Source organism: Coffea arabica, chromosome 3c (assembly GCF_036785885.1).
Source record: "Coffea arabica cultivar ET-39 chromosome 3c, Coffea Arabica ET-39 HiFi, whole genome shotgun sequence".
NCBI classification, from domain to species: Eukaryota; Viridiplantae; Streptophyta; class Magnoliopsida; order Gentianales; family Rubiaceae; genus Coffea; species Coffea arabica.
The window spans coordinates 5,263,093-5,318,252 of NC_092314.1; the positions used below are offsets into that span (position 1 = coordinate 5,263,093).

The 55,160-nt window shown below is 37.3% G+C and overlaps 6 protein-coding genes and 1 long non-coding RNA gene across 11 annotated transcripts; 2 read left to right on the forward strand and 5 right to left on the reverse strand.

Annotated features, from left to right (window-relative positions):
- Window positions 1-2,463: 2,463 nt before the first annotated feature.
- On the forward strand, window positions 2,464-4,774 carry LOC113734342 (uncharacterized). The gene is made up of 2 exons (XR_003459277.2): window positions 2,464-3,094; window positions 4,368-4,774. It is a non-coding gene; the product is annotated as an uncharacterized lncRNA (long non-coding RNA).
- A 417-nt stretch (window positions 4,775-5,191) lies between these two features.
- LOC113734340 (uncharacterized) lies at window positions 5,192-8,072 on the reverse strand. Of its 3 annotated transcripts, none has more exons than XM_072082029.1 (3): window positions 7,785-8,072; window positions 5,883-7,032; window positions 5,192-5,626 (listed from the first exon to the last, which is right to left on the reverse strand). In XM_072082029.1, the coding sequence occupies exons 2-3, from the start codon at window positions 6,969-6,971 to the stop codon at window positions 5,513-5,515; spliced, it is 1,203 nt and encodes a 400-aa protein (XP_071938130.1). In that variant the 5' UTR covers window positions 6,972-7,032; window positions 7,785-8,072; the 3' UTR covers window positions 5,192-5,512. The 3 variants fall into 3 exon arrangements, with proteins under 3 accessions (XP_071938130.1, XP_071938129.1, XP_027116651.1); XM_072082028.1 differs by having other exon boundaries at window positions 5,709-7,032; window positions 7,785-8,071; XM_027260850.2 differs by having other exon boundaries at window positions 5,192-7,024; window positions 7,785-8,071.
- Window positions 8,073-10,679: 2,607 nt separating this feature from the next.
- Window positions 10,680-12,192, reverse strand: LOC140038180 (uncharacterized). Its single transcript, XM_072083280.1, has 3 exons — window positions 11,172-12,192; window positions 10,926-10,993; window positions 10,680-10,781 (listed from the first exon to the last, which is right to left on the reverse strand). Exons 1-3 carry the CDS (start codon window positions 12,190-12,192, stop codon window positions 10,680-10,682), a joined length of 1,191 nt encoding a protein of 396 aa, XP_071939381.1.
- A 5,109-nt stretch (window positions 12,193-17,301) lies between these two features.
- Window positions 17,302-17,781, forward strand: LOC140038181 (uncharacterized). Its single transcript, XM_072083281.1, has one exon. It carries the CDS (start codon window positions 17,302-17,304, stop codon window positions 17,779-17,781), a length of 480 nt encoding a protein of 159 aa, XP_071939382.1.
- Window positions 17,782-28,237: 10,456 nt separating this feature from the next.
- Window positions 28,238-30,733, reverse strand: LOC113734797 (uncharacterized). Of its 3 annotated transcripts, XM_027261497.2 has the most exons (3): window positions 30,622-30,733; window positions 30,385-30,506; window positions 28,238-29,874 (listed from the first exon to the last, which is right to left on the reverse strand). In XM_027261497.2, the coding sequence occupies exon 3, from the start codon at window positions 29,819-29,821 to the stop codon at window positions 28,601-28,603; it is 1,221 nt and encodes a 406-aa protein (XP_027117298.1). In that variant the 5' UTR covers window positions 29,822-29,874; window positions 30,385-30,506; window positions 30,622-30,733; the 3' UTR covers window positions 28,238-28,600. The 3 variants fall into 3 exon arrangements, with proteins under 3 accessions (XP_027117298.1, XP_027117297.1, XP_027117299.1); XM_027261496.2 differs by having other exon boundaries at window positions 30,385-30,715; XM_027261498.2 differs by lacking the exon at window positions 30,385-30,506 and having other exon boundaries at window positions 30,564-30,712.
- Window positions 30,734-43,284: 12,551 nt separating this feature from the next.
- On the reverse strand, window positions 43,285-44,812 carry LOC140038183 (uncharacterized). The gene is made up of 2 exons (XM_072083282.1): window positions 43,732-44,812; window positions 43,285-43,346 (listed from the first exon to the last, which is right to left on the reverse strand). The coding sequence occupies exons 1-2, from the start codon at window positions 44,810-44,812 to the stop codon at window positions 43,285-43,287; spliced, it is 1,143 nt and encodes a 380-aa protein (XP_071939383.1).
- Window positions 44,813-52,217: 7,405 nt separating this feature from the next.
- Window positions 52,218-53,612, reverse strand: LOC113734344 (uncharacterized). The gene has a single exon (XM_072083283.1). It carries the CDS (start codon window positions 53,610-53,612, stop codon window positions 52,218-52,220), a length of 1,395 nt encoding a protein of 464 aa, XP_071939384.1.
- Between the last annotated feature and the right edge of the window lie 1,548 nt (window positions 53,613-55,160).

The window sequence follows — 55,160 nt, forward strand, 5'->3', positions numbered from 1 at the left end:
AACTGGAAATTTGGACACTAATTCTGGACTTTAAGGACGAGTTTTATGGCTGGAATTTCTGAAAAAATAAGCTAAACAACTGACTCAAGAAAACTATAAAGATTTGACTCAAGAACAATCGCCTAAAGAATTTACCGACACTTGTTCTTGTTGTAGCAATTAGGAAATAATGAACAGTGGGAAATTCTTGGATTAATCTAGAACTAACCCCCTTTTCCTATCCCAATAAGAATTTAATAGGCTGTAAAAATGAAATTTAAGGAAATTTGGATAGCTTTATTCAAATTGGACTAAACTGGTCAAATCCGAATAGAAATTGCAATAAGGTTGGCAGCTGCTGTTTACTTCCTTTGATGGTCCAGTCGTTTTCAAGATTCTTTAAGCACAAACAAGACTTAATTCTGGTAGCTTTAAGAATCAGATTTCGTGGCTGTATTGCTGGTTTTTTTTTTTAAATACAATCAGCCAAGAACCTGATGAACTAAGATTTTCGGCGGCTAAAATTTTTGCAGCTTTGTTTTTGAGCAAGAATAAGTCCCAAAACCCAAAAAACTTCAAGATTCTTTCAAGAATTCAAGAAACATGAAATTGAAGGTGATTCTCCCCTTTCCCCAAACAGTCCAAGATTTCACGATTTTGATCAATACAGATTTTGGTTAACTTCAAGAATCTCAACTAAAGATCCAAGAACTTCAAGATTACGGTTTTAAACAATCAAGAACTTCAAGAAACCCAAGTTTTGATTTCAGATTTCCAAGAATTTTATGAGATCAGTCTGCTATTTTTCCTTTGCAATTTGAGCAATCAAGAACACAAGAAGACAGCTTCAATTCTTCAAGGAAACTACCACACAACTCAAACCCTAGGTGTGATCAGCTTTTTTTTTTTTTTACTCAAACTTCAACTTAATCACAAAAACAACAATAAAACAAGTTGTTGGAACAAAAAACAAAAATAAACAAGAAGGAAGAAGTTCGGACAGCAACCAAACAAGATGAAACCCAAACGGCTCCTCGTGACAAAACCCTAGTGACTTAAGTTTTTTTTTTTTTTTTGAATTTTCTGGAACAAGTACTAATGAAAACAACACATTTAACAAGAAATTCTGGACAAAGAAAAAAAACAAGATACATGACTAAAATTTCTAGATAGATTATAACAAGAAACAACTAAGACGAATACAATAAAGACGTGATAAAGAAGAAACCCTAGTGGCTCTTAACAATAGCAAAGAATTGGTTTTTTTTTGGCTGGATTAGAACCGAATAGAAACAAGATACAAATACAAACTAAGAATCAAGAATAAGATTCAAAAGTTGGAATTAAAAGCGATATAACCTGAATACCATCAACCTTACTCTGATACCAACTGATACAATCTCCGTTGCATACAAAGCTCGTGATCAACAAGCCTGAATCGTGATGATGATATTCAAATTTGGCAGCAAAAAATCTACTACCCAATTTAACTCCCGAGATACGAATTTCTTGATATTATTTCAACACACAACCTAACGAGTTAGCGAACCAAGATTTTGGTAGAATAGCACCACAATTAAGTGCGAGTCTTGATTGATAAGCCAAGATGAACACTCAAGAGAACCTCTAAAGTATTCAAAAGGAGCTCACGAAAAGCCAAGAGAAAACCTCTCAATTTTGCTGGAAAATTCGATTAATTATCATGAAAAAGATTTTTAACTCTTTTATAGAGTTTATAAGACACTTAACCCACTCCAACTAGGAAACTAGTTGACCATTCGACCCCCTAAATCTTCCCTAAGTTGGCCGACCGTAATAACCCAAAAACTGACTAAAAAAGTCATGAAAAAATAATTCAAAATAGCAACTAAATAATTCGGCATGCATCTAAGACAAAAGCTAGCCAAATGCAATACTTAAATAATGACTAAACAAATAACGCGAGGAACTAGCTTGCTAGATCACTTGAAACAATGTAACAATTGAATGGTCTTCTTCATTAAGATCTTCAACCATTTTCGAACCTTCAATTGATTCACTAATAACATGAACTAATGTGTTGATTTGGTTGTTAAGCTTGGCTCACAAGTGAGTTAGTAACAGAATAAAATTGAATTGAATCATCTTCAACTTGACCGACATCTTGCATGTCCTCGTCACAACCAGTTTAAATAAGTAGCCAAAAATGGTTGACAATAACAAAATTTACAATTTCTAACAAAACTATGCACGATATTTGAGATGATCTCCTAAAATAAGAATAAGATCATAAAACTTAACTAAAAAGGTGTCAAATCCTAACAATATAAAAGAGCCAATTGCCCTTATGAACAGTAATCATGGTCCCCTATGGGCACCTTGACTAGGTGGCTAACTATGGAATATCAGGTGAACATATGATTTGTTGGAGTTAGGACTGAGTTGGGATGTGTGGCTGGTGGGTAATGTGGCATTGTGATTTTACTAGCTAACCCTTGTCTCCCAATTTTGCCTTTTAATTAGTTATTCATGTGAGCTTGTAGAGTTGGTTATAATTGGGTCTTTCCACAATGCTACACTTGGATGCTAGATTGAGATCCATCAGTGCGATTGGTTTCTCCGTTTTCTGTTCCAACCCTATCGCAAATTTGTTCAAGAACTTCTCCATCTTCTATGAAAGCTAAAACCAAGCTAATTATGCAGAAAATTTAGAGGCAATTCAGTTAAAAGATTCATTATCCACATGGATGGCAATCGTTGTGTGCAAAGCTCACAAGACGTTTCAATTGTCAAACAGAAATTCCAATGCCCTCCAAAAACATGTTCCGTCTTCCCTCCATTTGACTCCTCCGCTGCTTAGTCCCAACTCTCTTCTGTCCAAAATCTTATCGAAGCTTTCAAGTCATCTTCTCTGGCACTCGTTTCTTTTTACCCCTTTTTTTCCTTCATTGTTCTTGAAGTAATTGAGATTATAAATGGTTCAAATTGTGGGTATTTGATATTGCAACAAGCTTATTCCAAATGTGCATATGAGTGCTTTGACAGAAGAATAAAGCTTAAGGAGATAAGGAAGCATCGAAATCTCCGTGTTCTTCAAGCTCAGAATCATATTGAATGTGAGATGGCCAAGTTACAGGTTACTGCTGTTGTTTTCTTTCACCCCCAGTAAAACTCTTTTTCTTTCTAATTGATCTGTTTATGTTTATCCTTTTGTTATGGAATTTAAATTATACCAAGTTTCAGGCTTTTCCAGTTGTTCTTCTGCTCTTAGATGCACATTGGATTCTTCTGGCATTCTGTGCATGCATATTTCTGATTAATTGCTCGGTTCAATTACTACTCTACTACTGATGGTAGGGAAGATAGGGCCATTTGGGTGATTTTGGGGCAATTCCCCAACGCATATTGTTTTCACAGCATACACTATTTTCAAGTACGTATTGTTTTGGATTTTTGGATTAGTTTTTATTACAAATTTGTTGATGGTTTATATGCTCTAAATTTGATCCTGGAAGAAAATTCTTATGTTAGGTTCTTAATTATTTTTGGTCAAATTTTTATCCACCCTTGGAAGCCGCTTGCTTCATTACTTTGCCTGCCTTATTTGGTTGGTTGGGTTCAAGTATTTTGTGTCCTTACAGCCAAATATGTTTTTTTTTTCTTTTGTTGAATTTCTGCTTTTGAGGCCTTCAGTCATGACAATGAGTCCGAGAAGTTCTTCCAGTGCATTCTGGTAAACTTGAAATTTTGTCTCTGTTTTCAGCATTTCATTTGCATTCTATAGTTTATTTGCTGTTTCTTTTTCTCCCACATTTAGTGCTTCTTATTAGTCGAAATTTAGGATGGAACTTGGCAAACTATCAAAAGAAGCTACATAGTAGTTTGAAATTTTGTAGGTGTATACTATCATTCTTAACCAATTTTCCCTAAAGGATTGCATCATTCCCCCTCTTCCAAGGGATTGAACCTCTTAGGTAATAGTCATTTGGTATGATTTAGTTCAAGTGAATGGATAAATTTTCTTTATACTATGTTCGTGTTGTTTGATGATACGGAGGGAGCTCTTTGATTTGTATCCACTTACTACATGCTAATTGTTTTAAAAGGCTTGATTGGAAAGCTATTAGTTGGTGGTCTCACCCCCTTCCCCGGGGTCTCTTGTCACCATTGAAGCTCCAAGGAATGTAGTTTCAAGAATGCTTAATACTTTGTGAAGATAATAATCACGATCAATATGATATTATGGAATAAACAATGAAAGTGACAGGTAATGCATGTACTCCTCCACATACATGATGCATGTTCAAAATGTCATTTATAAATTTCTCGAAGTTTGTAATTATAATTCTTGAAGTGACTTTTTGTGAATTAAATTTTTTGAAGTTTGTGTTTTGCTCCTTTGTGATAAGGTCATATGCTTCAATCTATGCTACAAGCCCGTACATTGTGCCAGCATGTATCCGTATTGATTTTACCTATGCACCAGCTGCAATCGTTTTTAGCTTATCATCCTCAAGATCAGTCGGTGTGGCAATACATGAAGTGACAATGGTGCATTTATGCTTCTAATGCACTAAAAGAAATGCTGGAGTTTGAAATCTGACAATTTTATATGTTGATGGCATGAACAAATGGAGTTTTTGGTAGTTTCTTGAGACAAGATTACCATATATGTGTGATCAAAGAATTTGATGAGAATATGCTTGGAGAATTGTTACAGTTTTTGACCATGTATTCTTGCACAGATTATACTCTTTCTGGGCACCCACACGCAATGATAAGCAGCAAAGGACATCACATATGAGTTTCATTGCAACAGTAATTAGTCCCCGCGCCTTTCTTACATTGAAGTGATTATGACATCAGAGACAAAAACACACAAAAATGGGGGAAAAAAAAAAGAGAAACTGAAGATAAAAGGGGAAAAACCAACACAAAAAGTAAATAAAATCCACCAAAACTATTTTAGAGACCTTTCCAGTCAAGAATCGTAAATCCAATTTCACAAAGAAAAACCCCCATCTTACAGTACTAAGCTAACAAACATCGAGATAAACACAGAAACATTGCCTAAAAAGACCATTAGAAGGGCAAAAACAGGTGGCCCTGAAAAGAGGAAGCCCCCTAAAAATGTAGCACAAAGCAATCCAATGAAATTTGAAAGGATAAAAAAAAGAAGAAAGAAAAAGAATGGTGATCAGCAAACTAACCCAAATTGTACTCAACGTCCTGATAAACTGAAACGGAGTTGCATAAACAATAATTATTGGTTGAAGAAGTTTCATGGGAAAGAGAGAGAAGATCTTTGAGTTCAGAATCTTCAGAGTAAAGTCAAATACTCAGCAAAGTAACCAATCCATGTTCTAAGCTGCAAATTCAAATATCTTAAAGATATATTTTCTAGATTTTGAGGTAAAAAAGAAAAGGATAATGCTCAGCCTATAAACTGGCTAGAGAGAGAGTGAATAAAACATGTACATGTACAAGAGGTAGGTGGTTTAGAGAAGACCCTAATGCCATTGGATGATGAGCCTCAGTTAAAAAGACCAAGGCCTCAGTTTACCTCTTTGCACTTATTGGTTTCTATGGCTACACACACAAACACATACACCTTCACAGTTTCCATAGTTCCCAGCTGAAACCATGCCGTCTGAAGTACTTGAAACTCCTGACACAACAATAACAACATTAAAATTCAACAAACCCTTTATATCTTCATAAAACCAGGAGTTCAATATAAAACATGCCACCTAATGTACATAAGTATCTCTTGTGAAACTCCTGGTAAGCTCTCAAGGCTTTTGCAGTTTGTCGAAGGAAAGCATGCTACAGTGCATTTGCATAATGGACAAAACAATTAAAGCCGAGCAAATAAAAGGCATGCACTTTAGAGGCTTTTGCCACTGCCAGGGGGGATTTCTTACAATCTCTCTTTTAACCGAGTGCATATATCCAGATGAAGCCATGCCATCTAAAGTACTTAGAAGTCCTTGTAATCTCTCTGACCTTCCATGAATGACTCCTTCAGACACAAGGATTTCAATATCTTTTGGTTTATGAATCAGCTCGGACATGAACTTAAAGTAGGAACTTGCCTCAGGTTCGACCCCTCGGCATTCTTGAACAGTCTCATATTTCAGAAGACATTTGATTAAAAGACCTGTGTATCTGTCAACCCTCAAATCAGGTAAGTAAAGAACAGCCGAAAACTTATTGCAATAGTAATGCATTCCTCTGATCCCCAATTCTCCTCCTAATTTTCGGAATCTCACACCCTGTTCAGATAATTTGCTAGCAGAAACACAGTCCTCTATGTCAGCGTCCCTTTTCCCCACAGCTACGTTCGAGCTGCATTTTGGGCCAAGCATGATGCTCTGGAGGCAATGGAGTAAGTCAACTGGTTTTGGAACCAGCTCAACCATCAAGAACTTATGAAGGGTTCTTTTGGCCAAACCCAATTGCTGCTGCTTACTTCCAATTGTAGCTTTCATTCTTTGAAAGATATCAAGGTGCATAAGTTGCTCCAGTACTATGAATGGGATTTGATTTCCAACAAAGAACATGGACTCTATAATGTTGTCCATGTATTCAGTGGCACATCCTACGCCAAAAACAGGATGATTCTCTGCATACTTTAATTTTTGTGGATCGGCTCCAAGAATTGAGAATGCCAGAAGGAGAAAGAAGCAACCATCTTTTATCATTAAATATTGAAACTCAAGCACGGTCAAGTCATTCAACGCATTATCAGCATAAGCAGCTCTTACTTCTAACTCAATATTTCCTATAGCATTCATAACTCCTTGAAAAGAAACTTGTGAGTTGCTCCGTATGCGTTCCATAGCTTCCTCCTTAACACACTCCGAGAATTCGGTACCAAATCTCCTGTAATTTGGACCAAATACCCAAAGCTTTCCGAATTTTCCTCCATGAAATTCCGAGTAATATACACAAATCTTGCGCTCAACCGGAGTGAGGGCAGTCTTCTCGTCTTGAATACACAGCAGCTCCATCCGGAAGCAGTAATAAACTGAAGTATATGAATTAAAAAGACTGAACCTTCTACCTGCAATCCTAATGATCAACCCCATGTAAGTACCTCTGTGACTACAATATTACGACAACCAAATAACAAAAACCATTCAAAAAGTAAAGCTACCAGGATGAGATGAGAGTAAATTTGATACTTTTAAGGGGTAAATGAAATCCTAACCAATTCAAATCGACTCCCATTTAGGATCTTGTATTGAAAAACATCTCGTTAGGGATTTCAATCAAATAGAAACTTCAAAAGCAGTGGACTTCCAGACGAGGATAAAAACATCCAAAGTGAGAGTTAATTTGAATCTCCACCATCCGTCATGATTTCTAGTCGGATCCTCACTATTAACATCAACAAATGGAGACTACATAATAGTTAAGGCAGGAGAAAGCCAAGCAAAAATATGGCATTAATTGATCCTGAAATCTGAGACATTATAAAGAGGTTCTGTTCATACCAACTAAACCACAATTCAGGACCCAGCATATAACAATGAACAATCAACAGAAGTGACTCAAAATTAAAGAAAGATATGAGTGCTTGGATCGATATTATCAATCTACATTCATCGTTTCTTATAAAAAAAAAAAAAAAAAAGGGGCAAAGAAAGAGAAAACCCGCCAACAACGATTCATCTATTGGATGCCAAAATGACTACCGCCTCAAAGCTGAAGCTTTTTGCTTTCTTTTTGCTTTGGCGTACGACCCAAAACCTTAGAATTAGTTAAAGCTTGTCCGGAGGACTAGACGGTAAAGGGGAATGAATGAAGTTCAAGAAACTCACGGGGGATGAAGCTCTTCTTGACAGCATGTGCAAGCAAAACAACGACGGAAAAATCGAAAATCAGGGGATTGATGATGTCATCGTTGACGTCAAGACTTGGTATATACAGAGTACAGACACCCAACCAGCGGGAGCGACCAAACCATAAAATGGGACAGGAGGCAACTTGTATATTACCCAGCTATGTAAAGGGCCCTTTGCCCTCACCGTTCTTTCATCTTCCGCGGAGAAGTAGATGGATGCTTCCAGTCCAGCTGCCAACTTAATCCGTCTAGGGGTTAAGAGACAAGGATTTTTAAAACATTTGGTAAGTGTATTTCCTTTCCTTGAAATTAACAATAGGTTTTTTATTATTAAAAATAATTGTAGTGCAAATTCAAAATTAATTTAATTTAACTTTAACAATTTACTTTTAGAGCAACTTGTATATTTTAAAATACAATTGAATTTAAAATTTTGAATTAAATGAAGAGGTAAATATGTTTCAAAAATTCAAAAAAAGTACGCATTTGTCAAATAGAAAAAAAGTACTTGTGCAAATATACTTCCAAATAATATCATTAAGCGCTTTATAAATATTTTGACCAAAAATTCTATTCATTTAAATGGTTTTTTTTTTTTTTTTGATAAGTCATCACAGCTCCAAATGGAACGGTGTCACAATAAATTTGCATAGGTTTCTCTTATTTTTGCCTTTTGGGTTTCCTATGAGTAATCCGTACTTAGACCGATTCCCATTTTTAATCATTAGGCCCTGTTTCGTTCTAGGAAAGTATTGGGGAAAGGGAGAGTAAATCCATGGAAAGTATTTCTTGTGTTTGGCAGGAGCGGGAAAAAAAAGAAGAAAATCATGATGGAAATTGAGAACGAAACTTCCCCTTGATGTTTGCCTAAAATCGTTGAGAATCCTCTTTCTCTGCAAGACGTGAGGAAATTTGGAAGGAAACGTACCTAAATGAGTCAACACTCGGACCTGGAGACTAGTGAAAATTCTAATCAGATCTAAACCAAAATAATAATAAAAAAAAAGAACAACTTCTCAAATTTTTAAGAACAGTCCCTGATTGTCTTAATAAATGACGTCAAATGGAAAGAAACCAGTCCAAATGATGTTGCTGGAACTCTTAGCCTATTTAATTTTGAGTTTTATTTAATCGGTCGAGCTTTGGTCTTTGGCATCAGCTGTCCCCACTCTTAACTCCTTGAGGCGAATTGTTCATAGTCAATAAAAACCAAAGGTAGAATGATCATTTTTGTTGCTTATTTTTGATACCGTGATCATTTTAGTTGTCCCTACATGTGAACCCTTTGTTTTTTTTTTTCAATAGAAAACTGGAAAATTTTAGGGTTAAAAACAAAAAAACCCCGTAATACACTTAATACACAGAAAAGTCCCCTGCAGTTTCAAAACATACAAAACGACACCAAATATTTTGAACTAAATTGTAAACTAACAGAATTCATTAAATTTAACGAAAATAACGGTTTTGGCCATTAAACTTACCGGATTCCGTAAAGTTTACCGTTAAATTTAACGAATTGTGTTAGTTTCCATTTTTAACTCGTCATCTGTTACCAACAAATAGATTTTTTTGAATCTCACACACTTCCCTAGAAGTAAAAGAGTGCCTAGAACTAGGTTCGACACGGGAAAAGTCAAAATTAGAAAAATAATTAGCTTTAAAAACCTGATGTAGGAGAGTGAATGATTGAGTAGCAATGCACCACGCCTGCTTAGCAAGTAAAGCTAAATCAAAAGCCTTAAGCTATCTAAAGCCCATGCAACCTTCATTTTTGCATGAACACATCTTATCCAATGAATTAATTTCTGCTTTGTACTATCACTCCACTAAAAGTCACTCTTTTATAGACTAGATATCTAAAAGCAAGGGATTGGGATACTTAAAACAAGATATTGAGTATGTCGGAATAGCTTGGACCACATCTTTGATCATGATTTCCGTCTTGTTTCTTCCGCCAGACTCTCTCTTTTACTGACGGAAAGACCTCAGACTTAGAGCGACCAACAACGGTAGGAAGGCCAAGATATTTATCGCGAGTGGGAACTTCTTTAAAGAAGTTGTGTGATGCTTTGTCAAATTATGAGATTTGTGTTTTTGCTGAAGACCACTACTGATTTATCAAAGTTAACCTCTTGGCCTGAAGTTGCTGTATAAAGATTTAAGGATTGCCTTTATGTGTTGCATCTCTTGGAGCGATGCTTTTCCAAACAATAAAGTGAGACAGCTTCGGATCGAAAATATTGGCACATTGTTGATTCGGATGTCACTCGCTGGGTTCTTAACCTCTTGAATAAGGGCACTTTGCCAATGAGTCTCAATCATACTTGTGCTGTTCTTATTCCTAAGCGTCATAGTCCGTCCAATATCACTCAATCCTATTAGTCTATACAACATGGTTTATAAGTTAGGCTCTAAGGTTTTAGCTAATAGAATTAGGGGTTGTTTTTCTGAAGTCATCTCAGCATGTCAAATTGCTTTCATCCATAGGCGTCAAATCGCTGATAATAGCTTAATTGCTTATGAAATTAACCATTCCCTTAAGCTGAAGTCTTCTGGACAGGAGGGTCCATGTCCATTAAGATAAGGTCGGACATGAGCAAAGGTTTTGATAAGGTTGAGTGGACTTTTCTTAGACATATTATATTAGCTTTAGGGTTTCATTCTAGTTTTGTGGATGTTGTTTTACGTTGCATTTTCTTAATGAATGGTTTTCGATTTGGCAACCTTCAACCCATCGAGATATTAGATATGGTGATCCATTATCACCCGAAGATGTAAAAAAAAAAAAAAAATGCATTTGATTTAAAGCTTTTGTTAACTCAATGAAATTGTAAGTACGTAGAAGAGAATCATTCATTTCATCGAAAACACATCATCTCCACACGGATTGGATGACTGCATCAATTGCCTCAGAAGTAGAAAAAATTGTGCCAAAATGTTCCATGATAATAATAGCTTCTAAATCCTCTTTCGACTGACACCAAGATCCATTTTTGTCAAAAAAAGGCTATAGTAACCAAAGGTAAAATGATCATTTTAGTTGCTTATTTTTTAGACAGTGATCAATTTGTTCCTTATGTGTCAATATCTACCAATTTAATTCCTTTTCTTTACAAACTAAAGATCGCTGCTGTGCCTGTAAGATCATCTCTATGCAGCCATAAGATAAGATCGCTGGCTGATCAACTGAATGTTTTGTAGTAGGCCAGAATAGTAAAGTATGTTTGCAAGAATTGTAGTAGGAAAACAACGCTACATCTACCAGGATTTCTCATAATGTACCCGATCACGCGTTTTGTAGATATCCACCATTGTTTTGGGGGGTATTTTCTGATCTGTCTCCTTACGTGGCGAAAGTGCTCACAATCACATGGTTCCACGTCATCAAACTCGCTCAGAATTTCTGGCAACGCCTCTGCACTGCCGCCTAGAATGACTCCTTGGGAGGAAAACAGGTCAACATCTTGTTCTGTACGAATTAACTCACTCAAAAGCTTAAAGAAGGAGGTTGATTCTGGTTTAATCCCTCTGGCTTTTTGAACAATCTCATATTTGTGAAGGCATTCCACCATCAGCGCTGTGTACCTGTCAACCTTGAAGATAGGCAAGTAAAGAACACCATTGAAGGGATCATGCTTGTAATGAATCCCTCTGCTTCCCAGGCCTTCCCCTAGTGCTGCAAATGCAATGCCTTTTCTGCAAAGTTCCACGGCTGAAGGTAAATCATCAACTTCATCGCCGCCCACATCATTGACCATTATTGAGATACCAACATCTGAGCCACTTCTTGTTCCAAGCAAACATATCTGGAGGCAGTGTATCAGATCGACTGGTTTCGGGTCCAACTCCGTTGTGAGTAACATGTGTACAGCTCTTTTTAGCAATCCCGATGGTTGCTTCCATTTGTATCGCCTTTTCAGTCCCTCGAAGAATCTCAGTTTCATCAACTGCTCCAGCACTACAAATGGGATTTGGTTACCAACAAGGAACATGGATTGAAGCCACATCTCCATGTTGTCGCGGACAAATCCTGTCCCAAAAGAGCCATGGCTATCCTCAAACCCAATTTTGAAACCAAATATTCCCTGTCCAAGAATGGAGAACGCAACCAAGAGATTAAAGCAACCATCAATTGCCATCATGTTTACAAATTCATCTCCACTGATATCCGGTAGAGCATCCTCAGAATAAGCAGCTCTTGCTTCTCCTTCACTTGCTTTTAATCTATCCAAAATATGTGGAAAAAGAGGTTTCGACTTCTCCAATACGAAATCGAAAGCATGCTGCTTCTCTTCTTGTCTGACAATTGCCTCTGCTCGCGGATAACAGGGGCCAAATCTCCATAATTCTCCAAATAGGCCATCATGATAGTCTGGCCAATACATGCGTATTTGGCGCGGAATGTTATTGGTAGGGCCACTTGTGTTTTGCATTAGGATCAAAGAGATTCAGCCGCCAAGTCCCACCTGCAGGCATCATATTCAAAGAAACCCAAGTAAGTTGCAAAATTCTTCTCCAACTGATCACAGTTATAACCCTGGCAAGCAACACCACTATATCGAAGATAAAAAGTAATCCAAAGTCAATGGTCAAGATTTGTTGATATAATAAAGATGAATTGAGAGTGAATTTCAACTAAATGTAGTGCTGTACAGTTTTTTGCCGGTGTACGTTAAAGGACAGCAGAAGAATGGTTGTAATTGGTGGGATTGTTGGTACGAGAGGTGACAAGGTAATAAAAAATAAGGATTAATTTTTCTTACACTTATGGTATATACACTGTCAGTATTGAATGATTGATAATTATACAAAATTTGAATTTAAAATTCAATTTTTGCACACATATCATGAATCGAATGATGATAGTGTATATGCCGTCAGTGTAGGGAAAAATTTACTCATAAAATAGAAGGTTCCCATTAAAAAAAAAGGTAACAGATTCATAAGGGACGACGAAAAGAAAGATATTTAATGTGTTGAAATGGAAAACTCAGTCATGAACTTAAATGATTCAGTCTTCTTCGATTTGGTTCAAATTATCTTTTAAGTAGATGCCAACAAAGAAGCCAACAAAGTGAAATAAGAAGGTACACTACTCGAACCATCCATCAACTGTATTCCTGCAACAACACCACCACAACCTTGGACAGGACAACACACACAAGAATCCCCTCCTTAACACACACGGCCTTGGACACTCTCACCCAAACACAGAGACATGCGCGCGCCTATAAACCCAAACCCAGGGTTGAACACCTCTGAATGAATCAGGTATTATGATTTCTACTGAACATACCATCTGAATTGTATTCAAGATAGATGGATTCTGTTATCAAACACAGAGAAAGCAAGCACTTATAGTTCTACCGTCTAAGCCTACCAACAGTGCAAAGCAACTTAATTAATTATCACCAAAAGAAGAAGAAAAAAAGCTGCAAAAATGACAGTAGGCCCAAGGCTGTACTCCAGGTTCGGTGCTGCTCTATCTCCATTTTCTTTCGTTTGACAAAAATTTCAACTTTTCTCTAGAACCATGATTTTTTTTTCCCGCAAGGAATTAAACAAGCGGAGGAACAAGCGAAAATATCAAAGGAGAAAAACACCAATTTTCCAATTGTGATGAGAAAGAGAAAGGGTCCAATTCCAAATGAGACACCACAACAATGGAAGAGCTTTTAATTTTTAGGACGAGCGAGGGGAGGGGAGAGGAGGAAAACAGCCATTAAATGCTCGACAAGCCAATCAACCAAAACCAACAAGTTGAAGATGACTCAAAACTACTGCGCGTCATGAGCTCCAGGAAAGTACAGTAGTGTACCAACGAGTTGTGGAAGCCCACGTGTTTCACGATCAACCTGAAAGATCACAGCCACCCAAAAAAAAAAAAAAAAAAACAAAGTCACATGCTTTTTTAAGTACTGTACGAGGAAGAGGATTCGGCCTTAGGCCCTTAGGTTTGGGAGCACCGGTAGAAGTAATAAAGAAAGTTTGATTGACACTCCACCCAGAGCACAGAGTGTCATGAGCCAAGAAATATTATGACCCAAGAGAGGCATGAGGGAAGGGAGATTTAGCAAGACGGTGAGGAAGAAGCAGAGGAGATTATCACGACTATAGCTACTAGTATATATACTCATTTTTTGAAGATGTATGTTCTAAGTAACGACGAGGAAATTTCGCGCTCGGAAAAAAGCGTGAATTCCTTCAAAAAAAGAAAAGAAAAGAAAAGAAAAGAAGAGTGGATTTTTGGAGCAAATTTTTGGACATAAAAAACGAATTTGTTCCGACAAAAGTCGTCGTTAGCACAAAGTCTTTCTTCGACAGACTTCCCCTGTTACCAAATTAGTTTCTTTTTTCTTCTCTCTCCTCTTTTTATTTTTGAAATTTGGTTTCCTTTTTCCAAATTTTTATTTTTCAGAAAATAAAAAATTCTCTCTCTCTCTCTCTCTCTCTCTCTCTCTATTAGTTTCCTTTCTAAAATTTTTACTGGTCAAATAATTACATTTTAGTGCATTTATGTTCTACTATTATTTTCTTGCATGCATATCCTACATTAATTTGTCTCTCTTTTGTGGGTAATAATTCATCATAACCAAAAATTTAAGATGTCAATTCTATTAATTTATAAAATTGAAGAAATTGCCTATCATTTGTCCTTATAATTAGTTAATGACAAATCAATTTCATCCATCCTTTAAAATTTTGTATTTTATTTCTTATAAGTGGACGGTTCAAAATCAATTTCTCATTTTTTACAAACATATTCACATATTCCCCCCCTCCCCCCCCCCCCCCCCGCGGCCCCGACGGGGGTGTGGAAAATGGTTTTTGCTTCTTAGGATCTTTTCTTTACTTTTTCTTAGAGGTAATCAATACTTAGTTATTTCTCTAATATATCTACTTCTTTCATATGATACTTTACCATTATCAATTAGAGTGATCAAATTGAACCGCAAGTTAAAATTTATTGGAAAAAGTTGGAAGAAAATTTAAAAACAAAAATTTGGCATAATAGAGAAATATTTTGACTCTCAGAAGGTCAAGTAATTAACACAAAAAAAAAAAAAAAGGTTGAGGAGCAAAATGAGAATCAGGAGAATTAATTGTCATTAACCCTAATGTATTAAACATCATGCTATATTGTACTCCCATCGTTTCTCCTTACATATTGCAGCTATCGGCGTTCCTTCTTTCTTTGACACTCTTTGTTTCCATTTGGATAGCTTTGTTTTAATTTTTCATTCATCCCAAGTTATAGTTCACTGTCCAATTAAAGAATATAACTAACTTTTGACTTCTCTAAAATATTCTTATTTAATGTATTTCATATTATCAGTAACTATAGCCTATTTTATTTAATAATTCAACTTTTTTTTTTACCAATAATTGCTTTGATATATGTTTACCATCATTGTTGTTGTAATAATTAATGTAAAGGTATAGTAATTATAGTAATTAGTGATACTCTTAATATTAATGTAAAGATATTTTACAAAGGCTAGATTTACTTTTTCAACAAAATTAACTAATTTTTCTTAAACTTTGTGATAAAAAAAATTAAGACTATTAAAGTGGGACGGCACGAGTAAAAAAGATTTTTGTTTGTTCCTTCTTTGGTTAATCTACCAATGATCTCCTTGCTTGGATTACATCTATTTGTGAAATTATTTTTGAGTTTTTGTGAGAATAATTTTTATTACATTTTTCAATAAATTTTTTTGTTATATATATATATCACTTTTTTTTTTAAAAAAAAAAGAGTCTTTTCCATAAAAAAAAAATCTCAAAAAGATATACAATTCAGATGGGCTTTTCATTTACTAAATGAAAATTCATATCTAAAATTTTTAAAAATAAATAAATAAATAAATAAATAAAAGCATGTGAATTAACATAATAAAAAGCATATTACTCAACTTCAGCCATGTTTTGTTAGCTATAAGAAGGACAAGAAGAACTCCAACTCCAACCGTCAACTTACCGAACTTCATATGCATTGATTGCAAATTAGGAGAAAACTTTCATTACTAAATCTTATGCCAAAAGTTGCAGAGCTAGCAATTACAGCAACATTTTGCAAGACCTCCACCTGGTATCTGACGTTGACCGTGATCATCACGTTCTACAATTATTCTCCATATGGTGGATCTTGTAAAACGCGTCCCTTGGCGATTTCAAAGTAATTCTACTGGGACGTACATGAGATGAAAAGTGCACTAATCCATGAAAAGTACGTCACATGAAAGAACTGCAATGAAGAACTAACTGCATGTATTCAATATTCATTCGTGTTAGTGATGAAAAGCTGCAATGTATCAACATCTGTTGTCCCTATCATTCAGAATTCAATTAAACTGAATAATTCGGTCACCAGCCTTAATTAATATTCTCTACCATGACAAGCCGCGATTCCTTTTTTTTTTTTTGGTGTTGGGGGGGTCAATGTAACCTCTTTGGAAAATCATCTACCGTTTCTCGAAAGAAAAGAAAAAAAAAAAAAAAAAGAAACCTCTTTGGGAGGAGGACTTTGCATTTCTCTTTCAACGCAGGAAGTTTCCTTTCCGTTACTACACTAAAAAGGGTTTACAATAAATTGTCGAACGCGGTTAAGAATTAAAGATTCGCATCATTGTTGTGCTGCTCTGAATCCTTTAGTTTGTTGTCAACTTGTCATTCGACAAGAAGCAAAGAAGAAGAATTGGAAGGGAACAGCAATCAATTTGTCGCCTACTTCGACCGCGAACTACTGAACTTCATATGCATTGCTAAATTAGGAGGAAGCTTTTTTTTCTTCTTTTCTTTTTAGGGTAATTAGGAGGAAACTTCATTTCTATATCTTATTCCAAGGTTGCAGCACTCGATCTTGTGCTGGTTGTGTAAACGCGTCCCTTGGCGATTTCAAATTCTACGTGCGTGAAAGTAAAAGTGCAAATTCTATTTTGTTCTCATTCGTGAAGCTATGAAAACAAGAAGCAAAGAAGAATTGGAAGGGGAAAGCGGCCAACTCGTCGCCTTTTCATACCCCCATCTCACATACCCCATTCCACGCCACGCCACCATCATATGCGTGGCTAAACCTAATCCATACAACGTTGTACCCTTCCCCAAAAAAGAAAAGAAACCCTAGTCCATATCTCACGGGTGGATAAAATGTTTTTTTTTTGGGGCCTATGCTTAAATATCGTGAAAAGGTGCAATTGGAACATTTTGGGATCAGGTAACATTGGTAATGTTATCCAGAACAACCAAGTAATACGGAAGTCTGTATTTGCTGGACAAGGGGCAGGACGGTCATCAGCATTAATGAAGAAATATGGCGTCACTCACTGGGTTTCTACGTCCTATCATCCGCAGACTAGTGGTCAAGCAGAAATTTCCAATAAAGAAATCAAGTCGATACTTGAAAAGACGGTGAATCCCAATAAAAAAGATTGGAGTTTGCGCTTAGATGATGCACTTTAGGCTTACCGTACAGCTTTTAAGACCCCATAGGTATGTCTCCTTACCGATTAATTTTTGGCAAACCTTGTCATCTACCTGTGGAATTGGAACATAGGGCATATTGGGCAGTTAAAAATTACAATATGCGGATGGATGAAACTGGAGAACACAGGAAGTTGCAATTGCAAGAGTTGGAGGAAATCCGAAATGATGCATATGAGAGTTCTCGCATTTATAAGGAAAAGACAAAAGCATTTCATGATAAAGCAATTTCAAGAAAAAATTTTTGTATTGGTCAAAAAGTACTTCTTTTTCACTCTAGACTTAAATTTTTTCCTGGTAAATTGCGTTCTCGTTGGATTGGACCTTTTATTGTGACTAATGTGTTTCCTCATGATGCAGTAGAAATTCAAAGTCTTCACACTGACAAGATTTTTAAGGTTAATGGTCATCGTTTCAAACCTTTTTATGAAGGATTTGAAGTTAATAATGTTGAGGAGGTGACCCTTGCAGTGCCTGAATACTCTGATTGAAGCGTTATTTTGTCTAGCCAAAGACATTAAAGAAAGGCGCTGTGTGGGAGGCAACCCAAGAATTATTGTTTTTAGTAGTTTGATTGTGTTTGTTGATTTGTTAAAAGTGATTTACGTGATATAATTTCTTTGTGACAGGTAGGATCAAATTAAGCAGCAGCCGTTCGCCCTCGCCGAGATCAGCAGCGAACCTTCAACTATCAGCAGAATCTCCGAGCAGTCGGTCCTCATACGGAGCAGAGCCAACAGATGGATCGACGTTTGTCCCGCATGGATCAGAACCTGACAGCTTATTTCGAGCACGTTCGTTTCCAGCTTCCTTTCCCACCGGAAACTTAGTATTTCTTCAGGGGAGTATTTCTTTCTTTCTACACTTTATTTTTATTTTTTTCCTTGAGGACAAGGCAATGTTTAAGTGTGGGGGAGGGAGATCATGTTGGTTTTTAATTTCTAGTTTGGTTTTTTAAAAAAAAAAAAAAAGAAATGAAAAAGAGAAAAAATTTTAAGTATTTTTGGTCAGTTTTTGAGTTAATTCGTCTAGTTTTTTATTTTTCAAGACTTTTTGAGATTCGTATTTGATTCAGTCAAGATGCAAGTGTGAATGGTATTCTATTGCTAGTGCAAGTAATGTGTTTTCTTGACTATTGATTGAAATGAAGGGTGTTTAAAAATTTGACATATTTTCACTTTTTTTTTGTGAGCTTTTGGGCCTAATGAGCATTACCTTTATAATTGCTCTATTTGCTTTGAATGAGTGATATCACACATGATTTAATATTCTAGAACTTGCTTTGTTATATATGTCGAGACCACGTTTGAATTTGAGGCATTAATATGAGAAGGGCAATTAGGTTTAACCCCGTTTGACTTTCTAAAAGCCTACCTTGATCATATTTCACCTAGTTAACCAATCTAAGCCTTGACTGTTTTTTTGTTTGATACCCAAATTTGCACCTTAAGCCTTTTTATTTGAACTTTATTATTGAACCTTGAGTCAAAAGGATGCTTGAGTTTTATTGTGTGAAATTATCAAGTATTGCTACAAGGATTTGGCAGTTATGTTTATCTTTCAAGTTTAGTTATGCTTTGCTGCAAAAAAACAAAAAAAAAAAAAAAAAAGACAAAAAAAACAAAAAAAAAAGAAAAAAATATGGAAGTGTCCTTGTAGTAGTGTTGAGAAAGTTGGGTTGATGCCTATGTGAAGGTTCTTATATAGAGTTGGCTTTGATTGTTGATGTGCCTTGGAGTTGGGAGATTGAAAAAAAAAGGGGTGATTCATTTCATGCAATGAGCTATTGGTATTTCTTTTGACATTATTAGCCTAAAGGTCCATTTTGTCTAACATTTAACCCAAGCCCCATTACATCCTTATTAAAAGACCCTTTGATTTTTGTATCAAGTTCATTAAAGTGGTGGAGATTTGATATATTAGCAAGCATATGGCAAAATCATTCCATGTTGTTGATTTGAGTGATATAAACATCCTTTCCATATTTTGAGTGGTTGAGTGTATACACTGCTATCCATGTGAGGTTTGTCAAGTTTTTAACATCCTCATTTTGGTGAAATTGTTGAGAAGATGTAACACTTGTGCAAGTTTATAGAGCTATTCAAGTATTTGTGATATTGACTGTGATTTTTAGGTAGTGAATGCTTGAGGGCAAGTATTGTCTTGGTGTGGGGGAATTTGTTAATGCGCAAATTAGGCAGTTTATTTGTTAATATTTTTCCCTTTATTTTGACCAAATATTGTGATAATTTGCTAGATTCTACTTATATTTGAATTTTTGTGTGATTTCTAGGAACTTCAAGTCAATTGAGGCAGAAAAGGAGAAATTGAAGCCTAATTGAGGAAATTCCATTAAGAAAATTTTGATACAAGTTTCTTAGTTGATACTTGAAAACCGCTACATCAGGGATGATGGGGTGTGAAAACCATCCAGGAGTATTCATCTACAATGCCCTATTCGGTTGATGATTGTTACTGCATCAAGTTAGCAAGCGTTTTGGGCTTTTACTTTTGGTTAGTTTACAGCAAAGAACAGTACAACTGATGCAGTAGAAAGCCCGCATCCCATTGAGGTTCAATTGCACACGAGGCCCATTTTTGGAAAAAAAAAAGAAGAAAGAAACGCTAAAGAAACCCTGGGGGAACGCTAGCTCAAATAAGACCTCGGGTTCAACAAAAGAGGAGAGACTCTGAAAATCAGCGCATGCCATTCTGTTCCGTCCCATTTTTCCTTCATTTTCCCAATTTATTTTCCTTTTTCAATTAAGAACTCGAGTAGTACTTTTGGCTGCAATTCAACTATGTGGAGTGGCTAATTTCTTCATCTAGTCAGAGGTTAAATCGAAGCTTTGGTTCGACAAAACTGTGAGATCGAATTGATTTGCCTACGTTCTTTAATTTGCAAGTATTTATATATTTCCTGTTCACTTATGCATATGATTATTTCTTGCAATTAAATACTTGATCACTGTTTAATTGTGTGAGTAATTAACAGCCATCTAAGAGTGCTCAATCCGTAATTGTTGGGTAATTTTAGTGCATGTGGCAAGTGACATGATTCAATTATAGTAGAAACTTTTGAGTTGTTGTTGCGGAAATATATGATATAACCTAAATAAACTGAGCGTGTGTGTTTGTTGGTTATAATTGGTGGCCAGTCTAATGATTAATGCTGTCAATAAGTTAAATTCTAAGAGCGTGTTTAGCACTGCTTAATTGGCTAGGGCAATAACCACAGAGTTTGTTGTAGTTATCGAATCAGGAAATTTAGGTAGGTTGTCAGAGTTTGTTGACAACCATAACCAATTTATTTGTAAATGAAAGATTTTGTCTCTGCATCTGTGATCAATGATTCGAACAATTAGTGGAGATTATACCTTTGACTAAATATTTTTCTTCCGTTAATTTACTTTATATTTATTGTTATTTATTTTATCTGCGATTGTCTTAATTTGAGCAATTAAATTAGGCAGTTCCATATCAATCCCCCCCATTTTTATTTAATGTTACATTCATTCAAAATAAATTCCCGAGTCCCTGTGGATTCGACCATGTTCACTGCTATATTCGAATTTTATCTTTCATGTAATTAAGATACTTTGGTATATTGGATCAAGCAAACTCTGGCACCAGGGTGAAGCTAGTAACCCATTGCACAGCCTAAGTCCCTGCTCTAGTAACCCATAGTGGACTTAATTCGTGATTTAAGAGTAAGAATTTTATTTTTACTGGTTTGACACCCACCACTTAACTCGTCGAGAACTTGGCCGAGTCACCAAAAATTTGGTCGAGAAGTATTCGATACGGATAGTTTCGGCCTAGTCGGACCAAGTCATCGCGAGTTATCTCGAGTCAATTCGTAAATTTATATTTTACAGATTTTCTTTTACTAAATTTTTTATTATTTTTATTTAGCATATTTCTGAATATTATTCAAAATTTTTAGAATATTAAATGTTTCAAAATTTGTATTTCGTCGAGACCGTGACTGATATATCGAAACTGATGTGGAACGATTCGGGCCGCAACAGCAACTTTGAACCATGGACGTATCCCCCTACTTTAGAGTTTTCAGTGAGCTATTGCGCACACCAAAATATGTTGAACTCCTTACCTCACAGGGAGTCATTCAAGGACAACTAGAGGGCTTGCCACGACTTCTGAGCTCCTTTGACGGCATGGAACCATCCGAACAGAAAACATCCTCCACAGCACTGGCAGAAGTGCATAAAGCTCTTACTAAAGCTGATTGCCCTCAGTGCTGCAATTCTCACTTTGATTTTTTTGCTTTCCTGCAAGCAGTCTATAGCCTTCTTGGCTGCAACAAATAGGAATACGCTCGCTCGATGATCTTATGGCATCTCATGGCAGCCTATGGCCTTCTTGGCTACCACAAATAGGAAGGAAAATGTCAGGAAGCTGAAGGAAAACGTCATCGTTTAACTCAGGATTATGAAATTCCAGAAACGGTGTCGTTGCATTTAAATAGTTAGTTAGTGAAAGTTAGTTAGTTAGCTGAGCAGATTATAAAAAGGGAGCTACGTGATTGGCTGAGGGAATAATTTTGTAACTGTTTTCTGTTAATGAAAAATTTCTCTCTCTTCTCTAAACTCTCTCCTGAACCCTTCCTTTCTTTCTAGTTTCCCTCCCAAGAAATCCAAAACTTCTTCAATCAGGTCCTGACAAATTGGTATCAGAGCGATCGATCCTTGGAATTACAAATGGCGGAAGGAACTCGCCTGAAATCCTTGGAAGAATACGTCAAGAAACAAGAGGCGCGGTTACAGGAAGCTATGGAGACATTCCATATTTCTCAACAGCAGTTTCGAGTTGATTTTGGCGGCGAAATCAGAGTTGAAATGGAGAATTCCAACATCAAACTCGAAAAGCTGGAAGCATCAATGGCTGGACTGGATCAGAAATTCAACTCCTTCCTGCAAATGATGATGAACAGAGAAAAAAATTCAGTGGAGGAAGCAAGGGAGAGGCCACTGCTACCAAAGCCACCACCTCAGCAGAGAATCAACAAAGAAGGCGAGAACAGTGGAGGTTTCATCCGAAGAGAAGAATGTAGGATCTATATACCTAATCCTCCAAAATTAGAGCTACCTCTTTTTTATGGGGAAAATCCACAGGAATGGCTGAGAAAATGTAATAAATACTTTCTGAATTATCAAGTGCCTGAAAATCAGAAGGTAGATGTAGTTGAAATGTTTCTGGAAGGGAAAGCAGATAGGTGGTTTCAAGAACTCAAAATAGAAAAATCTGGCATAAGTTGGAAGGAATTTGAGGAGTTACTATGCAAAAGATTCTGTAACAAAATTTGCAGAGATATAGTGGAAGAATTCAACAAGATTCAACAGGTGGGGAGTGTGGAAAATTACCAGAAAAAATTTGAGGAACTCAAACCTCTAATGCTGATGAAAATCCTCAATTACATGAAGGCTATTTTGTATCTAGTTTTATTATCGGACTCAAAGAAGAAATCAAACCTATGATTAGAATGCTAAAACCTACAGAGTTGTCTGCCGCCTATGAGATGGCTCAGTTGCAGGAATACTCCCTGCAGTTACAGAACAGGCAGGGAAAGGAGATGCAGATAAGTCCTATAGAAAATAAATTTGGAATGCAAAAAAGTCAGCCCTCAAGCTCAACAACAGGGAGTCTGTACAAAGTTCCCCTTGCCAACCACCATAAACACTTTAATGCAAGGAAGGGATCCCCAGAAAACAACTACACCAGGAAGATTTCTGGCCAAGAAATACAGTATAGGAGGAACAATGGATTGTGCTTCAAGTGTGGGAAGAAGTATGGGGCAGGACATCAGTGCAAGATGGGACACTTAAATTTTTTCCTGGGGAAAGAGGAGGAAGAATCCGAATTTGAGGATGCAGTGGGGGAACAGGATGAGCACACTGGAAATTCAGGATCTGTCATGGAAATGTCCTTACACACACTGTCAGAGTCTCTTAAAAGAAAAACTATTACAATCACAGGGCGTTTGGATGGGGAGGAAGTGCCGATCCTAATGGACACAGGCAGTTCTGATAGGTACATTGACAGTGAATTGGTTATTGCCTTAGACATACCTTATAGAATGGTATCACATTTTTCTGTCATTGTAGGTAATGGAGCCTGTGTAACTAGCAAAGCTATATGTCCTAGGGTCAGGTGGGAGGTCAATCAGCATAAATTTGGTTTTGACCTGAAAGTAATGGAACTGAGTGGTTGGCACATTGTTCTGGGAGTAGACTGTATGACTCATTTTAGCCCTATCACGTTTGACTTCCATAACCTTAGGATCTCTATGGAATATGAAGGGGAAGTAATGCAACTGCAAGGGAGTTCTGAAGACTGTGAATTGGATTTGATCAGAGGCAAGGATCTGAGACACTTTATAAAATATAAGAAGAGGTGCCTTGCTATGAGACCATTAGAGACAGCATCAACCTCAACAAATACCTCAGTGATGACAGAAGGGGGTCAGCAGCCCCAGGAGATTAAAGACCTACTGGAAGAGTATACAGATGTGTTTCAGCAGCTTGTATCCTTGCCACCTACCAGAACCTGTGATCATGAGATTCCATTGAAGTCAGGAGCTCAACCCTTCAAGCTGAAACCCTATAGGCACCCCCATTCCCAGAAGGATGAAATCGAAAGGCAAGTCACAGAAATGTTAAGCAATGGAATTGCAAGACACAACAACAGTCCATTTGCATCACTAGTTCTTCCAGTCAAGAAGAAGGAGGGGACTTGGCGATTCTGTGTTGACTACAGGAAACTCAATAAGATTACCATCAAAGAGTGTTACCCCATTCCAAATGTGGATGAACTCTTGAATGAACTAGCTGGATCCAAATTTAAGACTAAACTAGACCTAACAGCAGGCTATCACCAGATAAGGGTCAAACCTCAAGATGTGTACAAAACAGCATTTCAGACCCATTGTGGACACTATGAATTCTTAGTCATGCCTTTTGGGCTGACTAACGCACCTGCAACTTTTCAGTCCTTGATGAATCAAGCATTTCAACCATATCTGAGGAAGTTTGTTCTAGTCTTCTTTGATGATATCCTGATTTACAGTAAAACGTGGGAGACATACCTGCAACACCTGAGAATAGTGCTGAATGTGCTCAGGGAAAACCAGTTGTTTGCAAAAAGGTCCAAGTGCTCATTTGCACAGACTCGAGTGGAATATTTAGGGCATACCATTTCAGAAGAAGGGGTTAGTATGGATTCTTCCAAGATTGACAGCATTTTAACCTGGCCAACATCTAAGTCAGTTAAGGAGTTAAGAGAATTCTTGGGACTCACAGGTTACTACAGAAGGTTTATTAAGAACTATGGCATCTTGTGCAAATCAATGACAGATCTGCTAAAGAAGGATGCATTTGCCTGGACTGACTCAGCTCAGCAAGCTTTTGATCTACTCAAGAAAGTAATGACTTCAGCTCCAGTCCTTAAACTACCTGACTTTAAGCAACCATTTGTGGTGGAGACTGATACAAGTGGAGGAGGCATTGGAGCTGTACTCATGCAGGAGGGACATCCAATAGCTTTCCTTAGCAAATCATTGAGTCCAAGGAACTTGGGGTTGTCTGCATATAAAAAGGAGCTACTAGCACTAGTAATGGCAGTAACAAAATGGAGGCATTACCTAGTAGGCTATCATTTTATAATACGGACTGACCATCAGTCGTTAAAGTATTTGCTAGATCAGAAATTAACAACGGCAATACAGCATAAGTGGTTGACTAAACTACTTGGACTGGACTATGAAATTCAATACAAACGGGGCAGTGAGAACTTAGTAGCTGATGCTCTTTCCAGGAGAGCTGATGAAACAGGGGATGGGAATCAGATGACAGGAGTTTGTCTGGCTATGTCTTCTGTTAAGCCAGCTTGGATGACAGAATTGGTCAGGAGCTATGAACAAGATTCGCAGTGCCAAGAGTTGATTGCTAGGATTATCCTGCAACCTGAGTATCCAGATTTGTATCAGCTCAGTGATGGTATTCTCAGATATAAAGGGAAACTTTATGTTGGCTCAAGCAATGGAGTTAGAGGACAGATCATGGAAGCCTTGCACTCCTCTTCTATGGGAGGTCATTCAGGGCAAAGAGGGAGTTGGCACAGAATCAGTAGCATATTCTATTGGCCTGAGATGAAGCAGGAGGTTAGGAGATTCGTGCAGGCCTGTGATAGCTGCCAAAGGAATAAAGCTGAACATGTTCAACACCCTGGACTTTTGCAGCCATTACCTATACCTAGTCAAGCATGGACACACATCTCTATGGATTTCATAGAGAGACTTCCTAATTCACAGCACTTTGACACCATCCTGGTAGTAGTGGATCGATTCACCAAGTACAGTCATTTCCTACCACTTGCTCATCCTTTTTCTACCAAGCAAGTTGCTCAGGTTTTCCTCGACCAGGTGTATAAACTCCATGGACTGCCTGAAACTATAGTTACATATAGGGACAAGGTCTTTACTAGCAACTTCTGGAAGGAACTATTTCGATTGATTGGGGTAAGTTTATGCTATAGTTCTGCGTACCATCCAGAAACAGATGGCCAGAGCGAAAGGGTAAACCAGTGTGTGGAATCTTATCTGAGATGCATGACTGGAGAATTTCCAAATCAATGGAGCAAGTGGCTTTCCTTAGCTAAGTGGTGGTACAATTCTGCGTATCATTCAAGCTTAGATGTGACCCCTCTCGAAGCTCTCTATGGCTATAAGGCTTTACCCCTACCAATGGGTCCTTACCATGACTCTATCATTCCTGCAGCAACCCAAGCGATTCAGGACAGAGTAAGAATCTCTGCCAGTATCGGGAGCATCTATTGAAGGCTCAACAGAGGATGAAATATTTCGCAGATAGACACAGGACTGAGAGGAGTTTTGAAGTAGGAGAATTAGTGTTTCTCAAGTTGCAGCCTTACAGGCAGCAGACCATAGCTATTAGAAAGAATCTCAAGCTCACAACAAAGTTCTATGGGCCTTTTGAAGTAGAGGAGAAGGTTGGTGAGGTTGCTTACAAACTTAAATTGCCTCCTACAGCTAGGATACATCCAGTGTTCCACGTATCTCTACTTAAGAAGAGGATTGGACCCCATAGCAGCTCTCCGCTACTCTGCCAGAATTTGATTTGCAGGATCAGTGTCCTTTAGTGCCAGAGATGGTCTTGAAGAGAAGAGCTATTCTTCAGAAGAATATACCAGTGGTACAATATCTGATCAAGTGGCAGCAGTTGGAGTATGATGAGGCATCATGGGAAGACAAGGATTTCATAGACCAACAATTCCCAGGATTTGAGACTTGCGGACAAGTCTAAACTAAAGAGGGAGGAATTGTCAGGAAGCTGAAGGAAAACGTCATCGTTTAACTCAGGATTATGAAATTCCAGAAACGGTGTCGTTGCATTTAAATAGTTAGTTAGTGAAAGTTAGTTAGTTAGCTGAGCAGATTATGAAAAGGGAGCTACGTGATTGGCTGAGGGAATAATTTTGTAATTGTTTTCTGTTAATGAAGAATTTCTCTCTCTTCTCTAAACTCTCTCCTGAACCCTTCCTTTCTTTCTAGTTTCCCTCCCAAGAAATCCAAAACTTCTTCAATCAGGTCCTGACAGAAAAGCAGACTTGTTGCTTGATGATATTATGGCACCATAAAGGGAGTGTGGACTTGTGCTCAATGACCTTGTGGCATCATCATAAAGGGAGAGCAGACTTGGGTTTTATTTTTCTCTAGTAATAAATATTGTTAAGTGCACGTTTTTTTTTTTTTTTGGTCATTGTTGCTACTGCAAATAGGACCATATTTGCTCAATCATCTTACGGCATCATAATGTGAGAGCAGCTTGAACTTTGCTTTACTATGTTACAGTTAACTATGATCCTTGCTGCATCATCACTGTGAATAAAATCTCCCTAAATTAACCACATTCCCTGCACTCCAAAAAATATGCATTGAAGTCTAAATCAGCGGTAGCTTCTCCAGCATTCGTATCAACCCAAAGGCGCTTTACCGGGAGGCGCTCAAATCAAACTCCAGACCTATTCCCAGCTAACTTCTGTTTAGGTACGAGAAATATTTACCGACATTGCCCACCTCGATCATATTCTAGCTAGGCGGTCAACTAACATAGGAATAAACACATGAAACGAACTAAAAAATAAAAAAGTGCTGAATTTACTATTAAGCTGCAAAACACATTTGAATACCAGCAGTATTCAATTATTTTAACACCACGTTTCTAAATCTGCTATATAGGAGTCGGGCGAAGATACTAGCCTGGAGGCCCTAGGTTGAAGCTCTGATTGGGATTGAATTACCAAAATTCATATTTTAATTAAATATTTTATATTTTTCATGCCTACTGATATATCACATTGCATATTAATGATTAGTCAATAATGTTATTAGTTATAGTTTATGCTGATAAAAAAATATGTAACGTATTAAGTAACAAATTAATAACTTTTATATTGTTAATTACATATTAAATATACTTAAGCTAATTCATGTTAGACAACCAATATAAAATTTTGGATTTTATCGAAATACTGACTATTCAGTCGAAATCCAATTACCAAAAAAGAGTTTGAATGGTAATTAGATGTTGATTTTGTTAAAAAAAATGAAAAAAAAAAAAAACTAAAGATTTTTTTTTTTTTTGACCGATTAGGACACCGCCTTCAGCGTGTTAAGAGTCTCACCGGAATTTGGGTGTCCCAAGATTGAGGGTGGAGGAGCCGAAATATACTTGTTAGGCATGAGTAGCCGGTTAATCTTGAGCTTCAAACCTCCTTATCGGGCTGGATAAATTTGTGGATTTCCTTCCACAGCGTAGAATTGTAGATGCAAGGTACAAGTTGCATTTCACAAGCTTCTCAAGTCTCAATTATAAATTTGATTGGGGAACAGAGGCTGAAACCCGCCACTTACTTGAAATATGGATCTTTGACAATAAACCCACAAAAATGGAGAATAACCATTCAAATTTATGTTTACAGAAGAAATATCATGTTAAAAACCATTTGTCCTGGCTACAACTGCGTTTTGCCAACTCATCAGAAAACTTGGAAGTACTTCTCAGAAATTTCATAGCCATTTGGCAGCGAAGCTTCAGAATGACATTCAGGCAGCAAAATATATGGAAATCATAGCCCACAACTAAGCATGTATTTCACCTACAGAAATGTCGAAACATATCAAGAACTCTGTTTCCTTCTTCCTATTGGAAGCAGCATAAAACCTGCCACCTAAAGTACATAAGTATCTCTTGTAAAACTCCTGGGAAGCTCTCAAGGCTTTTGCAGTTTGTCGAAGGAAAGCATGCTGTAGTGCATTTGCATGATGGACAAAACAATCAAAGCCGAGCAAATAACAGGCATGCACTTTAGAGGCTTTTGCCACTGCCAGGGGGGATTTCTTACAATCTCTCTTTTAACCGAGTGCATACATCCAGATGAAGCCATGCCATCTAAAGTACTTAGAAGCCCCTGTAATCTCTCTGACCTTCCATGAATGACTCCTTCAGACACAAGGATTTCAATATCTTTTGGTTTATGAATCAGGTCGGACATGAACTTAAAGTAGGAACTTGCCTCAGGTTCGACCCCCTGGCGTTCTTGAACAGTCTCATATTTCAGAAGACATTTGATTAAAAGATCTGTGTATCTGTCAACCCCCAAATCAGGCAAGTAAAGAACAGCTGAAAACTTATTGCACTCGTAATGCATTCCTCTGATCCCGAATTCTCCCCCTAATTTTCGGAATCTCACGCCCTGTTCAGATAATTTGCTAGCAGAAACACAGTCCTCTGTGTCATCGACGTTTTTCCTCACAGCTGCATTCGAGCTGCGTTTTGGGCCAAGCATGATGCTCTGGAGGCAATGGAGTAAGTCAACTGGTTTTGGAACCAGCTCAACCATCAAGAACTTATACAGGGTTCTTTTGGCCAAACCCAATCGCTGCTGCTTACTTCCAATTGTAGCTTTCATTCTTTGAAAGATATCAAGGTGCATAAGTTGCTGGAGTACCATGAGTGGGATTTGATTTCCGACAAAGAACATGGACTCTATAATGTTGTCCATGTATTCAGTGGCACATCCTACGCCAAAAACAGGATGATTCTCTGCGTACTTTAATTTTTGTGAATCGGCTCCAAGAATTGAGAACGCCAGAAGAAGAAAGAAGCAACCATCTTGAATCATCAAATCTTGAATCTGAGGCCCCGTCAAATCCTTCACCACATTGTCAGCATAAACAGCTCTCACTCCTAACTCCATATTTCTTATAGCGTTCATAACTCCTTGAAAAGAAAGTTGTGAGTTGCTCCGTATGCGTTCCATAGCTTCCTCCTTAACACCCTGTGAGAATTCGGTACCAAATCTCCTGTAATTTGGACCAAATACCCAAAGCTTTCCGAATTTTCCTCCATGAAAGTCCGGGTAATATACACAAATCTTGCGCTCAACTGCAGTGAGACCACTCTTCTCGTTTCGACTACACAGCGGCTCCATCCGGAAGAAGTAACAAGCTGAAGTATATGAATTAAAAAGATTGAACCTTCTACCTGCAATCGTAATGATCAACCCCATGTAAGTACCTCTGTGAGTACAATATTACTACAATCAAATGACAAAAACCATTCAAAAAAGTAAAGCTACCGGGATGAGAGTAAATTTGATTCTTTCAAGGGGTAAATCGAATCCTAAGAAATTCAAACTGACTCCCATTTAGGATCTTGTATTGAAAAACATGTTGTTAAGGATTTCAATCAACAGAAGCGAGAGTTAATTTGAATTTCCACCATGCTTCATGATTTGTAGTTGGATTCTCACTATTAAGATCAACCAATGAAGACTAGCTATATAATAGTTAGAGCCGGAGAAAGCAAAGCAGCAGAAACATGACATTAATTGATCCCGTACTCTGAGACGTTATAAAGAGCTTCTGCTCGTACCAACTAAACCACAAATCAGGACCCAGCATATAACAATGAACAATCAACAGAAGTGACTCAAAATTAAAGAAAGACGAGTGCTTGATGGGTATTTATCAATCTAGATTTCTTGTTTCTTACCAAAAAGGGCACAACGCTTGAACTATCGGATGCCAAAATGACTACCGTCTCAAAGCTGAAGCTATTAGCTTCTTTTTGGTTTGGCGCACGACTCAAAACCTTAGAATTAGTCAGAGCTTGTCCTGTGGAGTAGACGGGAAAGGGACGATGGTTGAATGAATGAAGTTCAAAAAACTCACCAGGATGCTGCTGTAGGAGGCAAGGAAAATTAGGGAATGAAGTTCAAGAAACTCTCACAGTGCATGAAGTTCTTCTTCACTGATGATGCAAGCAAAAGAAAAACCGAAAATCAGGGAATGCTGATGTCATCCGCCAGAAGTCATCATAAGACTTGGGATATTTCATATTTATACATCCATCCAGCGACCAAATTACAAAATGGGACAAGAGGGCCTCGTGCGTTCACGCTTATCCATCGACCAACCATGTAAAAGGCAAAAGGGCCCTTCTGCGCTCAGTCTTCTTTCATCGTGCATGGAGAACTAGATTCTTATTCTTCCAATTATCAACTTATTCCAATTATGAACCTAACAAGATTCTTCCAATTATCAACTTGACCCCTTTAGGATTGCGATATTTCCGTTCAGGATTGAGATACTTTTGTTTAAAGAAAAGGATAAAAACACTTCAAAAAAATGATCAATTTCATCCATAAACATTTTTATTAGTGTCAATTTAGTACCTCACTTTTATTTTTGACCAATTTGATACTTAAACTTATTTTGTAACTCCAATTAAGGGTCTGCGTGGTGGCACCGCTATTTGAAACTAATTTGACCCCTAATTAACTAACTAAACAAGGATATTATGTGAACGCCACTTACAGGACTATAATAAAATAATTAAATCCATATAAAAAATCACCATATAAAACTTTTTTAAAGTTTAATATTTTGATTTTTTTTTACATGATGTACTTGATTGATTACAGTCCTGTGAATAATGTTCCCAAAATACTCTTGTTTAGTTGGTCAATTAGGAGTCAAATAAATTTTAGGTGATAGGCGCAGCCATAGAGATCCTTAGTTGGAATTGCAAAATAAGTTTTACGTATCAAATTGGTTAGGAATAAAAGTTAGGGACTAAATCGATACTAGTGAAAAAATTTTACAGAGGAAATTAGCCATTTTTTTAAACACTTTAATGCATTTGTGAAGTGCAATCCCTTGAAATTTACAATAAGCTTTTTTATTATTAACATACTTTTAACACAAGTTCAAGTTTGATACTTTTAGAGCAACTTTTATATTTTAAAAAATAAAAAAATAACTTTAAAGGTTTCATTAAAAATTTTGAATCAAATGAAGAGATAAATATGTTTTACAAATTCAAATACAAATTAAAAAAAATTACACATTACACATTATAAGTATTTTGACAAAAGAATTCTATAAGTCATCGTAACTCCAAATCAACCAATGCCACAATAGATTTGCACGGTAAACTATAGAAAATCCCATTGTGATTTGAGATTTTGTCGTAATGCCTCGTTATTGTTTAAAAACCCCTAAATAATGCCCTTATAGTTTGTACTTATTTGAAACTTGGATGGAAATCAACCAAATTAGCAGAGTTTGACGTAAAGTGGGGTTCAAATTACATAGTCAAGGATAATTTAGTATTTTGCAATTTTTTGTCCTTCTCTTTGCTTTTTCCTAATGTTGCCTTTTGCTTTCCCTTTACCTAATGTTGCCTTTTGCTTTCCCTTTACCTGATGCTGCCTCTTCCTCGTCTGATATCAGATTCCACTTTCCCAAACTTTCTCCTCTTTCCCTAATTTCTTTTGGGTCATTTCTCCCCTGCTATTAAATTTTTCTTTTCCTATTTCTTTTTCTTTTCTTTTTCCATTTCTTCTTTCCTTCACAACCCAAATCATCAACAGCACTGGTGAATGCCAAGCATCACCAGTACCGCCAACGATCACCAGCAGTTACCCCACCAATCATCACTAATTTCAACATGATTTCAATGCCCAATGATCCCAAAATAATGTCAAAAAATTTCCAGTTAGATAGATCACAAAATAACAACAAAAATCCTCAGTCAAATTATCAAAAAATTTTCCAATCAAATTATCCCAACATAACACCAAAAACTAGCAAATATTAGCTCTATTATTAGCCTCAAATTAATCTCAAATTGAACAGAAACACCGATCACAAAATTAGATCTAGAATTGGCTAGTGATGATGGTGGGCATTTGTTGGTGATGGTGATTCTGATAGCTCTAGATTTGATTAATAAAGGAATCTTCGAGTTTAGAATGAGTCACGGTTGTTTAGAAATTTCCAACGAAGAAAAACCCAAAAGTCACGAAGAATGTCGGCAGCAGGAATCTCGAATCTAACTCCAGCAAAGGATAAATTCATAATTAGTGTCAATCATCGGAAAGAAGCTTAAGGCCACTAAAGAATTTGGAAAAGCGATAATTTCACAATCTTATCCTGAAGTACCTGATACTTGCAGAGAGCTCCTCTCAGGTTTTAAAAATTACACCTAGTTCCTTTGCTTTTACCATTTACGTAACAAGATAGATCAATCAGGCTAGATTTTTCCTCAAATACCCTAAATTATCCTTGTTCTATAAAAAACAAAAGAAAATTAGTTTTCTCAACACTTTCTTCCAAATTTGCAACAATACTACCACGCAAATAGTTTGAACAGTTCAAGAATTTCAGCAGTTCCAAAAATCCCAACCTCTGTCTTGTAATATTATCTCAGCCTAAATATTTTTGAAAATCAATTTTCCCTTGATAACCAACAACCAAACTAGCACTCTAAACTTCAATTTAATACCCAGTGATAACCAACAACCAAACTAGCACTCTAAACTTCAATTTAATACCCAGCACTATCATAAAACAAACAATAATCTAACGTACCACCACCAGTTAAATAACATTCCGAGCTCCACAAAAATATATATTAACATCGTAAAATAGAGTAACGCCATCTATAACAAAATCAGAACCAACAATATTAATCAAGTAAAGAAAATCAAATGCATTTATTAACATCCTACACAAGTTTTCAGGATAATAATCAACCCAACAGTTTTCCCACTAATCCCTCCTCTTCCATGCTTTTTAGTTATCAATTGCATTATTTATTCCTTTATCATCACTACAAGCATATTCATTCCTTTTTAATTGACAATGAAATCTGCTTCTGCAAGTAAAATAGTGTCATATTCATTAAGTAAATAAAAATGGTTATGGTATGATAGGTCATCATTAAGATAAATAAAGATGTAAATATAGAGAAAATGTAAGAGGAAAGAAAAGGCAAGTAGACAATAAGAGAAAGGAAAAAGAATTGTTGCTTACAAGAGTAAGAGAAAGGGAGAAAAAAGGAATGGCGATTGGTGGAGCATAAAAGAGGTAGGGTTTCTTTTTCTTTTTCCTTGGTTTTATTTAACCCTTGCATCATATTGTGAATTATCTATTAAGTATAGGACATTATAGTCATATTATCACATCAAATGAGGTCAGTGTAATTTCTTAAACCCGAAGGGAGTTGAGTGAAATTGTCAAAAATCTCAGGGGAGGTTTGTGAAATTATCCCTTTGGAAAAAAGGATAATTGGGTAGTGGTGGTGGTGGTGTTTGATGCTAGGGTTGCAAACGAATCCAACCGCTCGCAAGCCGATCGCAAGCTGCTCGAGTTTGAGCTTGACTCGAGCTTAGTCAACGTCGAACTTGAATCGAGTTCGAGCTGACCAAATCGAATTCGAATTCAAAATACTAAACTGGTTAACTCGCGAGTCGGCTCAAAATCGATTATATATATATTTTTTATTTTAAAAGTAAAATTATATATACCCCTAATATTTTATTATTTATTATAAATTATTATGTTTTTTTAAAATAAAATAAATATTTTTTAAATATTTTTTTAAAGCTCGAAATTGACCTTGACATTTTGAACTCGTCGAGTTTGAGATCGAGTTTGAAATTCGTAAAATTACGTTGAAACTCGACTCGATTAGGTCGAAACTTGACTCAATTTGACTCGCGTGCACCTCTATTCGATGCTATCAATGGCAATGACGGAATCTAGAGCCACTAGATAACTTAGGAAAAAGAGACAGATAAGGCGGTGGTGATGGTGCTACTGGTAGAGAGAGTGTTGTGGTACAGAACCTAAAATCCAGTTGGGAATGGAGAAAAGAAGTACTGAAGTATTCAAGATTTGAACAATACTCAAATGAAATGCGAATCAATGGATCAATTTCCAATTTTATTGATGAACATTTAAATTGGATACAGAAACAGAATTTGGCGGGAAAGAGGAGGAGGGGAAATAGAATGCAGGAAATTAAGGGAAAAGACAGAGGGAATATTTCCTCTCTGATTGCAGAAATCAATCTTGACAAAAAGACCCTTAACTATTACATAATCGATCTATTTATAAAGAATTATCTAACTAACTTCCTTCCCTAGCTAATAATCAAACGCCACGTGTACTGGGAATCTTCAGGTTGTTGGATCACAACTTCCGCAGGGACAGCATGAACCCAGAATGGGCGTGCTTCATTGGTCACGCCTTTGGCATATCTTTTCACGCCTTCTCCTTTGTTGACTCCACGCCTTCTTCTTGCTTTTGTATTGGTTATTCGTTGCTCTTGTCTGTCCACGCCTTCCAGTGTATCTTCTTAGCTTCTCACGCCTTTCCTTATCTGCCATTCACGCCTTCTGTTCCCCAGTCCCCTACTTCATGACAATACTCCCCCCTTGAAAGCAAATCTTGACCTCAAGATTGGAAGGTGGGAAATTGTTGTGTTATCTCCTCAGCGAGCTCCCATGTGGCCTCTGCCGGGTCTGTTCCCCACCAATGGATTAACCACTGTGTTGCAGCAGCATTTCGTTTCTTCACCACCCTTCTGTCAAGCACTGCCACTGGTTCTACTCTCCAATGTCCCTTTTCATTTGTGTCAGGCAACTGAAGTGTGGGGGTGACTTTGTGTCCTATCTTCCGCTTGAGCAGGGATACATGGAAGACAGGATGGACCTTTGAGGGAGATGGCAGGTCCAGTCTGTATGCCACTTTTCCTATCTTCTCCTCTATCCTGTAAGGGCCATAATATCTGGCTGAGAGTTTGGTGTTCCCTCTCAAGGCTACTGAAGATTGTCTATACGGCTGTAGCCTCAAGTATACCCAATCCCCTGCATTGAACTCCCTCTCACTTCTCCTCTCATCAGCATACCTTTTCATCCTCTCCTGAGCCTGCTTCAAGTTCTGTTTCAGCACGTTATCAATCAGCTGTCTCTCTTTGATATAATCACCTACTGCAGCCACCCTGGCCTGCTGGTAAGGCCCCAGAGCCAGTTGGGGAGGGGGGAGGCCATATAATGCCTCAAAGGGGGTCATCTGAATAGCAGTGTGGTATGAGGTGTTGTACCACCATTCTGCCATAGATAACCATTGGTTCCATTTCTTAGGCTCCATATGTGATAAGCATCTGAGATACATTTCCAGCACTTGGTTTACCCTTTCTGTCTGGCCATCAGTTTGTAGATGATAGGCTGTGCTGTAGTTCAGCTTAGCCCCCAATGTATTGAACAGTTCTCCCCAGAATTGACTAACAAATATCCTGTCCCTGTCTGATAGCATGTTCTGAGGCATCCCATGCAACTTGCTGACTTGATCAATGAAGAGCCTGGCAACCTTTGGGGCATCGAATGGATGTGTGAGACTGATGAAATGAGCATATTTTGTGAACCTGTCCACCACTACCATTATAGTATTCTTCCCTTCTGATTGTGGTAACCCCTCAATGAAATCCATGGTGACATGACTCCAAGAATGCTGAGGGATAGGTAATGGCTGTAGTAGACCTGGATAGGCTACATGTTCATCTTTGCACTTTCTGCAAGTGTCACATTCCAGTACCTTCTCCTTGATAGTTTTGTACATCCCTGGCCAGTAGAACAGATTTTTGGCTCTTAGGTAGCTAGCTTGGATTCCTGAGTGTCCTCCCACTTGGGAGTCATGTAAAGCAGTGATGATCTTCTCTCTGATGTCTCCCTGATCTCCTACCACCAACCTCTTCTTGTACCTGAGTATACCATCGTGGTAAGAGTAATCAGGTACATGTGTGGGGGTCAGTAATACCTGAGATATAGTTTCCTTGATCCACTCATCCTCTTTATAGCTCTCCAACACTTCCTGGATCCATGTAGGTATTGCACATGATATGGCAGAGCATTCCCTTGTCTCCTCTCTGCTATGCCTAGAAAGTGCATCAGCAGCCACATTGTCTTTCCCTTTCTTATAGTGAATTTCGTAACTCAGGCCAAGCAGCTTGGTGAGCCATTTTTGTTGGAGAGGGGTAGTGATCCTTTGTTCAAGTAGATACTTCAGACTCTGGTGGTCTGTGTGTATGATGAAGTGATGTCCCTCCAGGTAGTGTCTCCACTTAGTCACAGCAGTTACCAATGCCAGTAGCTCTTTCTCATAGATGGATAGTCCCATATTTTTTTGGCCTAGGGGTTGGCTGAGGTAGGAAATAGGCTTTTTGTTCTGCATCAGCACTGCTCCTATGCCATGGTAGCATGCATCTGTTTCAATGATGAAGGGTTGAGTGAAGTCAGGAATAGCTAGGACAGGGGTGCTGCACATGGCCTCCTTCAGTTTCTGAAAAGCCTTTTCTGAGTCTTCATTCCAGTGGAAGTTGTCTTTCTTTAGTAAATTGGTCAAGGGCCTTGCTATGGCTCCATAGCCTTTGACAAATCTCCTGTAGTAACCAGTCAACCCCAAAAATCCTCTCAACTGTTTAATATTTGTTGGCTTTGGCCAGTTTTTCATGCCTTCAATCTTCCCTGGGTCAGCCTGAACCCCTTCTGCTGATATGATGTGCCCCAAGTATTCTACCTGCAGTTGTGCAAAAGAACACTTACTCATCTTGGCATATAGCTGGTGTTGCCTCAGGATGTTCAGGACCTCTGTCACTTGCTTCACATGTTCCTCCATGGTTGGGCTATAGACCAGAATATCATCAAAGAACACCAGTACATGTTTTCTCATCTGCTCTTGGAAGACCTGGTTCATCAGACTTTGGAAGGTTGCAGGGGCATTGGTCAAGCCAAATGGCATGACCTTGAACTCATACAGTCCTTGATGTGTCCTGAAGGCTGTCTTTGGAATGTCCTCCACCTTGACCTTGATTTGGAAGTAGCCTGCCCTTAGATCAATCTTAGTGAAATACCTGGCTCCATGCAGCTCATCAATCAGCTCTTCAATCAGAGGCATGGGGAACTTGTTCTTAATTGTCAGCTCATTCAGCTGCCTATAGTCCACACAGAATCGCCATGATCCATCTTTCTTCTTTACTAACAGGACTGGAGAGGCAAAGGGACTGCTACTAGGCTGTATGATGCCTATTTCTAGCATCTCCTTCACCAATTTTTCAATTTCTGACTTCTGCACGTAGGGGCATCTATATGGCCTCACCTGGAAAGGTCTGGCCTCCTCCTTCAGAGTAATCTGGTGGTCATGGCTTCGGGTAGGTGGCATCCCTTTAGGCTCCTCAAAAACATCCTTGTACTGATCCAGAACCTGACTGATTTCAGCAGGTATTTGCCCTGGATCCACTTCCTCCACTACTGCTGCCACTTGTGCTACTACCCCATAAGCTTGCTTCCTTAGCCACTTCTTCAGCCTGTTACCCTTGAGTCCCCTTAGTTTGACACTGTTACCCTCCCCTCTTAGCACTACCTCATGTTCTCCTTGGTGGATCCTCATACTGAGGTCATTGAAGTTGAATTCTATGGGGCTATGCCTTGCCAACCAGTCCACTCCTAGGATCATGTCACAGCCCCCCAATTTAAGAGTGTTGAAGGTATGCTGGAATTGGTGTCCCTGCATTTCCCATTGCAGGGGCTTGTCCAGCCCCTTTGAATCCACCTTTTCTCCATTAGCCACATTGACCATCATTCGAGGTCCCTGTGTACCAAGCTTCAGTTCTGTGGCTAGCTGCTCATCTATAAAACAATGGGTGCTGCCACTGTCTATTAGAGCAGTAACCTGTCTCCCTTTTGTCAGTCCTTTAAGCTTTAAGGTCCTGTGCCCTGCACCTCCAGCCAATGCATGCACAGATACTTCTATATGTTCATCAGCCAGCTCACCATTAATACAATCACAGTACACTTCATCCCCCTGCCCCTCATTCCCTCCTGCAACCCCTTCTTCTTCAGCTAGTAGGTAATGAACATGGGACTGTTTGCATACATGTCCCAGGGTATAAGGTTCAGCACATTTATAGCACAATCCTTTCTCCCTTCTCAAGTTAAACTCATCAGGGGAAATCCTTTTGAATTGGCTCTGGTTGAAGGAATTCTGGGTATAGGATCTAGGAGTGTGTTTGGAGTTGTCCTGGTTCCACTTGGGATGAGTATATGTCTTTACTGGCCCCTTCTGGCTATGGAAGCCAGCAGGAGCAGGTTTGTGTATTTTCTGTATGGCCTTAAGGTTCCTCTCTTGCAGTTTAGCTATTTCAATGGCATCAGCTAAAGATTCAGGTTTAGATATCTTAACCATATTAACAATTTCTTCTTTCAATCCACTCATAAAACATGCTTTATAATAGGAATCAGACAAATGTGGTAAGGATGGCATTACCAGGGCCTTAAGCATTTCGAATTTCTCCAGGTAGTCAGCTACAGATCCAGCCTGTGTTAGCTTATTGAATTCCTCGATGGCTTCCTCAGGCTTTCCTTCCCCAAACCTGACACACAGGGCAGTAGTCAGCTCTCCCCAAGGTATCATCTCCCTCCCATGGAAGACTCCATGGAACCAAATGTCAGCTCTATCCCTGAAGTAGAGCTCAGCCACCTCAGACTTCATTTCATCTTCCACTCCATGTATCTTGAAGTATTTATTGGCTTTCCTGATCCACTCCCTAGGATTGTCCCCAGTAAAAGCTGGTATATCCATCTTAGGTAACTTGTGGTCATTCCTGTACTCTCTCCTGCCAGTCACTTCTCTTCGTGGATCCAGTTTAGATCCTTCTGACTGAGTTACCTCCTTAGAGCTGCTGCTCCCTTCCTGCTCCTTGCCTCGTTCATTCACCTTAGACATCAGTTGAGCCATCATATTCATCATCCCTTCATACTTCTGGTCAATCCCCTTCAACAGTTTATCAGTAGCATCTTGCCTGAATTCCATTGATCGGATAGCCTGTTCCATTCCCTCATTTTTGTTAGTGAAGGTCCTGACCACACTGCCTAGTTCCATTATCTCTCTTCTCAGAGCCTCATCCTGATTCTTCGTCATCCCTATGGCTCGTTAGCTCAGCTCTGATACCACTGTTGTGGTACAGAACCTAAAATCCAGTTGGGAATGGAGAAAAGAAGTACTGAAGTATTCAAGCTTTGAACAATACTCAAATGAAATGCGAATCAATGGATCAATTTCCAATTTTATTGATGAACATTTAAATTGGATACAGAAACAGAATTTGGCGGGAAAGAGGAGGAGGGGAAATAGAATGCAGGAAATTAAGGGAAAAGACAGAGGGAATATTTCCTCTCTGATTGCAGAAATCAATCTTGACAAAAAGACCCTTAACTATTACATAATCGATCTATTTATAAAGAATTATCTAACTAACTTCCTTCCCTAGCTAATAATCAAACGCCACGTGTACTGGGAATCTTCAGGTTGTTGGATCACAACTTCCGCAGGGACAGCATGAACCCAGAATGGGCGTGCTTCATTGGTCACGCCTTTGGCATATCTTTTCACGCCTTCTCCTTTGTTGACTCCACGTCTTCTTCTTGCTTTTGTATTGGTTATTCGTTGCTCTTGTCTGTCCACGCCTTCCAGTGTATCTTCTTAGCTTCTCACGCCTTTCCTTATCTGCCATTCACGCCTTCTGTTCCCCAGTCCCCTACTTCATGACAGAGAGAGAGAGAGAGATTTTTGAGGAGTTTGGAAAGGAGTATTGTTAGTGTAGAGTTGGGTCCGTACAGTAGGCATCGAAGAAGAAGAATAAGGAACTAAAAAAGAAAGAAAGAAAAGGAATAAAGAATAAAAAGAAAAGGGAAAGAAGGGAAAAATTGCCGCTAAATAGTAAAGTCAATAAGTATGAAAAATATAAATATTTAAAGGAGAGCAGTGTTGGAATTTGATGCACTTTCATCTAAAAAGACGGTTTCCATCCACCGTCCAAATTAATCCAAAGTACAGAGAGGTTTTTTGCGTGTTTTTTTAATGGTAGGGGGATTCCATATTTCCATGACCTTTGATCAGAGTTTTTATGTATTTTACTCTAAATTTGCATAGGTTTCCTTTTATTTTTTATTTTTGGGTTTCATATAATTTTTGGAATCTATTATACATATATATTTAAATTGTAGAATTGTAATTTTTAATAGGAAAAATCGTCCAAAACGTCCTTCACATTTTGTAAAATGATTTTTTTCGCCCCTCATTTTTAAAAGTATAATTTTATATCCCTTATATATTCACATCGGTCAAATTTAGTCCCTAACTAGGTTTCTGATCATTTTTTGGCCGGAATCAGGCACGTGATCATTTTTGAAGGGTAAATTTGTCAAATTATATTTTACATAATCTAATCTATAGTTCTCCACATTTTATAAAACAAATTTTTCGTCCTTCACATTTTATAAAATGATTTTTTCATCCCTCACATTTCACAAAATGAATTTCTCCATCCCTCACATTTCAAAAAATGAATATTTCCATCCCTCACTAATTATGTGTGTGAGGGAAACCTTAAAAAAAATATGTGTGAATACATTTTGTTTAAACACATGTATATGTCTATTTGATTTTGCTTAATAATACGAATAGCATAAATATATGTATGTGTCTATTTGATTTCACTTAACAATACAGATACCATATGTTATACGTGATCATTTGATTTCATCTGGTATTAGCTAGTAAAAAATCTTGTATTCATTGTCAAGTTGGCCAATAAAGCTATTTTCGGTCAAAATACAATAAGAATATGCAAATTAAGGTTCTATTGGTAAATATTAGTCATAATCATACAAAAAGAGAAGATAGTCCACAAGTTGGGCCCAATTATATACATGTGTTCATGCTATTATTATTAATCAAAATCAAATAGACATATACATGTGTTTAAAAAAAATGTATTCACACACATAATTAGTGAGAAATGAAAAATTCATTTTTTGAAATGTGAGGGATGGAGAAATTCATTTTGTGAAATGTGAGGGATGAAAAAATCATTTTATAAAATGTGAGGGACGAAAAAATTTATTTTATAAAATGTCGAGGGCTATAGATCAGATTATGTAAAATATAATTTGACAAATTTACCCTTAAAAAATGATCACGTGCCTTGCACATGATGGATTCCGGCCAAAAAATGATTGAAAATCTAGTTAGGGACTAAATTTGACCGATGTGAATATGTAAGGGACATAAAATTACACTTTTAAAAGTGAGGGACAAAAAAAGTTATTTTACAAAATGTGAAGGACGTTTTGGACGATTTTTCCTTTTTAATATATGTTTGACCTGTCATTAGAACGGTGATATAAATCAAATCATGGTAACGATCTTCATCAATTTGTTAATAAAATTTGCTTTTTTTAAATAAAAAAAAACACAGTCCAAATGATGTTGTTGTCAGTCTTGGGCTATTCAATTTTGAGTTTTATTTAACCGATCGCGCTTTGGTCTCTAGCATCAGTTGTCCCCACGTGTTGACTCATTGACGCAAATTGTTCCTAGTCAAGGAAAACCAAAGGTTAAACGATCATTTTAGTTGCTTATTTTTTAGACCGTGATCATTTACATGTTAACTCCTAGACGCTAATTGCTCGGAGTAAAAAAAAAAAAAAAAAAAAAAAAGGCCAAGAGGTAAAATGGATCATTTTAGTTGCTTAATTTTGAGACTGTGATCAAATTGTTCCTTATGTGTCAACATCTATCAATTAATTCCTCATCTTCACGAGCTAAAGGTTCCTTATGTGTCAATTAATTCCTCATTTTCACGAACTAAAGGCAATTTAAAACCTTTAAAGGAAAATTAGAGTCCACTTTATGTGCACCTCATGTGCACCATTAAAAACAACTACTCCCTCCGTCCCAAAATTTGGGACGCTTTTTGGAAACGCACTTTTTATGTATAGTAGCATTACGGGATATGCTTATCTGACTCTTCCAAACGTACCCTTTGCTGTTTGTAGAGTGAAACAACAAATTGGTGGGACCACTTGCCATTAAGTCACTTTGACTAAAAGGCAAAGACAATCAGAAGAGTATAACTTCCGATGATGTGTTGTGGGTGGGTCCATCAGAATTGGTTAGTGCAATCTTGACTTGTCAATAAAAGGGTATAACTGGAAAATAATTGTAAAAGTTATTTGACTTTTTCAAAGTGACTCAAATTTTGGAACAAGCAAAAAGTGAAAATATGACATTAACAATGGGACGGAGGGAGTATTTACGTTTAATATTATTAGAGTTTTAGTCAATTTAGTCCCTTTTGCATTACCGTCTATTGATTTAATCCCTCGCCTCTATAAAATAAAAGGTTAATGAATGATTTCTCATCGACTTCTGATAAAAAAATTAGATAATTCTAATGGAATTGATAACGTAAAATGTACGCCATTAAAACAAAAATGAGCAAAATAAAAAAAAAAAATCTCACAAGCCTCGATCTACTATTTTTTCTGGATTCACATCTCCCAATTTCACCAAATTTCTAAATATAACCGTTAATTCATAGGCTTTCGTACCGTGCATATTATACAAAGATTATGCATGTTGCAATTGGAGAAACAACAAAGGATACAACAACAGTAGTAAATCATGCGATCAAAAAGTTGAGGTTGCAACAAAGAGTACCAAAAGTAAATAGAGGAAACATAGGAAAAGAACAAAGAGTTAGAGGTCATGACAAATTTTTTCCGTCTTTTTGCTGTCCACATGCAGTGGTGGCGAGGCAACGTATATCTAAGCCAATAAAACTATAGCTTGCAGAAGCACAAGAAGAAGAATATACAATAAGAAGAAAAAAAAAATCCCCAGCCACACTTCCACGGATCAGTGTTGAGGCTTCAATGTCTTATTAATTCGTAGCAATTCACTAATACGCTTATTACTCCATCGCAGAGACAGCGAAGAGTTAGATCATCTTTATTCAGCTATAAGAGCGCTGATCAACTATGTGCCGTGTAGCAGGCCAGAATAGTAAAGTATGTTTGCAAGAATTGAAGTGGAAAAATAATACATTTACGAGGGTTTCTCATAATGTACCCAATCACGCGTTTTGTAGATATCCACCATTGTTTTGGGGGGTATTTTCTGATCTGTCTCCTTACGTGGCGAAAGTGCTCACAATCACATGGTTCCACGTCATCAAACTCGCTCAGAATTTCTGGCAACGCCTCTGCACTGCCGCCTAGAATGACTCCTTGGGAGGAAAACAGGTCAACATCTTGTTCTGTACGAATTAACTCACTCAAAAGCTTAAAGAAGGAGGTTGATTCTGGTTTAATCCCTCTGGCTTTTTGAACAATCTCATATTTGTGAAGGCATTCCACCATCAGCGCTGTGTACCTGTCAACCTTGAAGATAGGCAAGTAAAGAACACCATTGAAGGAACCATGCTTGTAATGAATCCCTCTGCTTCCCAGGTCTTCCTCTAGTGCTGCAAATGCAATGCCTTTTCTGCAAAGTTCCACGGCTGAAGGTAAATCATCAACTTCATCGCCGCCCACATCATTGACCATTATTGAGATACCAACATCTGAGCCACTTCTTGTTCCAAGCAAACATGTCTGGAGGCAATGTATCAGATCGACTGGTTTCGGGTCCAACTCGATTATGAGTAACATGTGTACAGCTCTTTTTAGCAATCCCGATGGTTGCTTCCATTTGTTTTTCTTCATTAGTTCCTGAAAGAACCTAAGTTTCATCAATTGCTTGAGCACTACAAATGGGATTTGGTTACCAACAAAGAACATGGAACTAAGCCACATCTCCATGGCTTCTCTGACGCATCCTATCCCAAAAAAGCGATGATTATCCGGGAACTCAAGTTTGAAACCATCCATTCCCTCTCCAAGAATGGAAAATGCAACCAAGAGATAAAAGCAACCATCAATTGCCATCATTTCTCTAAATTTGTCTCCATCGATATCCTTTAGATCACACTCAGGATAAGCAGCTCTTGCTTCTTCTTCAGTCTCCTGTAATCTGCTCAAAAGTTCTGGTAGAGTAGAACCCGACTTCTCCAGTACGAAATTCAAAGCTAGCTTCTTCTCTTTTTGTCTGATGTCCACCTCTCCTTTCAGTTCTTTTTCCAGATAACAGGGGCCAAATCTCCAAAACTGTCCAAATTGGCCATTATGATATTCTGGCCAAAAGATGCGTATTTGGCGCGGTATGTTATTGGTTGGTTCACATGTGTTTTGCATTAGGATCAAAGAGATTCAGCTCCCACGTCCCACCTGGTATCATATTCAAAGAAACTCAAGTAAGTTGCAAATGTCTTCTCCAACACATAGAGGTGATGGAGGGGACCTCAATAATCATAGTTACATACCACTTGAATATATTCAAGATAGGTGGATGCCGTTATCAACAGCGGCAGAATCAGGACCTACAATCAGCGTGGGCAGTGGAGGCAATATTATACACCTAAAATGATATTATTACTGTGCAAAGAAAATTTTAATTAAAAAAACGTGTTTTGTACGAGTTTTGTGTTGTGGAAGTATTGATTCAAGGAGTAATCAATTTTGTGTTTTAATAGCTTTAAAACATATTACTGTAGAAGAGACTGTCTAAAAGAAATTGGTTGTTCAGGGAGATCATATGAGGGCCAAGATTTCTTACAATATAGAGGGCAATGTAAAAAGAAATGAGTATTTTTCAAATTTGAAGGGGTACAATTATAATAAAAACATAAAAATTTGTAATAATTTCATGGTTATTTTTTAAATATAATAAAGTTGACGGGCAACACAATGTAGCTCCGCCACTATTTATTGAACAAAGAGAAAGCACTTGGTTCTCACTTTTTAAGTGTGGACAACGCTTGATTAAGGGGTGTTCATATTTTCCAGATAATAAAAAATGGCCCAATCCAATCTACATTGAATTTCGAATTTTTGTAAAATAGAATTTTAAAAAATCAAAATATAATGTTCTATAAAACGGTTCGGAAATGGATATTAAAAATACATTACCGAATTACTGTCTTAAGTCTACCAACAGTAGAAAACAACTTAATTATCGTAAAAAACTGCAAATGATAGTAGGAAGACTTGAGTCCCGGAATGAGTCTAGCACAATGTTGTTTTCTACTATATCCATTTTCTTTTGTTTGGCAAAATGCCTACGAACCATAATTTCTTTTTCAAGGAATTAAACAAACGGAGGAACAAGAGAAAACCTCAAAGGAAAAAAAATATATGGGGAGAACCCAATTTTCCAATTGTGATGAGAAATAGAAAGGGTCCAATTCCAAATGAGACACCACAATGGAAGAGCTTTTAATTTTTAGGGCCCCTTTTTAAATGCTCAAGAAACCAATCCAACCGACGAGTTGAGCATGAACATTCAAGAAACAGCCAGGAACAGCAAATATTCAAGAAATTTTGTGTAGGTAAGTCACCTGATTATAACGGCCGCACTTGTTATCATTGGAAGAAGCCAACCTTTACGATCCCATGTGTTTCACTATCAAAACTGAAAGATCACAGCAAAAAAAAAAAAGAAAAAGAGTCAGATAGTTAATTGAGCTAACTAGCAGCAGCATGCATGGCACCAAACACACGACGCACTGACACAAGTAGTTTCACTTAAGGCGAAAACGATGAGGCGCGGCTCGATCGCTTAATATTTGTGGTAAAAGCAGAATTATTTGAAGTAAGTCGATGATAAAAAGCTTTGAGGGCTGGTTGTTTGAGAAAATCGGGAGGGGAGAGGGACTGAGGGAGTGGCGAATAACTTCTGATTTCGGAAGATGGAACTCCATTCTTGTCTCGTCAGTTAGAGCTTCAGAGTAGTACGAGGATGAGGATAGCACTGCTAGAACCAGTTATGGTATTAAGTACGAGAAAGAGGATTCGGCCTCAGGTCTGGGAGTAGACTCCGGAGCACAGGTAGAAGAACTAATAAAGAAAGTTTGATCTGCTGCAACGGGACAGCGCTGACCGCCAAAGGGCCACACGCAGCCATATGAGCTATCAACTCATAAAAATAGAAAAAGAAGGATACTCCACCCAGAGTACTACTATAAGCCAAGAATTATTAAGCTCATAATAATAATATGACGACTAGCTAGCTAGCATCATCAAAGCTACTCGCATACCTCAGTAATATGACAAAAGACAGGACGAGAGAGGAGGCAAGAGGGTGAGGGAAGGGAGATTAGCGAGATTTTTGAAGATGCATGTATGCAAGGGTTGTAGAGTTGTAGTTGAGGTGGAGCCGTGCAGTTGGTGGATTTTAAGCTAGGTAGGTTGTTTATGTATATAATAACGAGTCAAGACTAGGATGTTTCGTGCCAAAAAACGAAAAGTTTAAGGTAAGAAAAGGAGTCAGAGAGTATGTTTCTTTCTTGAAAAGGAGTGACGATCGAGTATGTCTGGTGCAAATTTTTGGACATAACGAATTTATTCTGCAGCTGTGAAAGAGCATGACAAAGGTCTTCGTTATCGCAAAGTCTAAGGAGGAGACACTGAAGAATATGTTCGGAGCAAGCTTTTGGACATATATAACGATTTTGGTGCTGCAGCTGTGAAAAAGCATGGCGAAAGTCTTCGTTAGCACAATGTCTAAACAGGGACTATTTTTTTCAACTATTTTCAAGAGTCACATATAAACTTATTAGGTACTACAATGACAAAAAAAAAGAGAGTAAAGGATAAATCATTTGCTATAAGAACCCTATCCTTACCATCCTTATTCTATATTTTGCTTTTCAAGTCCTAGGGTTTAAGGCTCACCGGGCCTTTGAACTATTTACAGTAACAAAACGAGGGATAGGAACCCATGTAATATCTTTCTATCTAAAGAGTAAGCCATTTTTTTCAATTTAAGGGGATTGGTGAGAAAGAAGTCTCTCATCTCTTGTTGTCTATCGATTCGCATCACAAGCACTCTTTTATTTACTTGTTGACGAAGACAAGACTTGCCAAGACACAACTGTTATCAATCTCTCCACCTGCCACGTGGTGACTACCACTTGCCCCGTAAGAGTCATTTAAGTTCTCCCCTTACCTTTTATAGGCCAGCATCTTTCCTCCTCACATATTGCAGATGTTGCTTTCCTTGCCTTGCATGGAACCTTTGATTAGAAAGATTTACAGATGGCTGGAGAGAGACTGGAAATGCAATATCATCCACTCATGGAGGGAATGTTTACAAGGTAGCTGATGGCCTGGCTAAGAGGAGTTTAACTTTAAAGAAGGAATTTTGGCTGGATGCATTCGCTAAGAAGAGTTTAAAGAAGGAATTTAGACAAGGAAGTGCTGCAGGAATCGTCCAACGAGATTAGAAAGTTTGTGTATAAAGATATGAAGAATGGGGTCGCGCCATCCCTCTGATGTACCCCAGAAAATTAAAGGAAAATTCTACCAATGACCTCTCTAGTATAGATTTAAGGACTTGCTTGGATTGTTTTTTTCTTTTTCTTTTTCTTTTTGAGTTTTTGTAAGAATATTCTTTATCAAAATTTTCAATCATATTTTTACCTTTCACATATAACATTTTAAAAAAATGTTATAATATATTTTCTATAAAAAAAAACCCTCAAAAAAAAAACTACAATCCAAACGGAATTTTAAGTTTCCTAAATGAAAATTCATATCTCAAATATTCAGATGCAAAAAAAAAAAAAACATGGGAATTAAACGGGATATCACTCAACTTCAACCATGAACTTCAATTGCAATGATTGCTAAATTAGGAGGAAACTTCATTTCTAAATCTTATGCCAAAGCTTGCAGTGCAACCAATAAAAGTGCACTACCACTTGCATATGTTCTTTTGGGTATAATGGACTCCTACTTGCACATTTATTCATTCATGGAGGAAGATTATATTGTGTGTTGTATTTTCTTTTCATGTTCTCACTTGTTCCAGATTTTTACAGGGCATGTACACTCTATCCTTGATTCGGTAAGAACCCATCCCAGTATGGCGTGCAAGCTATCCTTGAATTGGTGAAAGCCCATGTAGTATCAATTTATACCTCGCATATTGCCATATGGAAATGGGCTGTTTTTCATATCTCGGTTTTATTTTGGAATGGTTTTATATGTTGAAATTAAAAACCAAAAAAAAAAAAAAAAAAAAGCACGCCACTTTTAATTAACAAAACCAAATTAATTGTGGTACAAGGTTGCCTTCATACAATTAATTTGTGCATTTCACTGCTAATAACTATATATAAGAGGTAGATTGATGTCTAAATTAATGTTTCTTGATCGCATGAAGTATGATAAACTTTTTTTTATTTTATTTGTTTTGGGTCTATGCTCAAAGATCTTGAAAAGGTGTAATTGGAACTTGGAAGTAACATTTGTAATGTTATCCAGAACAACCTTTCAAGTAATAAGGAAGTCTGTATTTGCTACATTGGCTACCCAATTACAACATATATAATCTAATCAATAAGAATATTGCGGACCTTTTCTTTTTCACCCTTCTTTTTTGTGCTTGTGTAGATAATGATGAACTGCAATGAAGCTATCTTAACTCTTTAAGTAAGTAATCTGTTGATAGCCTATTTATCTCCAAATTAGTGAGTGCCAACTTTGTCTCAACGCGTCAAAAAGAAGAAATTAAAGAATTTTCGATTAAGAAGTTAATCACTCCAATAGAATTAAATTAAATTGAATAATTTAGTCACCAATATGTTTAATTCTCCACCATGACTAGCCGTGATTCTTTTTTTTTTTTTTTTTTGAAGGGGGGGGGGGGGGGGTTCGAGTGCCAACCTCTTATATAATATACCTTTGGGAGGAGGCCTTTGCTTTTCTCTTCCAACGGATGAAGTTTCCTCTCAGTTACTTCGCTAAAAGGGTTTACAATAAATTATCGAACATGGCTAAGAATTAGGATTCACATTATTGTGCTGCTCTTCAAGCTTCAAGCTTCAAGAAAAGGCGACAAGTTGGCTGCTTTTCTCTTCTTGTTGTCATTCTTGAAGCTATATGAAGACAAGAAGCAAAGAATAATGGAAGGGAAAAGCAGCCAACTTGTGGCCTTTTCTTACCCCCAATCCCCCATCATATGCGTGGCGAAGACTAGGAGACTAAACCTCATCCACACAACGTTGCACTCTTCAATAAAAAAAAAATTCAATTATATCTTACAAACAAGTTTTTTATGACGGAATTCATTACTATATCAATGAATTTTTGCATGTGAAAAGAACCATGGAATTCTATACTAGTTACCTGATATGTTAATCAGGTTCTGGCTTATAAATCTTTCAGGAAGAATCAAGCATTCTAACATTCGCGTTGGATGAGAACTTTATAGACGAGTCGGAAACTTTTAGATCAGTTACTTGATATCGTAAATCGTTGCCGGTTGAAACACAGATGGCTCGAGTTACGCAATCTTAAAGAGAGAAAATGAAGAAGAAAAAGCAAGCCAGGTATTAAAAAGAAAAACAACTAGGGTCCTCTCCATTAATTGGAAAGAACTTTTTCTCCTTTACAAACTTAGGTAGAATTAGTTATAATAGAACACTTAAAAATCGAAGCCCTCTGTAATGCACTTGCCACTGTTGCATCAAACCTTAAAACTTTTGTCATAATTTTTAACAATTTGTGCCAATCAAGTGTTTTGTGGAACTTGGATGATAGATGAACTTGTTTTTTTTTTTTTTAGTGTGTTGACAATGACATTTTTTGTGGGGGCTTCGTCCAACAGCAATGGTTGCCTGATGGATACAGGTTATGGTCTTAAGTGTTAATTTTTTTGGACAAGCAAAAGTATAAATCAGTTTTTATGGGAGCTGTTGTTAATTAAGCCTATCTGAACATCTCTTCGAAGAGGCTTAATGTACCTAATGCGTTGAGAAGAAAGCAAGTCCTCAACAGAAACATAAACGTGCTTCAACTAGAATTTATCTTGAGCGGTATTAATCTTCAGATTACAATCAACTACGATTTTACCTTTGACACTAAACGTTTTTGAATCTGCTACATGGGATCTGGGCAGCAGATAACTGCCAAGTTGACGCTGTGGTATGGAGATGAACAAATATCTGTTCTTGCATGGAAGTAAATCTGGTGGAATGGCCCAATGATCGTTTTTCTCCCCCAACTTCTAAGTCTGTCAGTAATTTGGGCGGAATGATATTGGGTTTACAAAACCCAATTTTCATTGGAAGTTCTTTAGCTGCCCAACTAAGTAGGACTATTAAGTATTAGGATTAAATTTTTATCCAGTGTCAATATAGTGAATTTTTTACACTAATAACAGGTGTAGATTGTGCCTACTGAATTATTTTAACAAAGCAACAGCAAAGTTAAGTGTACGGAGCTTTAGCAAGGAAGCTATGTATTGATTGATAAACTGAAATATGCAATAGTTATGTATTAGTACAAGTATTCATTTTTTAATCTTCTCATCCTTACAATCCCAAGGAGAAAAATGTGGTTGACTATTCTTTACTATTAATCTTTGAAGAGAAAATCATATTTAAAGTGCAAATGGAAAGTACTTACACAAATAATACAGCTACAAATGCTGGTTTTATATGTTCAAGGAGAAAAATTTTAGGAATTTTCCAATTTTATTAGTTTCAGCTCATATATAGAGAATCATATGTACGCAGAACAAAGTGTTTAAAAATTGAAATTTGGTAGATAAAAAATGAATAAGAAAATGAAATAACTAATGAAAAGGTGCATGCAATTTAGCTTTAAATAAAATTTTCTTGACATAATAGATAAAATTTTAACAAGTCAACAGGTAACGCTAAAATAATTAATGGCAAGTTAAATTTTATAAATCAATCAACCAAACAGTACTAGTAAGGTCAAAAAATATGTATAGAGGGGTAAACGTACAATTTTTTTTTTCTTAATGTTCAAATTTTTCATAAAGCAACAGCTAGGTTGTGTCTTCTTCTTCGCAGATGTCAAAGTCGATCAAATGACGCAGGAGCTGGAAGACAAACTTTCGAACAATTAATGTAAGGGACTACCTTTAGGTATTGTTATGCTTTGGAGATTTCATGCGAACAAAGCTAGTGAACTCCGTGTGGTTATTAACATTGCATTTTTTGTGTCTCGTTTACTTTTCCAAATGGAAGCACAAAGAAACCTCCAAATTGTACTACAAACGAACATTGAAACGAGGATGCAGGTAAAAAAGGACCAACAAAGGATTCTGATCATCATTGAATTCTTTCATTTGTGACAACCCTTTAATGTTGGGATGGGGAGGGTTCTAAAGTAAGTTAACAATAGAAAGAATGTTTGAGCGAAGGTGAGAATTAATAGGCAGGGTGCCAATACTTTGCACTGATTTCCTGGGGAGCCTTTTTGAGTGGTGTTCCTGTCCTGACCTGCCAGATTGCTCAAGATTACTGAAAACTTGTAATTTGCCTCTAATCTAGAATGATATAAAGGCACTGACATGTTAGAACTTGTAATTTGTCATCAGTTATATCAACAATGGTTATGGTTTTTGCCTTTACGTTCCTTTTCTCTTCAATTTCTTGTTTACCGTTTTATATAAGGAGGAGGATGAACAAAGACCTCTCGCCATCAAAGTAATCAAACATTAGAACCAAGTAAAAGCATTAACAAAGAAGTCTCAACATTCGCACTCATATATATGGGAAAACCATCAGTTTTGGTATTGGCGCGGGGGTCTAAAGTAAGCTAACACAGCAAAGACTGTCTGGATTAAGGTGAGGATGAAAAGCAAGATAGCCAAGAGTTTGAACCTTTCCCAGGGAGCAATGTTATAGTCTCTCAGTTGGATCCTCAAAAGGTGGAGGTTTGGAGTGGTGTGCTTGTCCTGGCTGGCCAGATTGCTCAAGATTGTAGGCAACTTCTCTTTATGGTAGGGGTTGTCTGCTTTGATGATTCCTTTTTTGGCTAACAGCTTGACATCTTCATAGGTACAAATGAGATCGTTCATGAACTGCAGATAGGATCTCACCTCGCGTTTGCTCTTGCCCTGTTGTTGACTCTCCTCGTAATGCTTCAGGCTTTTGAAAACTAGTTCTGTATCATCACCAACTGTGAATACCGGCAAGTAAAGACGAGCAAAGATGTAGTAGTCTGTCAAACTTATCTCTGTGCAGCCCACCTCTTTCACTTTCCTAAAACGGATTCCCTTCTTATTCAACTCGGAGGCGCTAAGAGTCAAGTCCTTGGTCCCATGGACTCCCCCGATGTCCCCCAAATCAACATCCCCTGTGTCAGCTTCAACGAGGTTGACATTGCTTAAACTTCGTGCTGGATCAAGCATGAATGAGTGGAGCGCATGAAGCAAGTCAGTAGGCTGCCGCTCTTCACCCCGTGGCTTTGGTGATGCAACAGTTTGATTGGTAACATGTTCTCGAGCAGGCAGAACAAGCAACTCATACAAGATCCTCTTGGGCAGTTGTGATGGGGTTTCCCAGTTTACTACTTTTAGTATATCCTGGAAAAAACTTTGCTTCATAAATTCATTGAGCACCACAAGTGGAATTTGATTCCCAACAAAGAACATCGCCTCAATCCACCTGTTGACATCCTCTTTCTTCTTTTTGTTGCCAAAGATAATGTGATTGCCGGGATAACCCAGTTGCTCGGAAGAAGCTCCGAGGATGAATAATGCCAACTGGAGGAAGAAGCAACCATCTTCAATCATCATCCACCGGAACTGAGACTCTGTCAAGTTACGCACGACTCCCCCAGCATCAGCATAACTAGCTCTGGCTCTTTTCTCTACCCTTCTCGTTGCAAACAAGTAATTTTCTATGGTTCTGTTTCTGTTCCCGCCTCCAGATTTTTCCAGTACTTTATCCCACGCTTCCTTCTTTCCACTGACCTCGGATTCGTCTTCACGGTAAAATGGGCCAAATCTGGGGTGCGACACTTGGAGCTTTCCCTTTTCTCCAAGTTCATCAAGGACTGAAGGGTGACACTTGCATATCCTACAAACGGGCTTCTCATTGACTGCGACTAATGGGATGTCTTCAGGGTCATCTGAGCCGTCTACCAGTTCGTATTTGTGCCAAGAAGTAGACATATTCGATCTGCCTCAGGTCAAAACGCAGATTCAACTTATTTATGGCTCCTAATCATACAACAATTTTACTTCTTTTGAACCAATAAAATTGGGAAAAGAAAAACGTTTAAGAGTTTCATATCAGAAAGAACCGGTTACCCCTTTTCACCGAAGCGGACCTCAAAAAGGAAAAACAGTTGAAACGAAAAGCATGTCGTGAATTAACCAGATGGAAGAACAGTTTAGTCTAGGTTGAAGGTTCCTCAGCTCCAACGAAATTCTTGGCTGGAAAAACAATATGAGAGTGAAAGTTCATAGTAGCAATGATGCTAGGTTGAAGAAGAAAGAGCTAAAAGGAACAGAGCCGTTTGTGGTTGGCTAGTTGGAACTTGGAAGCAACCCTTCACGGAAATGAGAAAACCAACCAGCAAGAAGTTGACAAAAAAAAAAAAAAAAACAAAACAAAACAAAACCAGCAAGAAGTTGCAAGAATTTGTGTTAATAATTGCAAAATGGAATAATTGCAGAAAGCTCCCCTAAGGTTTCTAATAATTTCACTAGCTTCCCCTAAAGTTTGTAAAATTACACAAATCTCCCCTGAGATTAAGGTTTTGATAACAAAATTAGTCCAATTAAAAAAGTAACATTAAAAAAGTACTTTAAAGAAAGAGATGAAACTTTTATTTCATAAATACCCTTTATGCATGTATATAAGTTGTATTAGTAAAAGAATAAAAATAATTAAAAGTTAGAAATAATTAGTACACACATTTTACCACTCAAAAAGTTTGCATTTAATAATTTAGATAATACAACTAAGTAATAAAACTATATTAATGATCACAAGATTCAGCAAAACAGACTAGTCATCTCTTTTAACATGATATTTGTTATGATTCTTGTGATTTTAAAAAGAAAATTTTTTTCAAATTTTGTTTTTCTTTTCCCTCCTTTCTAATTGATAGAATTTTCAAATTCTTGTGATTGATAGAATTTGACAATGATCAGAAATCAATTGTACATAAGGTAAGAAGAAGAGTTTTGATAGAAGAAAAAATACAAGCCAAAAGAAAGTTGTTCGTGAGGATTTTTTTTTTTCAAAAATTTGAAAGTTTTTCTGTTTAGAATCACAAAAATCATAGCAAATATCATGTTAAAAGAGATAACTAGCCTATTTTAATGAATCTTGTGATCATTAATATAGTTGTGCTACTTATTTGTGGTGTCTAATTTATTAAATGTGAACTTTTTGAATGGTGAAATGTGTATATTAATTGTTTCTAACTTTTAGTTATTTTTATTCTTTTACTAATACAATTTATATACATGCATAAAAGGTATTTATCGAATAAAAGTTTCATCCGTCTCCTTATAGTTCTTTTTTAATGTTATTTTTTCTAATTAGACTGATTTTATTATCAAATTTTTAATTTTAGGGGAGCTTTGTGTAATTTTATAAACTTTAAGGAAGACTCGTGAAATTGTTAGAAATCTCATGGGAGGTGAGGTTTCTGAAATTATCCCTCGCAAAATTTGATACCCTCTAGCTTACCTATTAGTTGCCCTATA

Bases quoted from the DNA above. Each gene is read 5' to 3' on its own strand.
- LOC113734340 (XM_027260850.2), bottom strand. From the start codon at position 6,971: ATGGAGCTGCTGTGTATTCAAGACGAGAAGACTGCCCTCACTCCGGTT.
- LOC140038180 (XM_072083280.1), bottom strand. From the start codon at position 12,192: ATGTATTGGCCAGACTATCATGATGGCCTATTTGGAGAATTATGGAGA. The intron at 10,994-11,171 runs GTGAGCACTTTC...CAAAACATTCAG, and splicing joins TGACGTGGAACCATGTGATT to TTGATCAGCCAGCGATCTTA. The intron at 10,782-10,925 runs GTTTGTAAAGAA...TCTTGGTGTCAG, and splicing joins AGGCACAGCAGCGATCTTTA to TCGAAAGAGGATTTAGAAGC.
- LOC140038181 (XM_072083281.1), top strand. From the start codon at position 17,302: ATGTCTCCTTACCGATTAATTTTTGGCAAACCTTGTCATCTACCTGTG.
- LOC113734797 (XM_027261497.2), bottom strand. From the start codon at position 29,821: ATGGAGCCGCTGTGTAGTCGAAACGAGAAGAGTGGTCTCACTGCAGTT.
- LOC140038183 (XM_072083282.1), bottom strand. From the start codon at position 44,812: ATGCAAAACACATGTGAACCAACCAATAACATACCGCGCCAAATACGC. The intron at 43,347-43,731 runs GTGAGCACTTTC...TTATTGGCTTAG, and splicing joins TGACGTGGAACCATGTGATT to ATATACGTTGCCTCGCCACC.
- LOC113734344 (XM_072083283.1), bottom strand. From the start codon at position 53,612: ATGTCTACTTCTTGGCACAAATACGAACTGGTAGACGGCTCAGATGAC.